Source organism: Lactuca sativa, chromosome 8 (genome assembly GCF_002870075.4).
Source record: "Lactuca sativa cultivar Salinas chromosome 8, Lsat_Salinas_v11, whole genome shotgun sequence".
NCBI classification, from domain to species: Eukaryota; Viridiplantae; Streptophyta; class Magnoliopsida; order Asterales; family Asteraceae; genus Lactuca; species Lactuca sativa.
The window spans coordinates 10,861,131-10,933,219 of NC_056630.2; the positions used below are offsets into that span (position 1 = coordinate 10,861,131).

Consider the following 72,089-nt stretch of genomic DNA (forward strand, 5'->3'; position numbering starts at 1 on the left):
AATGTTGGGATTTGAAAAGGGTGAAATCGAGAAGGCTTGTCATTATGTGAATGTAGGTGAGAGAGAGAGAGACAGATGGATAGACAGCAATTGGCAAAGCAAAGAGATTGACAGCTTTTCATGACTTGACTACGTCATTGAAAGAAAAAACGAACAAAATCTATGAACAACGTTACAACCATTATTAATGTTTTACTCCTCCATAGTCAAAACCCGAACAAAAAATCAAATTACATTATTGACAAAGTTGCAATTTTCGTCCCTGTGGTTAGGCCGTTTTTATGGAAACGGTCTAGTTTTTTCATTTTTAATGATTATCGTCCATGAAATGTTTATTTGTCATGCTTTTAGTCCTTATGCCAGGCTAACTTAACAGTCCAACGGTTAAATCTAAAAGAAAATGATCATTTTATCCCTTCATCATCAACGCCTATCTTTTTCATCTTCTCTAGTATCATGATATTGGAAAGGAAAAAAAAAAAAAAACTTGGAAGACTATGCTTTAATTCATCTTTTCATTGAAACGAAGCAACATTGATGGATGATTTACCAAAGCTCTAGCATCAACCAAAGTGAATTCTAGAATAGAAAATTTCTAATTTCTTAACTTGATTAACAAAGAATTCATCTGCAGAAGTGGAATTACCTGATAGACGATCTTGGTGGTGAAAAACAATTACCTATCTCTTCCTTGGATCAAGATGAATCAAATATCAAAATTTGAGCATCGTTTTTGTGGGAATTGAATTTTGTTCACCTATCTATGAAATCACCAACATTAATGGGTGGTAGGTTAATTGATGAATACAAATGTAGATCACAAAAGAAATCAAGAAAGTGGAGTTAAAAGGGACGAATAAAATATGATGGAGTAAATTTACTTGTAGATTGGTGGAAGGAGGGGTGATTTGAAGTCTGATTCTTTTTTTTACTCGAGGAAGAAATTGGCAGGAAGGTGATTTGAAGTTTGATTCTATTTCAATTTAGGGGGTTGTTTGGATAGGAAAAAAATGTGTTGATTGTTTATTGTTTATTCTCACCGCACTAAGCTAAGTTTAAGGTTTTGTATAAAATCCTTAAAATCACCTTATTGTGTTAGAAATAAGCTAAATAAACTAATTTGAATAACATTTCCCTTCTTACTTATTACTTATTCCCACCACAAATAAGACAAATAAGACTCAAAATGATGAAGACATAATAAAGTGACTAAAAGAAGGTAAGGGCATAATTGTATTTTCGCATAGGTTTAACCGCCTCCATTGATGTCATTCATCATAATGACCAAATGCATTGCAAGTAAAATTCAATAAAAGTTAAAATTCAAAAAACTGGACCAGATATAAGGACGATAAAAGTTAAAATTGAAAAAAAACGGGATCCAATTCAAAGACGATAAAAGTTAAAATTAAAAAAACTGGACCAAATTCATAAAAAAACTGGACTAGAAACTGTAATTTACTACAAATTATTATTTGATACATTTGTATAAGTATTCAACTATTTAAAGCATGTAGTTCTCCTTTTTAAACAAACTGAGTTGAATTTTAACGACTGTATTGATAAAAATTAGTTATACGTAAATAAAAATAAACATAAAAATGTATACAAAATTTATGTCGAAATGTAAAGAAACTTGAACTTATACTGAAATATACATAAAAATAAGGAAGCTTTTATTTTTAATCCGATTTTTAGAATCATTTATAGATTCACATAATACTTATTATTTTATGTTATTTTTTTAAAACGGCAAATACATACACCCCCTAATCCTCCTTTTAATTCTATATCTTTTGTCCACCATAAGACTTGAGCCTCGACCATTTAGATTAGGAGCATCTTTTGAATACACTTTATACAGCTAGATGATATGCCCTTTGTACTTCCAAACTCTGATTGATACTGATATTAAGCAATACAACAAGGATCCTTGCTGCACATCTCCTTATCTGTACCTCATTTTTGTGCTAAATAATTTCTAACTAAAAATGAATACACGTGCAATTATGTAAAACTCCATTTGACAAATCAGTGCTACACTCACTTGATAGCTAGCAACTCACTGAAATTCTTTCCAAAAAAAATATATTTTAATCTGGCTATTTTTTTAGAACACCAATTTGTACACATTCTAATCTACATGATCTATCTATGTTTTAAATGAGACTTAAACCTTTAACTTATTGAAGTGATGAAATCTTACCATAATTCTAGACCAAAGGTCTATTGGTATTTTGATTTGGTTATTATTAGAGCTTTTTGGGGTTTCTGAAACTTGCTGAACAATATGTTTTTTTAGAACTATCAAAACGAGGAAAACAAAGTTAGACTGAAGGGTGTGGGGTGCAGTTTCAACTGATGTGACACTGAAACACCGCTCCCTCCCTGCGGTTTCAGAGTGCAATTTGGAGAGTGTGGTAAGAATTGGGAGCGCTCTCTTTCTCTCTCTCTTCCTTTATCTCTCTATCTCTCTTCCACTGCTATCCACCCCTTGGGTGTTGTAAAAAACTACGGTAAAAGGAGGGAGTATGACACCACTCTCTCCAGCCTTATTTGACAAGACCGTCTCTCAATTTTATTTTTGGATGTTTAATAGGAGTAATAAGTGTAAAACAAATTGAGTTGGTTGGCTTTACAATATGAGTCTTATCTTCTCTTCTCTTTGTAATATATTATTGTTCTTTCTAAAATTTTATTAATATGTTAATAAAGTTGTTGTCTCAACAAAAAAAAGAGAAAAAGAGAAATTTATTTAAGCACCAAGTGAAACTTGAAAAGTATGAGCATTCTATATCTTAAAGCATACAAAAAACATAAATCATTCAAAATACATATGTAAAAGAACTTTGTTGATTGATGATGTATGTTATTAATTTACATGAATCATACATATCTACAAAACTTATGGCATTGTAACTTGTAAGCAACATCTTTTGGAATTATTGTAACAATATAATAGTTTTAGATCTTCCAATGAGAAATTAACTTCTATTATGTTATAAATAACTGTGAACGAGATTATAGAAAAAAAAAGGTCTAAGAACGATAGACTTATAAAAAAATGCATACCCGGAGAGAATTTCAAAGCACGTTGGATTTGAAAAAGTTATAGTTTGATAGCAAGATTGAAGGAATATATATACAATAGTTCCCGAAAGCTAGGTGTATTAAAAGAAATGAAAAAGAAAAGATAAAATAAATGACTTCCTACTCATATTCTCATTATCTAATAAATTGTTTTTAACTATCAACTAACAAACACAAGTAACGAAATTAACATTAATTAGGGTGGAAGTGGATGGTTTGACGTTTAAAAATCTTACAAAATCCACATAACTACATTATTATTTGGATTTTTGCTTGCTTAACCATTCAGGTGCTTACAGCATGAACTTTTGCTTATTATTATTCTTACGATAAAAGTTTTCGAATTTTTTCCTAACATCAATAAAATATACAAAATTTATATTCACAAAAACTTTGTATACAAACATTTTAGCATTCACGTTATCAACCAATATTAACATAATAGTTTATTTACGTTTTCTACTTTATTTCTAAATATATTGAGAAGTATGAATATGAATTCGTAATGCATAATTGGTTTCCACGTGTTATATTTGTTAATAAGTACTCATGTATACGTGTCTATGTGTATTCTGCCTTTGGCCCCATTGTTTGTATTACGCCCTTTTTGTATTATGTACCCTATATATTGTTTTATGAATGAGAAAATACACAGGATTACTTTTACCAAATAAGATGGTATCAGAGCGAAATAACTCTCTCTCCTAAATATCATCATCTCTTCATCTATCTTTATCAACGAAGCTTGTAGGAAAAGAATGGCTGTCTTGTTTTTAGGACTATGTTGAGCTAAAACACGATATCTAAAGCCTCTTTTTTGAGTTGAAATTAAACACATTGTTAAAAACAGAAATAGAATTAGTGACTTACACATTAAAAGCAAAGAGATTAACCCATCAGAGTAAATGGCTTTTTAAGTGCCTAACTGACACAACTTTTTATATATAACCAACTAGGTTTGAGACCCGTATATTATATGGGTTAATGTTTTTAAAAAAAAATAAACATTAAAATGTAAGCAATAAATATTTTTTAATGTAAAATTTTAAAATAAAAATAAAGCAACGTATTCATTGCAATTTAATTTAATATTTATTATATTTAATACTTTACATATATAAGTATATGATTTTAATTTTGAAATTGGAAACTAACTAGAAATCGACAAGTGGTGAAATTATTTTTATTTACTAGAGAGGATTTTGGTTATGGGCTGTCACGAGAATTAGACTTTTACGGGCCCTTGTCTTATCCAGTTCTTTCAGGGTTGGGCCTATAGGAAAATAGGGTTGGGCCTGTAGGAAAATGATGATTCATCATTCATATATGATCCAAAATTTAGTAGTTTTGTTTATTTATTTATTTATTTATTTATTTATTATTTGTCAATTATTTATAACGATTTCTATTTCAATGCGTAGAAGAAACAAAAACTGGAACTAGAATTTGCAACTTGTTAGTTGAGATCGATTTTACAGCTTGACATTCCTATTGAGACAATATTTAAATCCCTCGGGTGTTGGTTTGCTTTCCCACCATACGAGCAACCAAATAAGACATGCGAGTAAATAAAAATTAAGACGCACGATGGAAAAAAAAAAGATATGATCGGTACTGTTAAGTCTTTTAATTTAGGATAATATATTAGGCCACCAAATTATTTATTGTATGTTAAACTAATGATTATGATTATATGTAAATTAATGATTATTTTATTTTGAACACTTAGTTAATGGTTAGAAATTACTAGAATTCGACAAAGTTCGGATTAAAACTCGAAACCTTCAATCTAAGAGACAAAGTCTCTACTGAGTGGGCTAGTTCCACATTAATTTATTTGTTAATGTAATACATATTTATTTCAATTAATATTATGTATTTTGTTAATATGTTTTAGAGTAAATTACTAAAACTAGACCCACATGATAGAAACATGTAATTACGACTTAAAAAAAAGTTTAAAATGGTCTTGAGTTTACTGATGCTTGGAGTTAGAGTTTGCATTGATGTTTTTGATCTTTCGGTCTATATATTTAGTTTGATGAGCTTTAATGATTTAGGAACATGTTTTTTTTTCTTTTGTTCTGAATATTGATTTGGAATTTTGTGAGTTTTTTGCAGTAAGGATCTGTATATGTTTTACTTTTATGTGTGTTAATTAAGTTTTCATGTAACCCATCGCCTAAAAGACGGTTGCGGTGGAAAAAAAGGTTAGAACATAAAGATAATAGAAAATATGAATTCATCTACTTATATTACTCACGTAAATATGCAGATCCATAACATAGTTGTGTCCTTCACTTCAGAAAGGTTATCGAACATGACAATTAATCACGATATTATCAGTTATCCAATCCACAAATCTCTAATTAAGGTTAGCTACACCTAATCAACACCATTCGTCTTATTAATACTCATAAATCATATATTTTAAGACCATAGGAAGTAGCCATTTGTGTAACTTTTAAAAAAATTGGTAGCACAATCCATTACTTCTTAGGCAACGATTTTTAATGATCACCAATAAATATAAAATGTTATACATAAGGTTTAAAGAAATACTACTCCTTTAATGATCTCAATTTCAAATCTAATTCATGATTAAAGCTTCAATTAAGCTTAACTCACACAAGTGATCGATCACTTTGGACTTTCCTCAATTAAATGAAGACGTTTATTAGGAATGAGTTCTAACACCATTTACGTACCAGTTAATCAAATAATTTGTTTTAAAGTGATTTCAATGGTGATCGTCACCAAAACACCCCCAAAGTTGGAAATAACAACTTGGAGATGAAGAAGATGTACTTATTTGATTGCTAGAGTGAAATTGATGGAAGATCTTGATCTAAGTTTCCCAAGTGGGGTTCAAGCCCTAGATCTAAGCTTCTCTAAATGTTTCCCATTCTAATCCATTTAACCCCTCAACTCATGTTTCATAAAAACTCTATCCTAGTTAGGAATAAGTCTACATTTAAGGCATCCTACTAACCTTATTATCCCATGACGTTGATATGTAATCAATTAGAAAATTTTAAACCACATGCTCTTTATCCTAGTTAGGAATAAGTCTACATTTAAGGTATCCTAGTAACCTTATTATCCCATGATGTTGATATGTAATCCATTAGAAAATTTTAAACTACATGCTCTTTATTTTCCTTTTGAAAACCACCAACTCCTTTTATTACAAGTGGAGCATAAGTTTAGCTTTATATAATTTAATAGAAAAGAATAAAGAAACGAACAGCCAAAAAAAACCATTGCCACTATATAATGGTAAAAAGTAACAAAAAAAAAGTGTTGCACCAAAAACCAATCATCTTTAATCTCATTGAAGTCTTCTAGAAACATCACGTTTTATTAAGGGTGGAATTGATTCGGTATCGATTCTTTTTTTTTTCTGAATCATGTACCGTATCAGTTATAGTTGGTATAAAAAATTTGTTATCAGTATCGTGTCAAGTAAATTTGGTACCAATATGTTTGGTAACCGACAAATTTGGTTGGTACAAATTGGTAATAATATATTTCAACTTTTTTTAATTTTCGATTGTCAAATTTAAAAATAAGAAAATAAATTGGGTAATTTTGACGTTTACTAAAGAAAATTAGTTATGCAGTTCTTTTAACTTAGAAAAGAATAAAGTTTTAATTTTGTATTTTATCGTTGTAATAACTATTGAAAAATACGACCAAATGACTAATATAATATTCTTAAAATTGTAAACATTAAACACAATTAGCAATAAAATATATGACTTCGTTTATATATATATATATATATATATATATATATATATATATATATATATATATATATATATATAGAGAGAGAGAGAGAGAGAGAGAGAGAGAGAGAACTAGGATCAGGTATTTAAAGTAATTATCTTGTTATTGTATGAATAAAGTTTTAATTTTGTATTTATCATCGTAATATCTATTGAAAAATACGATCAAATGACTAACATGATATTTTAAAATTGTAAACATTAAGCACAATTAACAATAAAATATACGATTTCATTTATATATATATATATATATATATATATATATATATATATATATATATATATATATATATATATATATATATATATATAGGGCTATGTTATTTTGTTTCTTACATTTATTGTGTGCTAAAATGCACCAATAGAATTTAGTAAATTAAATAGTTATTTAATTAAATAAATATAGATATTAAGTGATTTCCATAATTATATGTATATTAAATGATATCTATAATTATAAATCTCTTTTTATGGAAACTAATTAAATTCATCATTAATGTCAGCAATAACATTCTTTCAGAATGAATTCACATCTAAGTTTTTTATATATGAATTCATATTTTGTTTCAGAATTCACTCACTTAAAATACAATAAAGTTGCATGATGAAGAACGAGAGTGTATTCTACTAGAATACACTCTCATTCTGCTGGAATGCACTCTCATTCTTCTAGATATGAATTCATTCTGACAGAATATTATTGTTGACAGTAATGACGAATTTAATTAGTTTCATAAAAATGAATTATAAATATGGATAACATTTAATATACATATAATTAATACTAAATTCTTACTGGTGCATTATAGCACACGATAGATGTGAGAAACATTTGAACTTATATATCCTCCCTAATAAATAAAGAACTTTTTTGCCACATGACATGCTCTCCTTCAATTTGACAAATGTCAATTTGTGGTAATTTTGAATTAATTTTCTTTCCACATGTGATTTTATGGGTTTTTCTATTTTATTAAATTTCATATAATATTTTAATGTAATAATTGCAATAAATATAGTAATAAATGGATATCAATTTCATTAATGAACTTACTTTCTAATTTCAAAATTTTTAATTAAAGTTTATTAGTTTCTTTTGTTTATTTATTTAAATTATTTGTTTAAATTTAAAATATAAAAAGCATTTCAAATTTAATAATTTATTATTTTTCTTATTTTCTTATAAATTCATAGTTTTTAATTGTTTAGACCTCATATATTAACTTTTTTTTTTAAATTAACCCATATAATACATGAGTCTCACAACTAGTATATATATATATATATATATATATATATATATATATATATATATATATATATATATATATATATAGAGAGAGAGAGAGAGAGAGAGAGAGCTAGGTTCAAGTATTTAAACTAATTATTATGTTATTGTATGAATAAATATAGGTCAATCTTTTCAAAGGGTAAATATGTAATCTTACATTTAATTAATTATGGTAAATATATAAATCAATTAATATCCTTTTTAATTTAGAAATATCAGTTTTAAAACCCAATATGTAGTATATATATCCTCACGTCCGCCTCTTCCCTCTTCTCTTCTCTTCTATTCATCGTCGCCCCCAAATTAACGATTTCAATCCTTAGTTAGATCGTAACGATTCTCGTTATTTTTTAATAACACAAAAATTGAATGTGATCTACACAGGCGGAGTGATGTAGATGCCGGATTTTTTGAAGAAGTTTTTTTCGGTGGTGTATAGGAAGACGAGCAAAGGTGACCTTGATTGTAATTACTGCAAGTATGACAATCAAGGCTTACAACTATTCACTTCTTCCTTGTATCTCGTTAGATTGACAACAACTTTCTTCGCGTCTTACACGACGATGAAACTTGAAAGAAGGCTGACTATGTTAATTGGCGGAGTTTTCTTCATCTTCAGAGTTATTTTCAATGCAGCTGCTCAAAACCTTGCCATGCTCGTTGTTGGCAGGATTCTGCTTGGTTGTGGTGTTGGTTTTGCTAATCAGGTTTGTTCGATTCCTCAATCTTTATTTTGTCCTTTTTAATAACTAAAAATTAACGATTAATAAACTAATAACAAAATACATATCTCGCATTTGGATTTTAAGTGGCTGGTTTTATAAATCTTCCATTTGGATTTCAATCCTTAAGCCTTTTTAACCTAGACGCATTTGCAATTTCATGCGTATTTAGACCAAATAGTGTGAAAAATAGGATGTTGAATATCACCTCATGTTCTAATACTTAGTCTTCCACTTGCGTGAAGGATAAAAAGGCACTGCCTTCCAATTTTTATGCTCAGGTTTTATGTTCATCTCATTTTCATATATTCAAATCCATAATTTCTTTTTTAATCTTATTCAAAATTTTATTTTAACTGCAATATTACAACTCATTAGGAACTTATTCTGATTGTCTAATTTTTACGGGAAATTGAAAGTTGTTTTGATGCACACTAAACGCTCGCTAAAATGCTTCAACTGAATGATATTTCTTCGTTTATAGTATTCTATCAGAAAAGAATGTTTTTTATGATAATCATGAACATATTTTGTTAGAATGCCCCGAATTGATACAACTATTGGTAAATGAATTCCAATTCCATCAGAATGTAATCACGAATTCCAATTATGTTGGAATGGAATACGGATATTTTCTCACTAATTTATTCATTGGATTTGTTTCCACAAAAAGTTGATGCTTGAAGAACGGACCACGAAATTTGAATGATGCTTCTTAGCAACATTATTCTTTTAGAATGTATTAGTGTCTTTGTTAGATTTTGATGTTTTTTATCAGATTTGAAAGTTTTTTTGTAGTTTTATTCTTTAACAATAAATTTAATTCTTAGCAATTGTTACATGTATTCTATAAAAATTAATGTAATGTTTGTTTTAATTCTTCAATTGATGGTTCGAGAAATTGTTATTCTACAAGAAATTTTCAAAGTCATGATCAACAAATATGTTCAAGAATATTTTTATTATTTTATGGTTCAAGAATATTTTTATTTTTGAACATACTCAAACATATTCTATCAGAATGTCCGAATTAAAAACCTTATAATTCGAAAAATCGGATTTTTAAAATTAATAGAATCTATGATTCCTTAAAATATGCAAATTTCCTTTATTAAATCTATATTAATTGACTAAAATACCCTTTTAGTTAAATTAGATGGTATTTTTCAATTATATTTAATTCAATAATATGTATTAATCACTTTCTTAAAATAAGTAAAGTGATTGACCCATATTTATGCATACAATAACACAATAATTACTTTGAATATAATAACCTAAGCCTATATATATATATATATATATATATATATATATATATATATAATGAATTGGTTGGTTCGATATTACCATGATATTCAAACTTTTGTACTATTAACATACTAATATTGCTTAATTGGTATGGTACTACCAACCAAACATATTGGCTACCGAATATATTGGCTATCAATTTTATTGGTTCAGTTAATAACATGTTGGTTGGTTTTCTGTGGTATAATTTTGACAGCCCTATGTTTCACCATCTCCATAAATTCCTACAAGTCCCAAATGCAAATGATCGAATCAAATATGCATCGTCGAAAAGTATTAAAAAAACTAATAATAATAATAATCTATCCTTTCTAATAAAACAATAGTTCCTAAAGACACATGTCATCTCCATAGTCCGCCAAGTCAGTAAATGCCACTTGTCATCATAAGAGACTTTTCAAACAATTTCAGGTTTCATTTAAATTCAATAACAACAAATCCGATAATCATTAAATGTAATTAATAACAATTATTATGAGAATTTCCACCAAAATCGGTATTCATTCAAAAAATTACCATATCGTTTCCAATAAAAAAAATTCAAATATTGATTGCATTATTGAGTTTACAACTTTCAACTTTTATCATCATTTTATTTTTGGCTTATCAAAATCTTTTTAAAAATTACATGACTAGAAAATACAAAATTCAAATGGAAAGTATTCAATTATCTTATCAAATCAGGAAAAAGAAATCATGTTGTTATATTGGCCAATAAATCTGCTAATATAGTAATCTCAATAAATTGAAATTGATACCTATTTGCTTCACTTTTTTCTTCAACGTACCAGACTCCAAAACTGAATTCGCTTTCTGCATATGTGTGCTTCCATTCGGTTTCCGCATAGGCTTGATGGTTCATTCTCCATCAGGTACTTATTTCGTCTTTTAGTTAATCTTTTATGACAAAAAAATATAAACTCTAATTAAACCTGCAAAACTTAAACTCGAAAAAAACCTTGAGTTTATACACTTTCAATCCTGAATATCAACCTTCTCTTCACCTACTTCAGATTCAATCTGCTATAAATTGGATAGATTTTCAGGAATGCTAAGTGAATGCCAACATGTTGTAACAAAATTATTGTAAGTGTATGAGATGATATTTCAAATATTGTTTGATGGTTCTTTCATGTGGAATGTGAATTCGACTGGAATGGAATCACCATCAAAACCTTTGGTGTATGAGGAATCGAGATGGCATGTAGTGCCCACATGTTTTTTATTTTTTATTTTTCACGAATTCATCTGTAAAATCAAGAATGAATGTCTTTGAATCGGGTCAACCATTAGATCCGGATTTATAGACAATTTCTAAGATTTGTCATGAAAAGAATATGCATACACATTGAAAACAACAAATATAAGCATATTTTGAGAATATTCTTTAAAAACAATATTCATTATTTATGGTTAGAGTTTGGCACTATGAACATTCATGCTTTAAAATATTTGATTTCGAGGTTGTTACTTTATATGAATTTGGTTTGCTTTTAAATTATTTGATGCCTTTTTTACTATTTTTAAATGAATAATAGCAACTTTCTATTTGGTTTTTAACAGATTTGGTTTATAACAATGTTAGATTTAATTATTAGCATCGTAGTTTCTAATTAATTGGCTGATTATAGCAATATACTTTATATTATTATTAAATACCTAAATACAGACAATATAGTTAATTGAAAGTAGTATACTGTTTTAGGAAAAAATTGAATGTATAATTTCTTTTTTAAATTTGTGCATTTCTGTTTTATTTTTTTACAATGACCATTTTTGTCATTGTGTATTCAGCTGATTATACCATATGTATTTACTATTTCGTTTTTAATAGATTTGGTTTATAATAATGTACTTTGACTTTAATCTATAATGTTTTAATTACAATTTTTAAGTTTCATTTGAGTTTTTCTAACTGAGATTCACATCATTTCTAAGTTTTAATTGCAATATACTTTATGTAATTAATATGATTAAAGGGACCTTTAAATAAAATTGTAGTTTACATGGACCATTTCTGCTATATTGTATTATTACAATGCTATTAAGATCAAGAGGAACAAAATACAAAAATATGATTACTTATTAGCATTGTAGTTTCTAATTAGTTGTTTTATTAGCAACGTACTTTAAATTATTAGCTACCCAAATACAAACAATCGATTTGGTTTATAGAAATGTAAGATTACTTATTAACAAACTGCTATATTCAGTTGAATATAGCAACATACTTTTTATTTGGTTTTTAAAAACAGAAAATTAGTTTAAAAAATTTTTACTTATCTTTTTGGAGAAGATAAACGAATAGAAGACCTTTTTTTCTTGTGTCACGTTGTGTCTAAAAATAGAAGAAAGAAACTAAAAAAAATCTATGAGATGGTGGTTTGTTTTTTACCATTGTGTGTGTGTGTGTTTTTTTTGGTGTCATTTAAGGCCTTTTCATGGCAGCTTGTCATTGAGGGCATCCTTAATTAGAAAAAAAATCATCAAAAATTAAGTATTATTTCCTTTACTCTTTTCAAAAGGTTGGGGAACCATTTCACTCAGTCGGGTCTTATGTCACCAATTGTAACAAAAAGTGTGTTACTCGTACATGAGGTTTAATAGAGTTAAATCACTAGATGAATCTCATACTCCATGCTACATCTTCCACAAGAGCCGGTCAATAATAAACCATATTTGAATTTACTCCTTGATAAACCAAATCCATAACTTTCGTGACCCCTCAATACCAAAACAGGATAACATGGTTATTTTGAGGAAAATAATTAGTTAGATGACACCCGTAATAGAAAACATTAACTTCTGAATGAATTTTCTTTGAAAAAAAACATAATCAAACTTTTATTCAAAAAAATTATCAAAATTTTAAACCCATTCAGGTTCACGATATAATTTTCTCACCAGACTATTTCATTCTCTGGTATAAAACCCTGACTTCGTCCCTGAGATTCTCCCCTATTGCTTTGTCGTCCAGTTGCAACGAACATCTTTTCATTTAGTTGATAAAGTTTTGGCCTTCAAATAGTTAATTATCAATCCTACTTTTTAATTTCAATGATTATAACGAAGAAAAATTAAACATTGTTCAGATTTATGATCACTCTCACCTACGAAATTAAATGTATGAGTGGCTAATGTAAGAAAGATTTATACATTTTAAATGTGGAATCCCAAATTTTGAATGTTTTCACCATCGATTACAGTTCGAACTTGAGCCGTCGGCGCTTTCTCTGTTTATACTCCCTTTACTATAATTGACAGAGAAATGTGAGTGTTATGTGCATAACAATCAGATTTAGTTTTGAAGGTATTCACCATCGATTTTATGCATGAACATGTGACGCGAAGAAATTCTCTATATTTTCTCCCTTTTACATCCCGTTTTACTTCTGTAACATCCCAAAATTCAAGACCAAAAATTTCAATTTTAATTAGGTTATTATAAAAACAACAATATAAAACATCTATAAAAACATCCCATGTCAAAACATAAGTGTCAATAATCAAGCATGTCATCATAAAACATATCAGAGTGTAACCCCAAAGATCTCCTGTGCGGAAAACATAGTGTGATGTGTTGCGATCGCCAATTCATTTCCTTTGAAAATGAAGTACCTGAAACCAAAACTAAAAACCGTAAGCACGAAGCTTAGTGAGTTCCCCCATCATACCAGATACCATACAATACACATATTGCCTAGCATATCTAGGTGTTGGCCTACCACTTCGGTCTCTTTCAACCGGTAATTGCCTAGCATATTTGGGTGCTGGCCTCCCTTTCGGTATCTTTCAACCGGTAGCCGAGAGCTAACCTCCCCTTCGATATCTTTCCACCGGTAACCGGGGACTATTTCATCCCCTACCACTACCACATAATAACATAACATAAACATACTACTAGGCATGCATGGGTTATGACGACCCCTTCGGTATCTTTCAACCGGTATCCGAGGACTATTTCACCCCTACTACTACTAACATGTATCATAAAGCATCCTAGCACACAAACATAATAGATAAGGGCATACCAGATAATTATCACAAAGACAATCATCTAACAAACAACTCCTACTAGTGGGACGACATTGCGGCCTTAGACCCACTTCTTCTAGAAGGTAACTCACCTCACATTGTTGAAGTCCCGTAAACAAAACTCTAGCTGCTGGATGACATGTTCTCGAACTGTTAATCATCAAAATAACACCCATCTAATAATTGGGTTCCAACATATATCCATAAGTCCATGTTTGGGGTAAAAGACTATTTTACCCCCACCTTAGCTTGATTCCAACTCAAGGCCCAATCCAAAGGCCTAAAAGTCAAACTATGAATCAAAGCCCAACATATGGCCCAATTTTCTAAATTGGGCCCAAACCTTTACATGGTCTTATACTAAGGCCCAACTATTTAGTCCAGTCCAAACATTTGGCATTTCTAATGGCCCAATATCTCATAATCATAAAGGCCCAATTATGGCCCATCTATGGCCCAAATTTCTAAATTGGGCCCAAACCCCTCACATGGGCCTTACCCTAAAGCCTATTAAATTATTCTAGTCCATATGATTGTTCTTGAATGGCCCATAAATATCCCAATCATCAAAGCCCAATAGAAAGGTCCAACTCAAAGCCCAAGTGAAATTAGGGTTTTCACATAAAATGACGATTAGGGTTAAGTGTTTCTTACTTAACCCATTAAGGACTTAATCCATTAAGTCCATCACTCTACTAGATAAGTCATATGGTGTGATTGGGTGTAATTCACAATTCCATTCCAGTGGCCCAAAATGCGGGTCCCGATACGTCCAAACTAATATATCCAAGATTAGGGTTTTCTAAACCCTAATTAGGGTTTCCAACCCAATCATAGCCCAATAGGCCCAAAACTAAATCTTTAGATTAATTAGGGTTTTATTAGGCCCACTAGGGTTTCATTAGGCCCATTAGGGTTTCGCTAGTCGAGCACCACTCACTACCACCTCGGGTAGTGGTGGTCAACAGCGGCTCACGGCGGCGGCCACCACCTCATGGTGGTGGTTAGGGTTCTAGTCCAATTGAGTCCAAGCATCCCAAAAGTAATCCAAACACATGCAAGCACACCGCCACCCAACACGCCTCCTGCCGCCACCACCTCACGGTGGTGGTTAAGAGTTTTCTTTTCATTATTCTAGCCACTAGTTACAATTTACAATGCTTTAACCCAAATAAACACACACACACAACTAGATAAACACACACAACCACCTTAGTGGTGGCCAGCGGTGGCACGTGGTGGTAGCCCCCACCTCACGATGGTGATGTTGTCCTTCTTGGTTTTCCAACCACACAAAACCAACCCTACTTTACTGAAATAACACACACACCAACATTCTATGCCTGGAACAGTAACATAACCACCCACCTAGTGGTGTACGCGGTGGCAATAACAACACAAGCGGCGAAGAAAGCTACAACAACGGTGGTCTTGGCATTTGGCAAAGTAACAATGAAAGAAAATGAAGAGGGTGAGGTGCTTCAACTGGGGGAGAAGAATGGTGGCCATGATGGTCCACCACTCAACGACAGTCGGCGAGCTCCAACGTCATTGGCAGTGGAGTGGTAGTAGCACAAAATAGCGGCGGCAGTGGTGTTATCGACAGTGCTACAGCGGCGCTGGAGGCTTCTCGGTGGTCTTAAGGCTCCAACAACGGCGTCAGCTCCGCTCGCCTATTCCCGACCTCATAACAGACACAACTCCCACATGAAGCACACACCGATGGCTGAGGAAGATGCAACAGTGGTGCCGCTCCGATTTGCGAAGTAGCGGGTGTTGGATGAAGCCTCACATGACGACGACTGGAGAAGGAGAATGAGTAGAAGGACGGACGTCCGGTGACCCATGGTGGCGACGCAATCGGCAGCGGCGACTGGACGACAATGTTGAAGGTGGCGGCAGAAGACATCCTCCCTAGGGTTAGGGTTCCTGAGGGTTTATATAGCCAGTCTCCATTCCAACTTATTGCCATAATGACAACTATGGTCCCTCCCTCCAAAAATCATTTCGAATCAGATCCCATATTTACCCTTTAAACCCCACCTTCTAAAACCCTTTACAAATTAAGTCCGAATTTTACCAAACAGCTCCTCCCTCTACAAATCCTTTTCAAATTAGGTCCAAAATTTACTCTTTAGCCCCCGCTTCCATAAATTCTTTCATATTAAGTTCCATACTTACCAAACACCCCCTGTCTTCTACAAATCTTTACAAAATAAATCCCGAGACTTACACTTTTAACCCCCAACTTCTAAAACTGTGACAAATAACTCCTCGAGACAACCCTTGATATATAATTATTAATTTTAGGGCTACTATTCGTTCATTAATTTATTTATTTATTTATTTAATACCCGGGGTGTTACAGCTTCTTCTAAGGTTAAGAGATATGTAATACACTTCCTTTTTCCTTTTTCCATTATTTTATTGAATGGTCCTTTTGGGTTACCTTCACCAAAGCAACTTGACAGGATAATTTATGGAGAGAGAGGATATTATGGTTTACCAATATATTATGTGAATAATATATTAAAAGAGAAATTATATTAGTTAGTTAATATTAATCAAGAACTAGTTAGGAAATTAATTATGTGATTAAAAGAGATTAATTAAACTAAGGGGACTGGTATTGCCAATTATAAGATAATTGGATTTGGGCTGTGGATCCTTATGGAAATGAAGGGGACAAAATTAGAGTAGAAGTCCACTATGATTTCGTCCAAGGGCCCTATTTCATAATGTTCCTTGGACTACTTAAGGCCTAAGCTATCCAATTAGGGTTTTGACTGAAACCCTAGCAGCTCAGCTATTTAAGGACCCCTAGGGCTACAAATTTCGGCTACCAGAAGAAACCCTAGAGTTCCTATAGCCGAAATTGTGCCTCATCTCCATCTCTTCTAGATTATCTTCTTACCTTGGTGTTTGTGAGCCATTAGAGGTATTACAATTGTGATACTAATCTCTTGAAGATTTAAGATTCTTGCTACTATCAAAAGGTAATCATCTAAACTTTTATTAGTTGTAGATTTTGATTTTATAGTATGCTAGATTAGGGTTTGCAGGCTTTGGATAACTTGCATGTACAATAGAGAAACCTAGATCCAAAGGTTTAGGGTTTTGCATGTGCACATAAGAATGTTCTTTTTCTCAAAACCCATCACTAATAACTCTTACTGTAAGTCTTCTTCACTCTTTTCTGTTCAGGATCTTCGTCTTGGTTTCCTATGTTCAGGTCTGCTGATTGCATTATCTGTTTGCTCTCTGTTTTTTCTTTTTTGTTTGCTATTTTTCATTTACATTGTCTAGTATTTTCTTTGAGGTCTGATTATTGAGCTTGGTTCACCATCTTATTGGCTTAATATCCTGATCATTAAGTAAATCAGTTCCTCTGTGTTTTATGTTCTGATTGTTATTCTATATGACTACTGGTGAGATTCTTGGTGGATCAGGGACTAAGTCCACTGAAACACCAGATGTTGATGATCCTTTGTATATTCATCCTACCGACACTATAATTGGAACTATTATTTCTTTTAAGCTTCTTGGAACCGAAAATTTCAAAGTTTGGAAAAGCTCTATGACTAGAGCTCTAAAAGCTAAAAACAAACTTGGATTTATGGATGGAACTGTAACTAAAATTGTTAATGGTCTTGTTAAATCTCTTAAATGGGAAGGAGCAAATGTTTTTGTGTGTTTTTGGCTTCTTAGATCTATCTCTGAAACCATTTACGCAGGACATGCTTGCTCTGAAAAAGTTGTTGACATTTGGAATGAACTGAATGAAACCTATTTAAAATTAGATGGATTTGTTGTATTTAACATTCATCATAAAATTAAATCATTGACATGTAAAAGGATAAGTTAAGAGATAAGATTATTCAAATGTATTGTTGTACCTATTAGATCCATATGTTTAGGATCTTGTATTTATCTCTTACTGTGTAACATGTTTATATATAATGTATAACCCTACAGGGGACTTTACACGGCAAATTACTTCTTTGATTTGGTATCAGAGCCATTCCTAGGGCTTGGTAATTTTCTCTCCATCTTCCGGCTCTATGATACTCTTTATCAGATTCTCCTTCACCATGCCTCCAATAAACTCCTCCAAGATTGCCACTGCCATCTCATGCAAACTTACTCGAACCAATTTTCTCCTGTGGAAAGCCCAAGTCGTCCCTATATTGCGAGGTGTCCAACTGTTCGGGTACCTTTATGGTACCACACCGAAACCCACTGCCAAAATAACCTCAGGAACAGGTGCAGATGCCAGGCAAATATACAACCCCCAATACGCTGAATGGGTTGTCCAAGACCAAGCGATTATCGGTGCTCTTCTGTCCTCCATGACAGAAGAAGTGCTTGCCCAAATCAAAAGATGTTCAAATACATCCTACGAACTCTGGACGTCCCTCCACACTATGTTTTCAGCTCAACATCGTGGCAACTCTATTCAAATACGCGCCCAACTCTCCACAACTAAGAAAGGAGATATGACGGCCTCTGAATATTATCACAAAATGACTAGCCTTGCAAATACTATGGCTAATATTGGTCACCCAATGACTGATGAAGAGGTCATTGGATACATTCTTGCCGGACTAGGGCCAGGTCATTGTGACCTCTTCATTGCAATTACAGTGCTAAGCAATCAACATACAGTAACCCTACCTGACTTTTATTCATATCTAATTGCTCATGAAGCACAAGCTAGCACCATGAATAATGCAACAGAATTCTTAACCTCTGTCAACAATGTAACTCGTCAAGACCAAAGCACCCCACGCCGGAACTCCAACAACAACTCCTACAATAACCAACGAGGGAACTATCGCGGAGGAAGAAATCGTGGGCGTGGAAGAGGACGAGGCAGGGGAAATAATGGCCCGCGGTGTCAGGTATGTGGAATTCCAGGTCACACCCCTTTAAGCTGTAGGAACAGATTCAATCATGCATACCAGGCTGAGGAATACCGTGGAGGAAATAGTGTCACCACCGGAACCTACATCAACGATCCTCACTGGTATCTCGATAATGGAGCTACAGATCATCTAACAAATGATCTTGATCGCCTCACGGTGCAGGAACATTATCAAGGAAAAGATCAAGTCCAAGTGGCAAATCTCTCATATTCGTCATTCTAAAATTTCTGGTTCAGGCAAACCATTCACTCTCACAAACGTTCTTCGTGTTCCTAAAATCAATAAACATCTCTTGTCTGCTTATAAACTTGTATCTGATAATAATGTGTTTGTTGAAATTCACCCTGATGTTTTCTTTGTTAAGGACAAGGTCACAAAGAAAATCCTACTCATAGGTAGAAGCAAGGGCGGTCTCTATCAGGTGCCAATTTGTCGCTCATATGTTCGATCTTCCCACCAGGCGTTCACAAGCTCTCGAGTATCTAAGTCTCAATGGCATCAACAATTGGGTCATCCAAATTCAGCAGTAGTCAATTCTATTTTAAAATCAAATAAGTTAGGTGTGTCTTTAGATAATGAACACTTGGTGTGTGATGCATGTCAACGGTCTAAAAGTCATCAATTATCTTATAAAAACTTTGTTCATGTGTCATCTTTTCCACTTGAGTTGGTTCACACGGATGTTTGGGGACCGGCTCAAGTGTCTAGCGGTGGTTACAAATATTATGTTAGTTTTATTGATGATTTTAGTCGTTACACTTGGATTTATCTTGTTAAACATAAGTATGATGTTGAACAAATTTTTTATAATTTCCAACATCATGTTGAACGCCTCTTGAATGCCAAAATTCGCACCATACAATCTGATTGGGGAGGTGAGTACTAAAAGCTCCATAAATACTTTCAACAAACAGGAATTTCTCATCGTGTCACTTGTCCACATACCTCTCAATAAAATGGTATTGCGGAACGTAAACATCGACATATAGTCAAAACAGGTTTGGCCTTATTAGCTCATTCTTCACTCCCACTTCGTTTCTGGGATGAAGCATTCCTTACTGCTTGTTATCTTATAAATCGCATGCCTAGTCCCACTATACATAACTCAACCCCCATTACAAAACTGCTTAATATAACACCTGATTATTCTTTCCTTCGCAATTTTGGGTGTGCATGTTGGCCAAGCCTGCACAAATACAACTCACATAAGCTTGATTTTCGATCTAAATTATGTGTTTTCATTAGATACAGTTCCATGCATAAAGGGTATAAATGCCTTGACAATAGTACCGGTCGAGTTTATATATCCCGTGATGTTATTTTTGATGAATCTAGATTTCCATTCGCTGCTTCCACAAACAGTCACACATCACCTTCTTCTTCTGAAGTTGTGTCATTTCCTCAAGTTGAACCAGAAATTACTAATGATCATATGAAGAGTTATGACCTATCGTTGCTATCTAATAATTCTAATGCAGCTGTAGCTTCACCTCCAGGTCAGGGGCTACCAAATCTTAGTGGTCCTCCACAACCACTGTCACCGCCAAATCCATCCTCTCCAGTTCTCTCGACCACGTCTTCACCAACAACCACCACCGAGGCTCCGGTTTCCTCCACCCCGACGTCACCAACAGTCTCATCTTCTGACTTGAGTGATCAACCTAGCCCCTCACCCCTTCCTCAAGGGGTTGTTACTAGAGGACGTGTTGGTATTACTTAGCCTCGACAATTTACTAATGGGATTGTTCTTTATGATGCTACTAAGCGTGCCTTCATGGTTGTTCCCTCCATGCATCGCATCGCCTCTACTCACCCGGCTTGGCGCAAAGCCATGGAAGCGGAATTCTTGGCACTTCAACACAATAACACATGGTCACTTGTGCCTCGTCCACCAGGTGTCAATATAGTGGGATGCAAATGGATTTTCAAGCTCAAACAACATGCTGATGGTTCTCTTGATAAGCATAAGGCTCGGCTTGTGGCGCATGGTTTTACTCAACAACATGGAGTGGACTATCACGACACTTTTAACCCTGTTGTCAAACCAGCCACGATTCGGTTAATTCTCTCCTTGGCGGTCTCTCGCAAATGGCCCCTACGACAGATTGATGTTAATAACGCTTTTCTCCATGGTTTTCTCAATGAAGAGGTCTATATGCAACAACCACCGGGGTTTGAGGATCCTACTCATCCTCACTATGTTTGTAAGTTACATAAAGCAATATATGGGCTCAAGCAATCTCCTAGAGCTTGGTTTTCTCGTTTGAGTGATAAGCTTCATCAACTGGGCTTTCATTCGTCTAAAGCTGACACATCCCTGTTCATTTTTCATTAGGGTACCACCATTCTTTACATGTTAATCTACGTTGATGATAATGTTATTACCGGATCTTCTCAACAACTCATTGATAACCTAGTACGTGCTCTCTCTGGTTCGTTCCCTATTAAAGATCTTGGCAAACTAAATTATTTTCTTGGGCTTGAAGTACTTCACAATTCAGGGGGAATCACTCTTATGCAACAAAAGTATGCCATAGATCTATTACATCGTGTTAACATGGAGAATTGCAAAAGTGTTTCAACCCCAATGTCGGTAATGGATAAATTGTCTCGTAATCATGGGAAGCCTCTTAATGGTGAAGATGCATTTAAGTATCGTAGCATGGTTGGAGGATTGCAGTATCTCATGCTAACTAGACCTGACATTTCATTTGTTGTAAATAGAGTGTGTCAATTTTTATCTCAACCTATGGATACTCATTGGGAGGCTGTTAAAAGGATCTTAAGATATGTGAAGGGAACGGTGAACACAGGACTTTGTTTTAGACCCTCAAAATCAACACTTCTAAGTGTTTTACTGATGCAAATTGGGCAGGATGTGTGGATTATAGAAGATCTATAGGAGGATTTTCAATATTTCATGGTCCAAACTTAATATCATGGAGCTCTCGCAAGCAACCCACTGTCGCTCGCTCAAGTACTGAGGCTGAGTATAAGGCTCTTGCTAACGGGACAGCAGAAGCAACGTGGATACAATCTTTGCTCAAGGATCTAGGTGTTCATCAGCCAAGACCACCTGTGTTGTGGTGTAATAATTTAGGAGCAACTTATTTGACAGCCAATCCCATTTTTCATGCTCGCACTAAGCATATAGAAGTGGATTTTCATTTCGTTAGAGAAAAAGTTGCTATGGGTGCTCTTGATGTTCGATTCATATCGTCTAGAGATCAACTAGCAGACGGATTTACTAAGTCGATGACCAAGCACATTTTGCACAATTTAAGACACAATCTAAACCTTGTCACGGTTTAGATTGAGGGGGAATGTAAAAGGATAAGTTAAGAGATAAGATTATTCAAATGTATTGTTGTACCTATCAGATCCATATGTTTAGGATCTTGTATTTATCTCTTACTGTGTAACAAGTTTATATATAATGTATAACCCTACAGGGGACTTTATACGGCAAATTACTTCTTTGATTTGACATAGAATGGGTTATCTGTTTCTGACTATTACAATAAACTTGATTCATTATGGAATGAATTTGATGGTTTAACAAATTTAACTGAATGTTTTTGTCTAGCATCTACCTAATTTAATAACTATTCAAAACTTATGAAACTAATACAATTCTTAAGTGGGCTTGATGACTGTTATAATCAAGTAAAAAGTCACATTCTCTTAACTGATCCCTTACCCAATGTTAGAACTGTTTTCTCTGTTATAACTAGAGAAGAATCATTTCAAAAAAAATGTTTTTGTGTCCAATTCTTCTAATAAGTCTCAAACCACCTCTGTGTTCAACAGTGAGTTTAGTGATAATAGGAGAAATAGAGGTCCTAATCAAAATCTTCAATACTAGAACTGTGGTCTAAAGGGTCATACCATTGAAAAATGCTTTAAATTGGTTGGATATCCTAAGGATTTCAAATCAAGAAATGGTTTCAATAAAGGTTTTAACAACTCTTCTGGTAACAACTTTTCTAATAATAACTCCAAAAGGTCTTTCTCTGGGAACAATGTTACATCTAATAATAGTAATAGTGACTCTTCTACTTCTAGTTCTATCTCTTATGATCTTAGGTCTCTCTCTGAGGATCAATTTTCTAAGCTTCTTCAACTTATCAGTGATAAAAAAAATTTGTGGATAAAGTAACTGCTAGTGCCAATATGACATGTACTTCATGTAGTTATGTCCTTAATAAAGCTTTTCAAACTAATAAATGGGTTGATGACTCTGGGGCTAATCAACACATGACTTCATCTAAATACAATCTTAGTGATGTGGCTAATGTGTCCAATCTTAACCTGAGAGTTGATCACCCAAATGGATCGACTGCTAAAGTTCAAAAAATTAGAAATATGAGTCTTTTAAACAAACTTACTTTATTTGATGTGTTTGTTATACATGAATTTGATGTAAATCTTTTTTCTATCTTTAAACTTTGCAAAGACAGTAAATACAAAGTTTTATTTGATAAATATAATTGTATGGTGCAGGATTCACAGTCCATGGAGACTGGTAATGAGGGAGGGTGACTCTACTATCTTTCCAGTACTCCCTTAGGCAGGCACTCTTGCAATTCCAGTACTATTAAATGCTATGTCTCAAAATTAACTTGACATAGTAGGCTTGGTCGTCCAGCTGAGCAAGCCTTAATTTTGTTACAAGATAAACTTAATTTTAACAAGAAGTCCCTTCCACCTTGTGAAATATGTCACAAGGATAAACAAACTAGAGAATCTTTCACTACTAGTCTTCATAATTCTAAAAACATTGGTGACTTAATTCATCGTGGTGTCTGGGGTCCATACAAAATAGCTTCAGTTAGGGGTTTTAGATTTTTTCTGACTATTGTGGATGATTTTTCTAAGGGGCATGGGTTTATCTTCTTAAGTCAAAAGATGAAGTGTTTTCATGTATTTTGTCTTTTCTAAATCTGGTTGAAAATCAGTTTTCTATTAAAGTTAAAATAGTAAGGTCTGACAATGGTACTAAGTTTGTTAATCACAACGTTAAAGAATTTTTTGAAACCAAGGGCATTATTCATCAAACATCTTGTGTGTACACTCCACAACAAAATGGTGTTGTGGAGAGAAAACATAAATGTAACATCCCGATTTCCATGTATGTGATTTATTCCTTAAAAGGCAACTTTCCCTTGGAACTCAGCGAGTTGATGGCCTCAACTTGACGTGTTGAAGGCTTTTGGACCACACATATTTTTGGACCAACTCGAATAGTTGGTGAGGAAAACTCGACGAGTTGGCGGCTGATTGAGAAACCCTAACTTTTAGGGTTTGCACCCTATATAACCTCCTTAAGTCCTTGAGGTTGATCTTTTATCAGCCTCCAAACCCTATTATCGGATTTGTGAACCCTAATCTTCATTTCATCTCATATTGTGAGTTAGTGTGGCATTTTGGAGCAAAATAAGGAGAAGATTGAGAGAATGATGGAATGGATCTAGCAAGTTAAGCTCTCATCTTCAGTTTGGCACTCTTTTGGACCGTTGTAAGTATTCAAAATAAGATTTTTATCTATCTATGTAGCTAGATCTTGAGTTTTGGCCCTTTTTCTCCTTATTCTTGGATGTTGCAATGGATGGACGCCATAAAGTTTGCAACTTTATGAATCTCCAGGTCAATGTGACCTTAAAGTGGGTTAGATCTGGTCTTTAGCCAAGCTTTGATGCCATGCATGGAGTTTAGGTCATCTTTCCCCTTTTTGGCCCATTTTGGGTTTAAGACATGCATGTCTATAAAGCACCAACCTTTGGGACGTTTTTGAGGCTAGAATCTCTTATGGAAAAGTTGGGTTCCAAATATCAAGGATTTTGGTGCTTAATGGTTAAGCCTTTGAGTTTTCAAGCCTTGTGGAAGGGTTTTTGAGCATTTGGAGCATCCCCAAAGGATAACGTTGGAAACTTTATCCTTTTAGACACATTTGGAGTTCATATCTGAGCCTTAGAGTCCCTGGAATCGAAGAATTATCTGAATGAGTTAAGCTGGGGAAAACTCGACGAGTTGTCCAGCCAAATCGGCGAGTTGGCTAGGGTCTGACCCGACTTTCTAAGTACTGTAAAACTCGACGAGATCATAAGGTGCACTCGACAAGCTGGGTCAATATGGACTGTTGACATTGACCGTTGACATTGACTTTGACCATGGTTGACCAAGTTGGACTTTTGAGGGCGTTTTGGGTATTTTGAGATTTTGATGGGTTGGTCATGATGGTTGTAAGCTTTGAGTCGGGAGATGAGATTCGGAGTTAGATCTTATCAGTTCAGCTACTTGTGAGGTGAGTTTTTCTCACTGTAGTTTTAGATCGAAGGCACCATGGTTTTGAAAACCGGACCAGACCGGCCGGTCCAACCGGGAACCGGCCATGGTTCCGGTTTTTTAAAGCTTAAAAACCGCTTGTGAATCAAACCGGAAAAAACCGGCGGTTCAACCAAAAACCGGTGAAAACCGGCTTGGTCAAACCGGAAAAACCGGTGTTTTTAATAAAAAAAAATTGTACTAAAAAAAATCCAAAGGACCCACGATTTTATACTAAAGTCCACGCTTGGCTTTTTTTCAATTTCTTGGTGACCCACTCCTTTTATAGAACTTCCAATCCCTCTTACTTTTGTGTTTTGGCCGATGTGGGATATGTGAGATGGCTGTCTTCAACATAAAACAATCACTAATACTCCATGAATATTCCTCTTCCACATTAACATATAACTTATTATTATTTTTTTAGAAGGATGTATAAAATTACTAGAACATAAATCGCGATGTTTTATTAGTTAATATATTAGAACATATATTAAAACTTAAATGTGTTGTTTTATTTTAAATCGTGTGTGTATATTATATATATATATATATATATATATATATATATATATATATATATGTAACATTATCCGGTTCATCCGGTTTTTGGGACCGGTTCGACCAGTCGAACCAATTGAACCATCGAACTGGTAAGATGGCCGGTTCGATGACCGGTCCGGTTTTCAAAATATTGGAAGGAACCAAGGCCGGCCTATTGGTTTGATAACCAGACATTGTTGATATGCTTAGTATGGTATGGATATATATGTTAGTCTTGATATGCTAGTTTGGTAGATATGTAGGACGGACCTGTGATACTGTCTGTTTATCTGTATATGATATTATATGTTATATGTCAATATATTGTGTGGGTTGGGTTGAGGTTGTACTGTTCCGTGTTGTAGCAAAAAATCCCTGGAGTATGCCAGATATAAGCTGAGGGCCAGGGAGGGCATTCCAGATACGAGCTGAGGGTTGAGAAGGGCATGCCAGACTCGTACTGAGGGCTTAGCGGTATTTAGTCCAAGGACTGATCGGGCCGGGGAGCAAGCCAGACATAAGCTGTGGGCCGAGGGCAAGCCAGACTTATGTTGTGGGCTTAGGGGTAATCCAGGCTGTTAAGTTGTGGACCCATTACATGTTGTTATTATATTTGTGCTATTTGGTATGTATCGGTATTTTAGGGGAACTCACTAAGCTTTGGGCTTAATGTTTTGGATTATGTTCCAAGTACTTCAGAGGATCATGGGAAGGCAAATGTCTGATCGTGTACCTCCTTATATTTTGTGTTATGATTTTGGGATTTCTCTGATGTGAAACTTATTTTGAAAACAATGATTGTTTGGAGTTATTTTAAAAGTTTAAAATTTTCAAGAATTTTATGAATGTTACAACAGAAACATTCTGAATGTTTCTAGATCTCTATAATTTAAATCTCGTTTGCATTTAAAGTTCTAGGGTGATGGAGTTTTAAATGTTGTTTTTCTAATCAATCGAACTCCATCTTCTGTTTGGGTGGAATGTCACCTTTTGAAAGAAATATATATATATATATATATATATATATATATATATATATATATATATATATATATATATATATAAACATAGTCCAAATTTTGATAATTTGAGAGTCTTGTTGTTTGTGTTTTGCTACAAAATTGAATGTTTTAGATAAGTTTTCCTCAAGATATGAAAAATGCGTGTTGATTGGTTATTCTCAAGAGAAAAAGGGTTATAAACTTTTGAGTCTTGATTCTGGCTTTACTTTCTTTTACAGGGATGTGAAGTTTTATGAAAGTGTTTTTCCTTTTAAAATGAAGAAGCAAAGTTTTACTGAAAATTTGATTTCTCGTTAAATTAAGTCCATGTCCCTTGATCCCTTTTCCTATAATGAGTCTAGTATGTCTGAATCTTTAGTTGATGCTTCTACTCCTGATGATTTGGGTGTAACCCATCAAATTAATGGCTCTCGTACTGGTCATTTTGTCCCTATCATAGATACTACTCCCACAGATATTACTTAGGATGATCCTTTATCTGTGCCTTGGTTTGATGATGATGACCTCAATTCCTCTAATCAGACTGAATAAAGTAGTCTGTCTTATTTAATGGCCTCTTCTTCTAGTTACTCTGATCCGACCTCCAGTCCTCATAGGACTCCAAAAATTCCTGTAAAAATTTAATGACTAGGTCACTAAAGGAAAATACAAATATGGTATTGAGAAAACTGTTAATTACTCTTTTTTAAACAAAGAAAACAAATGTTTTATTTCTAATCTTAACAAAACTGTAGAACCTCAATCTTATCTTGAAGCTTGTTTTGATCCTAATTGGATCAAAGCAATTAATGATGAGATGGAGGCCCTTTACAGAAATAATACTTGAGATATAACTGATTTGCCTAAAGATAGAAAACCAATAGGTTATAGGTGGATTTATAAGATAAAGTATAAATTTGATGGAGAAATTGATAGGTATAAAGCAAGACTTGTTGCTAAGGGGTATAACCAGAGAAAGGGTTTAGATTATGCTGAAACTTTTTCTCCTGTAGCTAAGTTAGTTACTGTTAGACTTATTATTTCTATTGGTATTAATAGCAATTGGGGTTTGTTTCAATTAGATATTAACAATGCTTTTTTGTATGGTAGTCTTGATGAGGATGTCTATGTGACATTAACTCAAGGCTATTATATAAAGGGGGACAGTCGTGTTTACAAGTTAAAAAAATCTTTATATGGCTTGAAACAAGCTCCACGAAAGTGGAATGAAAAGTTATGCAATTCTTTGTCTGATTTTGGTTTTAAACAGAGTATAAATTATTTTTTTCCTTATTTGTTAGAGTTAAAAATGGTTCTACTGTTATTTTGTTAGTCTATGTGGATGATATAATACTTACTGGTGATTGGTTAGCTGAAATTGAAAGTGTCAAACCTTTTTTAAAATCTCTATTTTTATCAAAGATTTGGGGAAATTGAAATATTTTTTAGGAATATAAGTGATTGATATAGAAAGTGGCGTTTGTTTGTCTCAAAAGAAAATATACTTCAAAGTTATTACATAATTATCACATGCTTGGCTGTAAACCCGTAAAAATTCATCTTGATCCTAGTCAAAAGGTTAATAAAGAAGGGTTGGTTAAAAATGATGTTTTATTGAATAATATTACTGAATATCGGAAGTTAATTGGAAATTTGATATATTTAACTGTTACCAGGCCAAATATGTCTTATACTGTGCTGGCTTTGAGTCAGTTTATGCACAGTCCAAGAAAGTCTCATCTAGAAATTGCTTTAAGATTATTAAGATACATAAAGTTTAGTCCAGGAACAAGTATTTCTATTCTTAAAAATAGTTCTTATGATATTTTTAGTTTTGTTGATGTTGACTGGGCCAAATGTCTGTCAACTAGGAGATCTGTAACTGGTTATTGTGTTTATTTTAGGAAATTCCTTGTTTTTATTTTGGGAAATCTCTTGTTTCTTGGAAAACTAAAAACCAAAACATAGTTTCTAGAAGTTCTACAAAATCTGAGTATAGGGCATTAGGTTCAGTCACGTGTGAGATAATTTAGATAATTAAAGTGCTTTTTGATCTTGGTATTAATGTTTCAAATTCTTGTAATATGTATTGTGATAATGATTCGGCTATCAAGTTAGCTTTAAATCATGTTTTCCATGAAAGAACCAAGCACTTTGAAGTTGATGTGCACTTCGTAAAGGAGAAAATTTCAAACAATATAATTACATTGGTTAATATCGATTCAGGTAAAAATATAGTTGGCATATTAACTAAGGGTCTTAATGTATCTCATCATGAGTTTCTTGTTAACCTTCTTGGTTTGTTTGATCCTTTTAAAGTTAGTTAAGTTTGTCAACTATCAGTTTGAGTGGAGGTGTTAAAATGTATGTTTTAATATTGACTTATAGTTGACTTCGTTTTTATAAGTCTTTTATTATTTTGGGTTGTTTGTGTATGTTCAATTATTTCTAAGGAATGTAGGTATATATTAGTTTTGTGCTCTTAGTTCAAATTACGGGTTTGGATGCTCCGTGGGTATTCAAAGTTGGGTCAGGTATTTAAAATGTTAAATTTTGTGGATAGGTCATTCAGACGTTGTGAAAATATCTTTCCATTCTCTCTCGATTCTTCATACCTCACCCTGTAAAGTTAGGGTTGTATAGTCTTGAGTGATTGTTCACATTTTTAATTTGTTCTTGATATGTTGAGTATAATCTTTTGAGAGTAGAGTAGGCATTTGTAGTGAGGTTTCTATTGCAAGTAAATGAAAACGTTCTGATCTATTAATAAGATAGATTGTTCATGTTGGGAAATCATTTTTTTTATGATTTTGTACATATCATCTTCAATTAAAGAAACTTTTGAAAATTAAACATGTATGTTGTTGTAAATTAAATGAAGTGGTGGCATAAATTAGATAAAAGAGAATGAAGTTGCTAACGTGAGCCAACTCCTCTTTTGAGCATAACTCATCATACAAATTGTTGTTGCAAAAACCCAAAGCAGAAGCATAATCAATTTCGACTAGTGATGAGAAGATTTCTAAAAGTGGTTATGTTCCACAATTTTCTGAGCTACATGTTCTAGATTCATCTATAAATATTACACACAAAATGAAATGTCAATAAAATAAAGTAACATACGTACGCATATTTCATTACTCATAATAACATACTTATATAGCAACATGTAAGTACATTGTTGTCTTATGTAAAAACAAAGTACATTGATATTATTCATACAGAAATGTAAGTATGTTGCTATTATGGATCAAAGATAAAGTATATTCTCGTACTGGTAGCAAAATCAAACTACATTGCTATTATGGATAATAAATAAAGTTGGTCAGAACAAACCTTAAAATCACTTCATTTTTCATTATCTTTGGAATTTCTCACACTGTTGTAACGTCTATGAAGAGCAGCTTTCTTGGAGGGTGTTGATTGGATAAAATTTGAAGTTGAAGTCCCAATCCCACTCCCACTCCCACAATTAAGATCTTGAGAGACACATTTGTTCATTTGTTGAACAATACTTCATATATCAAGATTGCCACCACTGGACCCACTAAACATGCCAGTTAGATCTTGATTACCATCCATCTGTTGAGCAAGTTGATTAATCATGTTCATCATTACACTGTTTTGAGATACTTGAATCATTAGATTTTTTAAGAAATCTTGAGATTATCATTCCCATTTTGATTTGAAAGTCTTGATAGTAGACTAGATAAAGCATGATCTTACATAACTTGATTCATTATTGTAGCTGGATCCAATTCCGATTGGCCACCGATAATTGTGCAAGTGCCACTAGTACCACGTTGTTGCCTCGAAGATCAGACTTGTAGATAATTTTAGTATATAACACTTGTGTAAACAATTAAAGAATTATAATAGGATTAGAAGATGTTACATGACCTCTATAATACTCAAGTGTCAAAGATATATATATATATATATATATATATATATATATATATATATATATATATATATATTTAGAGCAAAGGCATACCTTAGGTTGTAAATTTCTTGAGCCAAGTCCAACAGGAATGGAAGAAGCATTTCCAGGGGTACCAGTCGTCCCACTAGATGACGAAGCACCTTCTGTTTCACCTAAAGATTTCATTCTCGTGCTACTGGAAACATCATTTCCATCACCTTGTGTATCCTGTTCAATATTATCTTAGTGAGATTCCATCACTATCCGATACATAAAGTGTATTTGATTGTGCTTTTGCAAGCAATCAAGCAGGCATTGAGCCCACTCCACGTTTGTACACCCTACCAATGTGGGACAAAATTTCTTATTTCATATTATCCAACAAACCTCAATGATAGTAGCATACTGTTTGAACCTCTGGAAGACCAACATTTGCTTGATTTGATTCAACATTAGTTGCTCTTGGACCTACTCGTATTAATAAATATATATGTGAGTGAAGACTGTGAGGATATAGGCTAAGCAAGGAGTCAAAATGGGATTGAGTTGTAGTAACTTATCAGCATGAATATGTATGTTAAGGTGCCTTGGGATACCTCCAAATCCAATAGGACTAAAATCCCCAGGATTCACCATAGGATTTGCATGATCATCAAATACAGGATTAGTTTGTAGAGGAAAGAGCTGCAAGGAGATCGTGAATTCATTATTCATTATAGAAGTAGACAGATTGTTATTTGTGTTAAAAGATTTTTAGAGAATCCATAATTGTTAATCTATATAACGACTTATTATTATTGTTCACACATCAGCATTCCACTAACTTTATTTAACAAAAACCAATCATCATAAACCTTCTCCAATCATTAATCCCTTTCAAAATCTGTATATAGTGAGAATTGACCACAAACCTGAACCATTATAGGATTAGGACCCGGTGGAGATATATAAACAGCTTACCCAGCATTTACACAAGATTCAGCCTGAAATGTTAACCCTAGTCAATTCAATTGTAAATCACAATAATTATATGATATTATTATGATCATTGTATGTAGTGAAAAGTGAAAAAAAAAAAAAAAAAAAACTACAGGAGACTGTCCAATACGTAATGTCAGCATTGTACGACCAAGCTATAGCAAAAGAACACCTAAATAAAGAGGATGAAAGAACAAGTAGACAAATCATTATGGAAGATTCTAACTGAAATTGAAAAAAAAAAAAATTAGAAATACATGAGGAGTGTAACAAAATCAAACAAAAAGGATGAAAAAACAAGAGTCACATGGATATTTGGTTGTGATACGCCAATACCACCTATGGAGGTTTGGCCCGCTATTCCAAAGGAATTTAGAACTGCACCAATCACCTAGAAAAAAAAAAAAAAAAAAGATTTTTAACTATTATGGCCTTTAAAAATCCCACTAAGGGGTTGTTTCTTTTTTCTTTTTTCATTATGTCTTGTATGGATAACGATGTTTGTCTGGATAAAGTTTTGTGTAGGCAAGTTTGTTTCTTTTTTGGGCCGAATAAACTATCTGAATGTGAGTAATGACCATTTTACCCTTACACTCAAACGACCAAATATTACAAGATTCGTCAGCTTTAACAAGTGAAGAAAAAAACAAAAAAAAATCAATTCTGACTTCTTGGACAAAAGAGAAACACACCTGAGTTATATCTGGATTGCCACCTTCATTCTGATCCCCACCACCACCATGTTCCAAGGACTACATTGTGTGAAACAAAAAAGGCACCATTTAGTTTAGTTTTTGACTTGATTTTATACGTTTACACTATATAATCATAAGATTTTCCTGAAATCATGGATTGGAAAAATGAAGTGCAAACAAACTTGTATTGTTGTTAGTTGCAGATGTGTCATCTGCATCATGGGAGCCAGATGAGACTTGAATATCAGATGGTTGTCTAGACATTAATTAGATGCAGTGTATGTCCACTTTCAACGTCTATAAATAGTCAAAGGTTGTACTTAATTAAGAACATATGATTTTACACACACATACATGAAGCCACTAAAAAGCTCAAAAAAATCTATACAGTAGGAGAGCTTTTTCATCAACTTATCTATGGGACCCACCAGTTTTATCTATATCAGTTTATTGTTGTCTGTATAAGCCATCTAATTACAATATCTATAAGCCTACCACAATCATTGAAAAAGCTCATGGCAAAAGCTTTGTTGTTATTTGTTATTTACAAACTATTTGAAAAAGACTTGAGATGAATAAGCTCTCACAATAGCTTTTTCGAATTTTAAGAGATTATTTGACCTAATAAGATCTTGAAAAAAATTCATATTGTTACAAGGTTCAATATTGGGTAAAAGGGATGATTTAAAAAAATAATTAAAAAAAAAAAAAAAAAGAATAGGATACGACATTCAGAAAGAAGATCCTCATCTTTCAACACCTTTGCCTCTAAATTTTGTTGGAAAAAAGATACATTTAAATCCAGGCAAACAAATGAAACAATCAATTGCGTAATTAATAAAATTGACAAAAACACAGAGAGGTAGATAAGGGAAAGAGATACATTTCTGCAGACATGAAAGTTGTGTAACTGTGAATCTAGCGTCTTGATATTAATCTCCACCGTTGATCCAGAATTTTCAACATTAACATTACTTGTAGTTGCACCTTCATCATCTCAATGTTTATCACTCACACCTTCATCAGAATGTTGATCTGCCAAACCTTTCGATTTCAGACTTTTAACTGGATCACTAGTTGTACTCAAACCTTTATCGGAATGTTGATTTAACAGCAACATTAGTTTTGCATTCACATGTTCTTCAGATCGATGATCTGCTAGGCCTAATTTGTCGGAACTTTCACCAACGACATTACCTTTATCAGATGGTTGATCTGCCATTAACAACAATCTCGAACTAGGATAACTGGATTATTAATAATCCAATATTCAAACTGGCCTGTTTACCCCAAGATGATAATAAAGAACAAAGAGATAAATATAGCAATACTAATGAACACGCATTATTCAGACAATGCAATCACAGGGTCTACACTTAGGGAAGAAAGGACGACAATCGTGGATTTTAAATTCATTCCCTAAAATTCTAATTTAAGACTATAAACCGAACATTGAAGCTTTTTATTCAATAAACATATTAGAACATGAAGAAACACGAAGGAAGCCTGAGTGTCTTGAACCTTTAAATAATCAAGTGGCGCAGGTAGGTAAATATACTAATAAGCTTTCTGGTCAACATTTGCATTTTGGGATCACCATTAAAGGCTTTTTCCTTTGTGAGATTATCCCAAAGTTTTCACTCATGTCTAGTTTGGAAAGATCTTCAATGTTGTTTGGAAGAAACCAATCAAAGTTTTGGACCAAAGAAGCCAACATAAGGTGGATTTGCTTAATCGCATAGGGATACCCTGGACACATCCTCTTTCCTACACCAAAAGGCAAGAACTTGAAATCTTGACCTTTGAAATCCACATTAGAGTCGCAAAATCTTTCGGGTTTAAACGTCAACGGGTCTTCCCAAAGATTCGGGTCTCGACCCATTGCCCAAACATTAATTATTAGCTGAGAGTTCTTGGGAACTGTGTACTTCATAATTTCACACCCTTCAAGGATGGCTTGTGGATGTAACAGTGGTGCAGGTGGGTGTAATCTCAGTGTCTCTTTAACACAAGCATGTAGATAAGGAAGATGGGAGACCTGTGATTCCTTGATGTAATTTGTGAAACCGATTTCTCTTTTGAGCTCTTCTCGGAGTGCGAACATGGCTTCTTTGTTCTTGATCAACTCGGCTAATGCCCACTCGATCGTTGATGCTGTACTGTGTGTTCCCCCTGAGAATAATTCCTATAACAAAAATCTGAATACACAAATCCGGATTTGAAAACTAGCTAGATGATCATTAAAAACCACTTACCACAGTTAGTTGGTTAATCTGGAGATCTGAAAACCCAGATCCGAGCATGGTGTCCAAGAAATCTTGTTCATCAGAAGAATCTGTATCTTTTTGGGCTTCTCTGGTAGCTCTTCTTTCCTTGATTATATGTTCCCATGCGCCGAAGGCTTCATTCATAGCCTCTGATGTCTTCCTCTTTAGACCTTGAGGGTCTTCAAATCTAGGATAAAAATCGGCTATATTTGGAGTAGTTCCCAGCTTCATCAACCTATAAAGAGCTCGTTTCAATCCTCTTCTTTCCTTATGATCATCGTCCAAATCAATAAAGTCTTTGGAGAAACAAATGTTACCAAGTATGTTAACAGTCGAAGCGAACACAAGTTCACGAACATTCACAAGGCTTCCTTGTTTGCTTTTCAAGAATCCAACCATTTTATCCACGTTTTTCTCCCTCAACGAAGACTGTAAATCCAAACCTTTCGCCGAGAACAATTCAGTCCGGCATAAAGACCTCAAAAGCTTCCAATGATCGGTGCATTGAGTGGCCCAAATAAGAGAGTAGTCTTGTAGACCATCTTGACCAGCTTTAGGCACCCATCTGTAGGTAGGCAGTTTATCATGAGCTCTCATGATCTCCGTTGCAGCCATGGGAGAAGATCCGATGACAAACAAATGGGTGCCAAGCTTCACCGAGCATAAAGGACCATAAGAACGGGCTAACTGGGTGAGGTAGATATGAGGGCCTTTAAGCATGTGAGGAAGGTTTCCTATGATCGGCCATGAATATGGACCTGGTGGAAGCTTTTGATTCCCCTGTTGAACATCCACCGCCTTGGTTGTTATACGCACGGCGATGATCAGAGCCAAGAGCGGCGGCAATAGGAGGAGGAGGAGGATTATAACCATCGGAAACGTCATGCATGAGGATATTAACCGCTTGTACCACTGAGGAAAGATAGAGGTTAAATGGAGTGTTCGATAAAACTACGTGTGAACGCCACTTGTGATTGGTGGTCTGAATCGATTTAATATAATCTGACATTGACATTTAATATAGCAAATGAAATATTTATATCAAAATTTTATTTCATACACCAGCTATAGGTGATGGGGTCTTGATTTTAAAGATGTAATAAATGATCAATATCTTTATTGTGATTATGGAAGTTATATAGTATAATAATAATTTAAGTATTAAATATAACAAGTAGAAGTTTAATTATTATAGTAAAGATATGAGTATAGTATAATTTTAGTTTTTAGATTTTTGTCCTAATAATAATAGTTACATACGTTGGTAAGTTTGTTCTTCATATAAAAAAACAAATTATAAAAATTATCCAATATAATAAAAAACAATTAGCCTATGAAATAAATAATATATTTTTAGGTTTTAGATTTTGGCTACAATAGTTTCACATGTTGATAAGTTTTGTCTTTTACGATAGAAAATAAATTATAAAAGTTATCCAATATAAAAAAAAGGGAAGTGATTCCTACATAATAAATTTTTGCAACACACAACAATTCATGTATTATATAGTTGTACAATACAATATTTTAAAACACCATTTGTTGTCTATAAAGAAAATTATTGTGTACAGATCAGCTCAAAAAAAAAAAAACAACAATTAGCCTATGAATAGTATATTTTTTGGGTTTTAAACTTTGGGTATAACAGTTTCATATATTAATAGGTTTGAAAAGTAAATTATAAATAAGTGTCACTTTAATTTACAGAAAAGATATATATATATATATATATATATATATATATATATATATATATATATATATATATATATATATATATATATATATATATATATTATGTCTAAGTTTTAGACTTTAGCCATAATACTTTCGTATGTTGGCAGATTTGGTACATGTATAGAAAATAAATTACAAAAACTCTTCCTGTAATTTACGGAAAAGGTCCCTATATATATATTTTTTTTTATCGAAATGACTCATGTGTTTACATAGTATACTCTTTACTTCATGTATTTAAAAAGTTTAAAGAAACTATCTATACATAATAGAAAGTTTACAGATTACGTCAACCGCAAAACGAATATAAGTAGACTCCCAGTTGCTTCCTCCACGAAGCAGGAACGGGGAAATTTCTGTTTATATTTTAAAAAAGCATTTGACTTTTATCGCTTGAATCTTAAATATAAAATAATTAAAAGACTCATTAATAAATAAATTATAAATGTGTTGAAATTTATACATAGTCTTTTTTTAAGCAAAATGCAAATTTCATTAAAATTAAACTAGTAAGAAGCTAGGACTAAGAGCTACAAAAAATATGAAAAATATACGATGAAAATACTTAAAGTGTTTTTTATATTCAATAGTCAGGTCATAACATCAAAAGTTTCATCTTAAATTGATGTCGGTTTCTTGCCACACTTATCCAAAAATGTATTAATACTTACATCTTTTTTCAGGAGTTTAACTTATTTTGAATGCTCAAATTTAACTTGGTTTACTACCTAAAGATCTAATCACGTTAAATTAGACCTAAAGTTTGAGTTTTGGTTCATTTTTCACCTTAAAACCTCTGGAAGTTGGTTCACCTAACTACTTGACATTCTTATTAGACTTGAACTTCTGATCATACTAAATTAAACCTCGACTTTGAAACTTTTTAATTTTTTTAGTAAATTAAACTTGGTTTTTAAGTATTTATATATACAAGTTGAGAACGTATATTTGGGTTATTATCATCTATAACCCTAATGTCATAATAACCAATAAACTATCAGGTTTTATTTTAAAGGGTCCATTGTATATTAATTTTAGTAGTTTGAGTCCTTAAACTCTAACTTGACATGCTAAAAAAGGCATTGATGCTTTGTTTTCTAGGTTTTACTAGTGAACTTTAAAAGTCTTTCTTTGAAATTATATTTTTTCCTTAATTATTTCATGCTACAAGCTTTTGTCGAAGATGACCATCATATACCTCACCCCATCACATGTGATTATATATATATATATATATATATATATATATATATATATATATATATATATATATATATATATATATATATATATATATCTAATCACATATGATTTATGTGGACAGTATTTTTTTTTGTTATTGATTCAATAGTTGTTCTTTAGCAACTTTAATCATATATGACTAAATACATTTAATTACATGTGGTTATGGTGCATATGTTCCATGCATGTGAATGTATCATTTCCCACCTACAATGTTTAAGACAAAACCAAATTCAAATTTAGCTTTCCTTCATGGACCGAACTTCGCTATTTCTAAATTTTATGCCTTTTGTTAACACAAGGGACTACCGGTGCTTACATCACCTTTTAGCTCTCGGTTTTCTTCATACAAACTCAGAATCTTCTAGTAATTTGGCTTACGATTTTTGTGCCTAGATTCGTAAGTGTCTCCTTGGGATTATCCTAGACTAAGTTTCTTGTAACTCGGGCATAGGATAGAAATATTAGTTCGGAAAGTGTTTACGTGATCAAAGGAGTATACAGATCTCCACCATAAACCTTACCCAATTTCTAACACTATGGCCTCTATGTCCTCACCTTAAATATAATCTATTGAACATCACTTGCACTTGGTTTGTTTTTGGAAGCCACTCAAGGTCTTTGATAGCTTATTTTATTTCCTTATTTTATTAGTTTATTTTTAGATTTTTAAATCTTTTTATCATTAATGCATTGTAATTTACTTATTTTTTCTTTAGTATGGATCATACCAGGTGCTTGTTATGTTGTATGAGATATTTTGTAGGTTTTTCGGTGCTTGTTGCAGTTGCGGGTTGATTGGAGACGGGCTTAGTGGGCTCCCAAGGCATTATTGGGCTTAGCGGAATCAAAGAAGAAGAATTGGGCTTTGAAAGTTATTGGCTTGGATTATTTGGGCTTGTGAAGATGGATCATAAAATTCTAATTTTGGGCTTGAAGCATCCATTTAGTGGCTAAATGATGATTGGTGGATTCAAATTACCTGGCCAAAGGGGGGACCAAAGGAATCTTTGGTAGTGGAAGGGTGGAGTAGTGGCTTGGTGGACCAATGGCAACACAACAACATTTGCGCGGGTGTAATTTTCGTCACGCGGGTACCCGCGCAACTGCCCAGTTTGGGCATTTTGGTCATTTGGCTCACCATAACTCTTGGGGATCAGATCTAGAGGCTCATTCACGTTTTTCCACCATTGGAGACCTGCAAGAGGCGATTTTGGGAACTAGAAATCATTTCCTTTCATCTTTCCAAATCTTAGGTAGTTTCTTTATGCAATTAGATTATTGTTCTTGTTACTTTGTTGTCATGAGTGGCTAATACTCTTATTTGGTTGACTTTGGCTGAAAACCAATGAATGTTTGTGGGTTTTGAAGGATTTATGTTGATTATCAATTTATTCCATGTTTATGATTCTAGTTTGCAATTCTTATGCTTATTTGATACTTTGATCATGAGCTTAGTATTTGATTGAGCAATGGTTGATTTATTTCATTGATTTTGCATTGGATCATTGAATTTATCTAGAACAAAGGCTTTATGATGGTAGAAATCATCTCTAGCTTATGAATCATATCTCCTTTATGGATGTGTAAGCATTTGACATCCTCTAGGAATTGGGGATTCCTTCATTCTTAAGGCTAATTGATTTCTTGGGATCAATTGCTTCAATTGACCCTTGATCTTAATTAAGAAGGTGTGTTGTGGGCTTCCCCAACCTCCATACTACCTATGAGGAATCTTGACATATCATGCTTCATAATTTCTATAACCAATTTGAGAGGAAGGATAAGCTTTGTATTAGATCCTAATGATAAACACACAAATGTTCATTGTGTTGAATCGCCTTAGTTAACCAATTATTTCCAACCTTTTAGCATCTCATCAACTTGCTTAATTGCAAGGTTTTTAGTTATTCAATTATTTTAGTTTTCAAGTAATCAAACAACCCCCCTTTTAGTTTAATTGTAGTTAATTAATTTAATTTCACTAGTTCTATTGAATTGCATTGGTGATTGAATTCAACAATTTCTCCAAGGATCGATACCCCTTTTTACCATTATATTACGTTTATTTAGCAAACAAATGGTGTAATTTTCTTGGTGGGCTTGACATCCCGCTAGTCTTGGTCCACATACACATGAAAATCTCTCATATATACTTCTACATTAGCAACTAAATTGTTTAAGTCTACAATGTCGTCACTATCCTCACTCTTACTAATATGCTCACTGTTATCATACATATTACCATATGCTCAAAATCTTCTTCTTTTATATATTTATTCATAACATACTCTCCATCAAATCCCCCTATATTTGGTAATCATTGTCATATGTACCAAAAAATGGATCAAAGTCATCATGGTTTGATGACGATGAGTTGATTAGGATTTCTTAGGAAGATGACGAAAGAAAGGACATCATTGTCATATGTACCAAAATGCCCTCATGTTCAAGGCATAAGAGGCTAGTTAACAAGCCTCTTAAACAGCCGATACCCATAAGGACATGTAAAGTTACAAAATTCATAGTTAGAGACCATTAATGCAAGAAAAAAACTCATAATGATGGTTTGAGGATGAGAGAATTTTTAAAACCACAATGACTGATCATGAAATTTAGTCTAATTGTTAACTTCATTTAAGTTAATATGATCCATCAAATTGAACTTAAGGGGTGTTTGGCTTAGCTTTTCATATGTCAAAAGTCCTTTTAGGAAAAGATCAAAGCTAAAAGATGTTTGGCAAATAACTTTTAAAAGCAACTTTTGGATTTTGGATAGAAGGAAAATCAACTTTTTGGAAAAGTCAGAAAAACCTGTTTTTTTGTAACTTTTCCAAAAAGGACTTTTGCCCTCTAAAAAGCTAAGCCAACACCCCCTCAATTGTATTTGCAGTTTAATTAAAATTTTGCATTTTGTCCGTATCCTTTTTTCTTCACCCGGACAATCCATATGTATAATATACATATGATTAGATATTAAAAATAAAAGTCCACAAAGAATAAAATCGTCATTTTATATTTAGAAAGAAAGGTAGTCGCAACAAAATAAATATTACAACAGTTTGAATATAAAATAGAAAAGATAAAAGACGAAAAACATAATTTTAACTAAACCAATTCCTGTAGTTAGCCAGGGGAATCGGAAGGGGACTCTAAATTGGCTGGAATGGTGCTTTGATCAAATTCTAGAATGTTATTGCAAGATTAAGTAGTCAAGTTTCCTTATTATCTACTTCTAGTCCTGTCTGTATCTCCATAGAATTCTCCCTTATGTATTTTGTACTTCTAGCCCCTGGCTAGTTTTAATCTATGATATTGCCAGCTTGCCGTTCAAAAAAAAAAAAACCAATTCCTGTGGTTTCCTTTTTTCTTTCTTTCTTTTTTTTTTTTTTTTTTTTTTTTTTTGAAAGTAGGGAGGATGGTATTTAAATTTGGCCCCTTTTGAAATGACAATGAATATGATGTGGGTGGGTTGTGTCGTGTGCATGAAACATTGAAATGAAATAAAACGAAAGTGTATGTGCGTTGTCTCGGCATTAAGGTGAGTTGTTTAGGTGCCGCCCATCCTCCAAATACATTGGGCGGTGAAAAACAAAGCATATGAATCCATGTCTTTTTATCTTTTCCATTCCTTGGATTCTTTGAAAATGAAACTTGCTTTTGCGGTTCTAATTAATTCCTGCTACCTCCCATCACATCCCTCCATCACATTTCAACTATTTCTATTTATTTTTACATATATTTTCTTTTAACATATTGCACTTTTTTGTAAGATTAATTATGCCGAAAATGTGATGGTAGCCTACCATGTGGTGATACACTTCTCTAATATAACATTGATAAGATGTAAATGTTCAAAGACGTTGCATAATTATAAAATTGAGTTCTCTGATATCATATCCACGTCAATATATATATATATATATATATATATATATATATATATATATATATATATATATATATATATATATATATATATATATATATATATATATATATATATAACTTGATAATTGAAGACCTAAAAGAATATGATTACATATTTTCAGCGAGATAAGTATTTGGAATAGGCTGAGGATCGTTAGACCAGAATCTGTACACGTCAAATATTTTTCTTGTAGGTATACCACCTGTTATTACATTGGTGCCCAAGGTATGAATTGAACAAAGAAGAAGAAAAGAACAAAATGACAAATTACTTGGTAAACTTTATTGCTGGAAAAAGTTACCTTAACATCCTAAGCATTAACCTTATTTATACTAATAAAACTAGAATCCTACTCTATTACCAAAACAAGGAAAAACAACCTTCTAGAATCAAAGTTAGCCTAATATAATAAAACTTTTCTTATTAACTAACCGGTTAATCCAACAATCATCCCCTTAATCGGTTTAGTCATACCATTCACAGCAACACCGAATCACTGTCTTCCTGAACCATCCCGACTTTTCTCGGACACCCGACCTCCATCTCGGTCACATCCAAAGTCCTCTAACAACCCATTTTGATTGTTGACGACACATGTGACATATACCATGGCATCCCGTTGGACATGTTCATTAACATCTAGACTTTTCCCGGATTCACGACCTCTCCACGACCAGATCCAAAGCCATCTGATTTAAACTTCCACTGCGATAATGTTCACACCATGTTGTTTCTCCATTCTCTTCCTTTGTTTCGATTATCGTTCTTCAAAGAGGCATCTCCACCGACTAAGAAAACAAAGCCACTTGCTTCACTGTTTTCTTTCAATCATGCCAAACGAACTGTGTAACACTCGATCCAGGTATTATTCATTTTGGTCCCTCATATATTAAGTTATTGCTTTTTGGCCTTGTTTTGAAAGTTTGTTGGTGAGGAGGGACCATTCTTGCCAAGATTGGATTTTTGGAGGCGGAGCTCGAACGCAGGGTGTTTACACGTGGAGCTCAAACCCTAATTTTTAGGGTTTAAGACCTATTTTGACACATTAAGTCCTAGGTGTTGGCCTCATTTCTAGCCTTCATATCCCTAAACCTTAATCTCGAAACCCTAGAGCCTCCTTGAGTGTCGTGAGCTCATTCTGTGTGTTTTTTGGTGTGTTTGAAGCTCATTGAAGGAAGAGAAGCTTGGTGTAAGGTGGTGGTTCAAGTAGGAGCTTTTAGATCTTGGTTCTCTGCTCCATTTCCAACACATTTAAGGTATAAAGCTCTAACCTTGCTCATTAGAAGCTTAGATCTAAGTTTTATGGATTTTAGTCCCTTTTTGGTCCCATGGTTGAGATCTTGTAGTTTTGATCACTCCAGAATCCTTGAGTTGCTTCTCATGGTGTTTATGATGTTTTAGTGTAACAACATAAATTCTCAACCAAATTTTTTTCATTTTTAAACACAGTAAAACTTGTATCGTAATTCTCAAAACACATATTTCTCAAATGTCAACAAGTAAACACAATCCCAGAATCATAGAAACCATCTCGTGTCGGTGTGTACAATCATGTCGGTGCCTTACCGCGATCCTCGGAACTACCTGAAACACATAACACATAACACAGTAAGCATAAAAGCTTAGTAAGTTCCCCAAAATACCACACACAACACATTAGCCACTCGTGGCTATAACTCAATTAGACCCTCTGGTCGATGTGTCTCGGTGGGACCCTCTGGTCTCACAACTCATATGGACCCTCCGGTCCCTCAACTCAGCATTACAATATAATACTCATAAAGCAAAACACAAGTAAATAGCAGGATATGTCATTACATAGTTCGTGCACATAAGACCCTCTCTGGTCACACATAAGTTTTACCACTCAAGGTAAATATAGTGAGAAGACTCACCTCATAAGCTAATGAATGAAAATCTCGCAATCGGGATCTTGATCTCTACCCCCGGGTCTAGCTCCCGCCTAACACATAATAATTATCCTTAATTAGTATTGGCCCTCAAGAAGCTAGACTAACCCTTCTACAACTCACAGAAGGGTAAAAGACCATTTTACCCCTCCAAAGCTTAATAGTCCTCAATCTTGACCAAACCCTAAAGGTCAACAAAAGTCAACAGCAAGGAGTACGCGGTGTGTACCAGCTTTATAAGCGGGGCGTACCCCTTGGCTATCCAGAAACGGGGAGCTCGACCCCTACGCTGCGCGTACTGGGATTGCGCCCAGCGTAAGTCCCAGTTTCACACTCCTCGTGGTTTTTGGTTTGAATCGGCTAAGACATAAGCTCAAATCCCAGATCTGGTTACTCTAATGCCTCTTAATCCATAAAGTCAGTGACTTTAAGCCTTTGCATGGCTGTAAAGGTCACCAACACCCAAATCATTCCACTTCCTTCCTTAAAAGACTCTTAACTCATGCATGGTCAACTCTTAATGACCAAGATTAGATTTTTATGGCTCTATAACACAAAATAAGCTAACAAGGGACATATCTCGGGTTCTAGGGGCTTATCAACTCATAAAGCCATCAACTTTGGGGACAAAAACCCTAAAACACTCCACACATAAACACAAACAAAAGAGTAGGAAAGCTTGGAGCTTTTTACCTCCAAATGAAGCTTCTCTCACTGCTAAGCTTATATCCAAGAGCTTGGGCTCTAACTCCTTCTTCTCCAAAGCTTCATTTCCACTTCTAATGCTCAAGAACACACCCATAAGCTCTCAAAGGAACTCTCTTGCTACAAGAACGAGGTTTAGGGTTTTGGGGAGGATAAGTCTCTGGAAATGGTGGCCATAAGGAGGTTATAACGTTCTTTAAATAGGGGACTCGCTTAAGATAGGGTTTCAATCTGGGCCTGGTAGGCCCCACGTACACCTTGGTATGCCCCGCGTACTAGGCGGCCCTCCATGATCAAACACGCACACGAGTACGCTGAGCGTACACTCTAGTACGCCCCGCATACCCGTCCACCGCCCTTCTCTTTATCAAGGACCAATATGGACAATTTCTCAAAGATTAGGGTTCACAAGGTATACTTGGGTTTTTGGATGTTACATTTAGATTCATAAAGTTTGCATCTTTAGAGTTGTAGAAGCCCCATGCATGAGATTACCCCTTTTTATGGAAGTTAAATGTCATATCTTGAAGTTGGGACCTTTTGGGGCATGTAAAGCCACCAAGTCAGTGACTTTATGGTTATAGATGTTTTATAGGACTTGGATATATGTTTTGGTTGTGTGGATTTAAGCATTAAGTGCTTAATGATCACTTTTAGGAATCAGAGTGCGAACGCACAGCGGTTAGTCGAGGAACCCCCAACGTTCTGGTTAAGGCTCGCGATCTGTTGACTTGTGATGAACGCCTAGCGCTCCACAAGGGAACGCCCAACGTTCGATTCATTTGTGGGCTTTCTTGGGCCATTTCTTTGTGTAACAGCCCAAAATCTCAAGTATTGCTAAGTTGCCTTTTGGGGGGTGTTTTAAAGGGGAGACTCGACGAGTTGGAGCCAGACTCGCCGAGTAGGGTCGCAGGTTTGGTCGCGGGTTCACGACTGGACTCGACGAGTCCAGATATGGACTCGGCGAGTCGACGCTGTTCAGCGGAAACCCTAGCCGTTTAGTATTGGGTTGTATATAAGGGTTATTATGCCGTCATTTCACGACTTTTGATCGATTGGGAAGAACCCTAGGCGACTGGGGCGGCTAGAGCAAGCTTGAAGGCCATTGGTGACCTTGAAGGAATTGTGGTGCAAGGAGGAGAAGGGTTTTAGCTAAAGGAACTGCAGGGAGTTTGAGTTCTGAAGTTTGGGGACATGGAAGGTACATCATTCAGGTAATAATTCGGATTACATTCTCCTGTGATTGATGTGTATATAGATTTAGGGTTTATGGAACCCATTTGGAGTCTAGATGGATTGTTGTGTTGTTATTCAACATTTATAACCTTGTATTAGGACCCTTAGAGGTCCAGAAGGTCCCATGTTTGTATATTCAAGAATATATGTATCTCAGGAAGCAGTTCGATCGACTGCATGGCGTAGACTCGCCGAGTCGGATGATCAGACTCGGCGAGTAGCTTGAAGATTCACTGGGACTCGCCGAGTTTGTTCTTCAGGCTCGTCGAGTAGAGTCGGGGTGGCCCCGCGATTCTTCCACGAGGACCTCGTCGAGTCAAGAGGGATACTCGACGAGTAGAAAGGGATCATGCAGGAATTGGTGAGGACGACTAGACTCGCCGAGTCGCCAGGGTACTCGCCGAGTCCAGTCGAGATGGCCATTGACCCGAGTTGACCTGTGTGTAACGTTTTAGGGTCAGTTAACGTGGAAGATAGAAGTATTAAAAAGAGATATATGATGAGACAGGGAGCTTGTAGCTCGGAGGATCAAGTGCAAGAGATTTCAGGAGTTGCTATCTTCCAGTGTCCGCAAGGTGAGTCTTCTCACTATACTGTACCCGGAAGGGTTGACTGTGTGACCGGAAGGTCGGATATGTTATGTGATATGTATGCTATATGTGGTGAGTTAATTGTTATATGTGCTATGTATGATATGTGGGCCGGAAGGCAATATGTTATGGGCCGGAAGGCGATTATGTTATGGGCCGGAAGGCGTTGTAATGAGGACCGAAAGGTCAGGGCCTGGAAAGGCGTATGTGCGTAAGTGTATATTGGGGAACTCACTAAGCTTCGTGCTTACAGTATTTATGTTATGTTGTTTCAGGTTCTTTCAGTAACGCGGAATGGCATCGGCTTGATTGTACACACCGAGGAAAGAGTTGTATTTTGGAGGATCCTGGTTGTCTATTCAAATGAAAATGGAACTATGTTTTGTAATTCGAATATGAACAAGATTTTAAACAAGTGTTTTAATATTAAATTGATTATTTAAATGAAAAATTTTGATTTGAAAACCACGGTGTTACAATTGGTATCAGAGCCTTGGTTTGAGGGATTCGGACGCGCCTACGGGTGAGTCTGGACTCAAACTGAGGAATTAAGAAAAGGTTTTCAAATAAATAGTTTTCTAAAAGTGAATAAGAGTTCAAAGAGAAAGCAAGAAAGAGCAGTGTGTACAATCAGCCAGAGCCAAACGGTGATTTCCCAAAATACCCTTACTTTTGTATTATGAAATATCTATTATGCACTTTATGAGACAATATTGCATGCTAGAGACAGGCTAGGTATTTCACATCTTAGGACTAGAGTGGCCTGATTTGTGATGCCTTAGTCTAGGGTTTGCTGTTATATGTGCGTTATGCTTTTGTGTGTATGTGATGAGTGAGAGTATCTAGTTAGAACGCACAAGGGGTAAAGCTACGGGGTACAGAGGTACTTCCTAGGATGAGCCGATAAGGTGGAGCTACCACAGGTGGGGAGTCCTATGTATGCTTCAATGCTCGAATGCTGCTTGCTTTGTGCTTTGTGGAGTTATCGATGATGGGAGTCAGCTACTAAGTGAGTATGACGATACTCAGGAGGTAGAGGGCTGACATCATTAGGAACTCTTCAGCAGCTGATAGCAAAGGAGTGGGAGGACAGCGGAAGGGACTAGGGAGTAAACCTAGCCAGATGAGTGCGCTGGTAGAGTAGAGGATTTCGCTGGAAAGCGAGCACGCGCGATGAGATGGGTGAAAGAGCAGGTTTATCAGCTACTTAGGAACTCTGGGATGGTCCGTGTGGAAAGTATGGGTAGATGTGGCAGGTAGTATGGGCCCGTACTACTGAAAGCAGAGGACCCATACTTGATACAGGGGGCATCCTAAAGGTCCTAAGGAACAGATTGAGGGGTGATGTTATGGTTCGGATACCATACATCGGAGCGGATACAGAGTGATGTTATGGTCCGGGCACCATACATCGGAACAGATTGAGATAGATGTTGTGGTCCGAGTGCTATACATTGGAGCAGATTGAGGAGTGGTGCTATGGTTCAGGTACCATACACTGAAGCATGTTGAGGAGGGATGTCATGGGATGAGTACCATGGTTCGTAGTGGATGATGCTTGTGGCTATCTTGTTATCCGGTTATGACCGATGAGGTAGAGATTGGACGCTATGGGTTTCAGGCCTGTAGACCATGATTGAGTACGGAGAGGCGTTCCTCGAGGGGAAAGACAAGTGCCTATCAGAGTATTTTGGTAAGAGTCAAAGACAGGGGAGAATTTCAGTTGAGTCGAGCAATCAGACGACAGAGGAGAGGTCACCTTTTGGGTGGGTAGTGTCATTTATGCTCGTGTGCAAGACGCGAGAGGTCTGGTGTTTCAGTTCTGGATTTGGGAGTACACCCTGCAGGTAGTTATCGATAATGACTTCCCTCAGAGCATCAGGTAGCGGGTGTACCGCGAGACAGAGATTTACCGTGAACAGACAGTCAGTTGGGGCTGAGGTAGTCGAGAACCACACCACACCTAATTGAGAATAACAGGTTGGGTTATAGTGGTAGTAGTGAAGAGTTCAGACGAGTTTTGCAGTGCGGAGAGTTGTCGTCTATGTTGAGAGTAAGTCCCTGTTCTTGGGACAAATCCGGCGTTGGATACGGATTGATGAGTTGAGATGAGAGGAACGATGATGCTGCGGTGCACTCTACGAGCCAGATATGTTATCGAGCAGTGCAGGTGCTTAGTATTAGATCAGTATGGGATTTGGAACGATTAGAGGCAGCCGTGATGAGAAGTTCTTGAAGAGTTAGCTAGAGGTTCAGAGTATAGGGGTTGATTGACTTCATAAGGGGAGGGACTATCGGGTGTTGCACAGCACTTTACTGGGGCAGGTACGATTTCGCTGGTGAAAGATAGTCGTGGGTTGATTGTATACTAATTGGTGTTGGTTCGAACCCTAGTGGGGGAGAACCGGGTGCAGTATGTAAGAAAGCAAGAATTGTCAGGAGTAGTAATAAGTGGAGTATAGAGATGCAGTAGGAAAGCATGAGACCATAGGTGTCGATGATCGAGTAAAAAGGGGTTACATCGGAGCTTGCGGGTCCGGTGGTGCATGCCGCAAGTGCGGAAAGGAGGGGCACTATGCACGGGATTGTTGGCAGTCAGTGCCAATTCGGGATTTGAGGAGGACAGGATGGAGCGGAGCCCCAGAGGGCTCAGGGTCGTGTTTATCTGCGTGCGACAGAGGGAGACGGAGCAGTGCCGGAGGCAACTGCGGGTATGATGCTTTCATGATGTCTTAATTGTCTTGCATTGATTTGGCGTATTGTTTGTGTTGGTATCTTGTATGGATTTCGATGCGGTATTCGTTGTTTCGCGGGTCTGGCATGGTTATGGATTGGTGCTTCAGGTTTTCGCTTTGGCATTCGTTATTCCCTGATGGTTGGGTATGGTTATAATTGGTGTTTTAGTGTCAGTAGTCTTGTGCGGTTTTCGATGTGGTGTTCATCCTTTGGGCAGATTGTGAGTTTGGTTATGGGTTATTGTCGAGGATTCCTTTGGTTATCGTTCGTGGGGGTTGTTAGGGGAGATGCGGCACTGGGTTGATTGTCGGGTAGCATCTACAGTCGTGGAGTGGATGATTGAAGGACTAGATTCTTGTGAGTGGGTTGATCAGGGAGGAGGTGTGTTTTGCTGAGGGTTGCTTGTGCTTGTGGGAAGCAGTCAGTGTGTAATTGTTCTCTTTGTACAGGATTGTTCTGTAAGGTCGTTAATGACGATCGGTGGCGGTTAGTCAGTGCTTTAGTGGGGGGAGAATTAGAAAATTCTCCGGGAGATCGATGAGTATATGAGGGTGCTTAGCTGCCGGGATTCAGCAGTGTTTGTCAGCGCAGAGTATAGGCCGACGAGAGCGAGTGTCGGGTATGCGGGGCGGGATACAGACCTAGGGCATTCGATTGTGGAGGCCTGAGAGAAGGCCGGGATCAAGCTTGAGTAAGTAACCGGGGTTATGTGATCAGAGTATTGGTATGTTTGAGGTACGTGATGGGTTGTACTGCGTTAATCCCACGGGATTTATGTTGTGCATGTTTCTAGAGTTGGAACCGGAAGGTTCCCAGAGTTCGAACCTGAGGGTTCGCAGAGTTGGGTGTACGGACCCACAGAGATATAGCCTCGAGTGGCTAGTATGTGTTATGAGAGTCGGTCCAGTCATGCTGGAGACTCTGTTGGTATTGCTGGATCAGTTTGAGATTACGGATGGTGTATGTGCAGTGTGATTACATTGGAAGGTCGGGCCCGGGATTGGCGATCTTGTTTAGCTGAGGCAGTGATCTTGATGAGTGGAGAGAGTGCATGAGATTGAGAGCCCCTGCAATGAGAACCAGAGTATGTGGATAGCGGTTACGCAAAAAGGGTGGTGTCGCTTGGGGCGAGCACCGTGGCACCGGTTGGAGTGGCATTATGGCCAAGAGGGTTCCTTGGAAAAAGGAAAAGAGGAAGGTGTGTAACTCCGAAGGGGTGCAAGTTCACGAAAGTGAAAGCTGCAGAGCAGAATTATGGTTAGAGTATTTCAAGTATGGTTTCGAGCATCGTGTTTGCGGCAGTGAAGTAGGAACCCATCCGGGTTGGGATGACTGACGAGACTCAAAAAGGATGCAAGGGAATAGAGAATCTTGAATTCTCAGTGTGATTCTGATCAGGGTATAGGACGGATATTAGTGGTTCGTCTTGGGAGATGTTCGAGGATATCATCAGTGAATCGGGTTTTTCAACCTGCGAGTGTTGGGACTAGTTCAGTATGTGTATGTGATGGCAAGAGGGAACTTGTGAGAGTTGATCTGAGAGGGAGAACGGATCTCTCAGTCGGTCCGGAATGGGCAAAGTGGGCTTTGGATCGGGGATCCGGTGGTTCAGGGTTTCCTAACCCTTATGGGTTGAGTGATCGTTGAGATTTGGAGCAGAGTGCATCTTGGGTAATTTCCGATTACAGAGAGTGATGAGCAGTTCAGAGTTCGTACTTTAGTTGACAAAGCAGACTCAGCAGGTTAAAGAGAGTTAGTGATCGTCTAGAGTTAACAGGAAAGTTATGCAGGCAGGCGCCGCTGCGAGCATGTGATTCAGGTCGGCGACTTCGTATTTCTGACGGGGTGTTTCGATTTAGGAAGAGGGGTAAATGGGGGGGCCCGGTATGTTGGGTCTTTTCGTGAAGGTGCGAAGGTAGGAAGGGTGGCCTATCGTTTGGAGCTGACAACGGAATTGGGACAGATCCATGACACTTGTATGTGTCGCAATTGAAGAGGCGTATAGCAGATGAGTCAGCAGTGGTTCTTCTAGAGAACGATTAGGTGGATGCGAGCCTGTGCTACGCCGAGAGGCCAGTGGCCGTCGGAGATCGGAAGATCAAGGTTCTGAGGAACAAGGAGGTACCTCTGGTATTGGTTCAGTAGCGGCCTCGAGAGAGATCGGTAGTGTCTAGGGAAGCCGAAACGTGAGATGCGGGAGCAGCAGCCAGAGCTATTTTCAGAATGAGACTTCGAGGGCGAAGTCTAATTCTAGTGGGGGAGAATTGTAACAGCCCAAAATCTCAAGTATTGCTAAGTTGCCTTTTGGGGGGTGTTTTAAAGGGGAGACTCGACGAGTTGGAGCCAGACTCGCCGAGTAGGGTCGCAGGTTTGGTCGCGGGTTCACGACTGGACTCGACGAGTCCAGATATGGACTCGGCGAGTCGACGCTGTTCAGCGGAAACCCTAGCCGTTTAGTATTGGGTTGTATATAAGGGTTATTATGCCGTCATTTCACGACTTTTGATCGATTGGGAAGAACCCTAGGCGACTGGGGCGGCTAGAGCAAGCTTGAAGGCCATTGGTGACCTTGAAGGAATTGTGGTGCAAGGAGGAGAAGGGTTTTAGCTAAAGGAACTGCAGGGAGTTTGAGTTCTGAAGTTTGGGGACATGGAAGGTACATCATTCAGGTAATAATTCGGATTACATTCTCCTGTGATTGATGTGTATATAGATTTAGGGTTTATGGAACCCATTTGGAGTCTAGATGGATTGTTGTGTTGTTATTCAACATTTATAACCTTGTATTAGGACCCTTAGAGGTCCAGAAGGTCCCATGTTTGTATATTCAAGAATATATGTATCTCAGGAAGCAGTTCGATCGACTGCATGGCGTAGACTCGCCGAGTCGGATGATCAGACTCGGCGAGTAGCTTGAAGATTCACTGGGACTCGCCGAGTTTGTTCTTCAGGCTCGTCGAGTAGAGTCGGGGTGGCCCCGCGATTCTTCCACGAGGACCTCGTCGAGTCAAGAGGGATACTCGACGAGTAGAAAGGGATCATGCAGGAATTGGTGAGGACGACTAGACTCGCCGAGTCGCCAGGGTACTCGCCGAGTCCAGTCGAGATGGCCATTGACCCGAGTTGACCTGTGTGTAACGTTTTAGGGTCAGTTAACGTGGAAGATAGAAGTATTAAAAAGAGATATATGATGAGACAGGGAGCTTGTAGCTCGGAGGATCAAGTGCAAGAGATTTCAGGAGTTGCTATCTTCCAGTGTCCGCAAGGTGAGTCTTCTCACTATACTGTACCCGGAAGGGTTGACTGTGTGACCGGAAGGTCGGATATGTTATGTGATATGTATGCTATATGTGGTGAGTTAATTGTTATATGTGCTATGTATGATATGTGGGCCGGAAGGCAATATGTTATGGGCCGGAAGGCGATTATGTTATGGGCCGGAAGGCGTTGTAATGAGGACCGAAAGGTCAGGGCCTGGAAAGGCGTATGTGCGTAAGTGTATATTGGGGAACTCACTAAGCTTCGTGCTTACAGTATTTATGTTATGTTGTTTCAGGTTCTTTCAGTAACGCGGAATGGCATCGGCTTGATTGTACACACCGAGGAAAGAGTTGTATTTTGGAGGATCCTGGTTGTCTATTCAAATGAAAATGGAACTATGTTTTGTAATTCGAATATGAACAAGATTTTAAACAAGTGTTTTAATATTAAATTGATTATTTAAATGAAAAATTTTGATTTGAAAACCACGGTGTTACACTTTGGACCTTGTTGTTTTGGGATTTAGTGAACCTTCGGAAATCTGGTTTTTGGACTATGTATATGTTTGGGCTTTAGGGTAAAGCCCATTAGAGGAGTTTGGGCCCAATTTGGAAAATTAGGCCATAAGTGGGCTAGTGGTGGGCTTTGGAAGACTATCTAGTGATAGACCTTTTATGTTAAGGTTTTTGACCTTAGTCATGAACCAACTTAGGTCAGGGGTAAAATGGTCATTTTACCCTACGATGGATTATTGGGCCATAAGTGGGCTAGTGGTGGGCTTTGGAATACTATCTAGTGATGGACCTTTTATGTTATGGTTTTGGACCTTAGTCATCAACCAAATTAGGCTTGGGGTAAAACGGCCATTTTACCCTAAGATGGATTATTGGATTTTGATTGGATGTTATTTTGCACTAATAGCTCGAGGGTCGTCCGGGCAGCAGCTAGAGATTTCCTTCTGTGAGATTCAACTTTTCGAGGTGAGTTTCCTCACTGGGTTTAGCAGGTCGAAGGCACCAATATCAGACCATGTTTATGTTATGTTATGCTAGCTATCTTTGTGACTCTTGCATGTGTATGTGTTTATATGCTTTCCGGGCTAAAGCCCAATGTCGAGTGGGTCCCGATGACTATTTGTATGCTATGTATCTATGTGATTATTGCATGTGCATGTGTTTATTTGATATATGTTATATGTATGTTGGGCGGGGCCCGGTCTATTACCGAGTAGGGTTCGATGCCAAACGGGGCTCGATGACAGGGCGGGGCCCACTATATGTTTATTTTATGTATGGTATGTGGTAGTTTGGAGGAACTCACTAAGCTTTGTGCTTATGGTTTTCAGTTTATGTTTCAAGTACTTCCAGTTCCAAGGGGAAGAGCTCGAGTTGACTGTATCGCACACACCAGTGGAGTTCCTCATTTAACATTCACTCTAATTTTGATAACACTTCATACATTGGTTTTGTTATGTTGAATGATTGATATTTGAAAATACTATTTTATCTATTATAAGAAAATGAAAATTTAGGACCAAATTTTTAGGATGTTACAAGTTGGTATCAGAGCCTTGCTTTGAGGGATACGGGCACACTCCCAAGTGTGTCTGGACTCAAACTAAGGACTTGGTAGAAAATTTCCAAAAGAAAAACATTTTTATCAAAAGAATTTTCAAAAGAGAAAAAGAGTGTGGTGCATGCAATCAGTCGAGCTCAAGTAAGTTATCCCAAATTACCGATACATGTTTATGTTATATTTTGAATTATGAATATGTAAATTGCATGTTAGATTAGGGCTAAGGATCTAGGAGAGATGCATTTGTATGCCTGCTTTATGAGATTATAGATTTGCATGATAGTACTGATCAGTCGGCAAGAGGATGGCATGATTTGATTATGCTTTGTTCTGATTACTTGATGCTCGAATGATGCTTGCTTTGTGCTTTTAGGAGTTTTAGCTAGCTTCAGCTAATTGGTAAGCGAATATGCTAAGTTACATATTATGGAAACTAAATAATTTTAGAGGTTTAGGTTTAGCCCTATTGTGCAGCTCTTATTTGAGTCCAACCATTGTAGTGTTAGACCTCTCATTCGAAGAATTATCTAGTTTTTGTAATATGTAATTGTATTCGTGAGCTAGTTAGAGGAAGTTAGTGTGAGTTCCTTCTACAGCTGATGGCGGAGAGTGCTATGGAGTTTACCCAAGGAAAACCTAGATGAGATCTAGTGTTGAGAGCCTTAGATGCGAGGGAGGATAGATGTCTTTTTTTGAGTAACCTGGTTGAGTCAAAGAAATTCTTGAGGAAAGTACAGATAGATGTGGAAGGTAGTATGAGCCCGTACTATTGGAAGCAGAGGATCCATACTCGATTCAAGGAGGGTTGTGAAAAGATCAGGAAGCTTGCAGGGTTGTGATTTCCCGATATATTTCAATGCATTTTTGATGGTTTTATGGTCTATTTTTAGTATGGTGGTATTGCGAGACAGATCTGTTGACAGTTCTGGTGCCGGCGAGGGTTCAGGCTCATTGTGACAACCCAAAGTTTATTCCGTTACATTGCCCCGTTACCGTTAACGGAATATTCCACTGTATAAAAGTTCCGTTAATAAGAGGTCGTCAAATAAATAAATGTTTTATTTATTTATGTTTTACGTCGTTATAGTCGTAATAAAGTAAATAAAAACACATAATATACATTTCCATTTAATTGGAAAAGGTTAGTTTTTATTATTACGACCACTAAATCGGGTGCGACCAAAAGCCCCGTATAACGGCAGTATTGGGTAGATTTGATGGGTTTTTGCCATATGAATATTCCTATGTGCACATGCAAACCCTAATGCTTGGATCTAGGTTTCTCTAATTAAACATGCATTGAATCCAAGACTTCTAATAGCTAATAGAGCATAAGAACAATACAAAATCAGAGTTAGAAGCTTACCTTGAAACACTTGTTTGATCTTTTTGTTCTTGGAGCTTTAGAGTCACAAATGTCACTCCTCTAATGGCTTACAAACACCAACTAGCAAGAGGATGATTTGAGAGAGAGGAGAGGGAAGAAATCGGCCAGGGTTTCTTTGCTTTAGCAGAGGAGCCGATTTCACTTGCCCTAAGGGTCTATTTATACTTGTAAGGCTCCTAGGGTTTCACCCTTAAACCCTAGTTGGATAATCTTTACTCAAAGCAATCCAAATCCTTTCCAAGATAAGTCCTTGGACGATTTATGGCTTATCCCAAGCCCTGGAAATCGTCCAACCCTATCCAAGAAGGATTTACAGCCTAAAGTGTAACTATCAAACAATTGACAGTTTATACCCTCTTATTTAATTAATCTCTTTAGGTCACCAAATTAATTCTAATTAATTTATGACTTATATTAATCAAATAACAATATTATTATTCCTTATATTATTCTCATAATATATTAATAATATTTATTCTCTCATAATAAATCATCCTGCCAAGTTGCTATGGTGAAGGCAACCCAAAAGGACCATGCACAATCGGGTCAAATACTTGCCTAATATAGTTGCAACCTTAGACATTATTCCAAAAAGATTTCCACTGAGATTCAAATCCAACCCCTATATAAGGGAGATTAAACTCCATTTCCATCTTTTTACTCTCTCTCTAAACTCTCTCTCTACAAATTTTTCCCGAGCCAAAAATCGTCCGTTTCAAGCCCCAAACGAGTTGGTAAACTATCCTAACTCGTTGTATAACTTATCTAGCGTACAAATTCGATTTTAAAACATAAAATAGGGACAAAATCATGAGTTTATGGCCCAAGAACACTCTTGGGCCGTGAACACCATTTAATGGGGTTTTTAAGCCCCAAAACCCCTCCAAATTGTCCCTAAGGCTTAGATATGACTTGTAGACTTATGGAATCGGACATAGAACACCTTGAACTAGAATTTTGGGGAGTAAACATGATTTTACTGCCCAAGAACATGCTTGGGCCGTAAACTCCTCTTCATGGGGAGTAAACTCATTTTTGTGTGTTAAAAATGCCCTTAAACACACCAATGACCTTGGATTAAATTCTAGAAACGACCAAAAACAAGCTACGGACCTTAAATTCAATTAAAACAACTCCATAAGGAGTTCACAGCCGTAAACCCCTCATAGAAGGGTACCTGGGCCGTAAACTCCTACAAAGGGGTTAATTGGTGCCCTAAACTCCCCATTTGACTTGGAAAATGCTTAGGAATTTACCCTCTACCACTTAAGCCCTTAAAACACCAAAAGAAAGAGTGTATAGGAGCTTACGGCCGTAAGCTCCCTTGCTTAGGGCCGTAAAATCCTCAAAGGGGCCATTTGATGCTTTAAACCCATTCACACATTTGATATTTGAGTCTAGCGAAATTCCACAATTGATATGAGGCTTTTAAACACCCTCACCATGAGTTTACGGCCGTAAAATCATGGGGAATAGTACCAGGGCCGTAAACACCCTATGGTGAGTTTACTCTTGGAGAGTAAACTCCATTCCTAAGTCATTCATGCCCTTAAGTGTTACCCGGGACACCCCAAACACTTAACCAAAGTGTTTTTCCGCTCCTTAGAGTGCGTATACTTGTTTAAGTAGTATTAAATGTACTAATTGTATGTGAACATATGTTATCATATGTTAAATAGGTCAATAATTGTTTCCAAGTCGTTACCTGACACCGAGCACCAACCGGCACGTTCGTCGGATCCACTTACACCAGGTGAGTTCATACCCCTTAATGAACCTTTTAAATGTTTTTACATGTTTTATAGGGGGGAATACAAGTTAAACATGCCAGTTATCATATTAATCACATGTGATTGATAACCCGCATCCACAAGGATTTACCACACTGTAAACTATTTTACCAAGTAGGACACTATAAATGGTTTTCACTTGTTTCAAAACTCTTACTTATGTTGTTTTATCAAAGTTCATTGTAAACTGGTTTATGAAAAGTTTCTAAAGGATTTCTAAAGGTTTTTCAAACTTATTTTACAACAAAATACCCTGTCGTGATTTTCTCAAGAGTAAAGGTTTTCTTCCATGTTTTAATACTCCTTCTTAGTTAAAGTTCCTACTTGATAACGCTTTCACTTTGTGATGCGTTTATACTTGTTATTACCTATACTTCGCTTATACTTGTGATAACTTATACCAGTTAACGCTTATACTTCACGATTCGGTTATTCCACACTGTACGTTTATACTTCACGATCCGGTTATTCCACGTTGTATGCTTATACTTCACAATTCGGTTATTCCACACTGTATGTTTATACTTCACGATCCGGTTATTCCACGTTGTACGCTTATACTTCACGATTCGGTTATTCCACATGATTCGGTTATACATCACGATTCGGATTATACTTCATGATATGATTCCACTTGTTACACACTCAAGCGTAGTTAGATGTATGTCTGTGCTTGTATAGATGCATATAAATAATGATTGAAGGACTTAGGAAGGCTTGTCTGCCCTATTTCCTTTTCTTCGTTGAGATGTGGTCTGGTGGAATCGGATGTCCATCCGAAGGTTGTTTGATTCATTAGTTATATATTATGTACACAAGTATAGACATATGGGTTTACTTTAGTCAGTTCAGTTATGAGTCTCTACCTCTAATTCAACACTGTATTGGAAACACACTACCCACTATTTGGGATGCATCTTTGGGACACGGCCTTCTCCGTCGTCTAGTTGGTAACCAGAGTCTCCTGTAGGGAGAGCGGACATTGTGTGTATAGATCTATACGGGATTGACACCCCCGCACCCTGACTGCTAGCTACAGTCCACGGCCTACCAAGCCAAGGGGTGACAAATGTCATATTCTCTAGACGCTTGTAGGGCGTCAGGTACTCTAGGTTCGGTTAGTATGGTTACGAGTATCCCAGGTTACCTTCTAATTCATGGCCTTAACGTAATGGTTTTTCACCAACAATTTACACTGTATGCTGGAACCCACTCTCGGAGTCACACCGTTTTAGACCTTGCTAGACGCATCATTCATTTGATACTGTCTGGGGTCTGTATTCACTGTATTCAATGTATTCACTGTATTCACTGTTTTAGACCTTGCTAGACGTATCATTCAGTTGATACTGTTTGGGGTCTGTGTTCACTGTTTTAGACCTTACTAGTTGTACCTTTCATTTGGTACCGTCTGGGGTCTGTGTCTCTTTCTGTTAGACTGAGCCAGGCGTGTCGTTTATTCGATACTCTCCTGGGGTCTATGATTCCTTTTGCCTTAGTCAGCAGTCCTCACTACTGAGGCATATGTTATTTTCCCTGATATTCTCCGACTTTCTTAAAAAGCAAATCCCGTATTTTGAAAATGAAAGTGTTTAAGGGAAAACTACTTTTTACCACATCACACCGCCCAGTCTTGGTAGAAGACTGCTTTTATTAAAGAAAATATAGGATTTTCTGGAAAGGACTCAATTTCATTGTACGTTTGAAAACTACTACTTATATAAAGTTATTTGTATAAAATGTCACTAAATGCTTATGAACTCACCAGCATTTGTAAAAATGCTGATACTCGCTTTTCAAATAACTTGTATTCTCAGGTCAGCATTAGACAGGTACATCTCCGGAGCTGTTGATGAAGATAGCTTAGTACCATGCTGTACTTATTATATTTAACTGTATTACCTTTATGTATTGTAAAGTAAACCATGTAAAACTATTACTATTAATGCAATGTCTTATTGTACTTTGATTACTATAATGCATGTGTTGTGATACTTGACATGACGTCATCCACCCCAGAACGTTTCTGCCGTTCCGGTTTTGGGATGTGACAGATTGGTATCAGAGCATTGTTTATAGTGAGCTAAGTATATCAATTCATAAAAGATATACAGCCTATAAATACAAAGGGACAAAACACTCTGACCAAGAATTATACTTTAAAATATAATCATATTTTACCAAAGTATAAGAGCATCCAGAATCTAAACGCCCGAACAAAAGTATCACAAGAAGAACAATAATAAAATTCTTCGGATGTTGAACATTACCGTCAAACCTGGGCAGTTATGTAATCGTAAGTTGGAATAAATGTAACCTGATCAACTACATTTATTCGAGATGCGATGAACGTGTGCTTGGGAGTGATAGTGGTGTTGCAACAGGTCTGAAACTTACCAACTAGGAATGCTAGAGCCAAACATAAAGTCAAAATACTATAGGAGTATTTTGGAACACTAAAAGATTCACACTAATCCCAGAATCATATTCAGAAGATAAGAATCAAACAAGAAATTAAAATACCATAGGGGTATTTTAGGATCGATAACTAACCTTGTGTGAAGAACTAAAAAGATCCTTATTGATATACCTACAACTACAGAGGGTATACTCCCAAGGTTATATATAATAAGGATCCCATAGGCTAAGAATGTGTGGTTTCGCTCTACTTCCTTTTCCTCGTTGGGATGTGGATATAGAGTAGTATCACATATTCGAAGGCCTATCGGATCTAAGCTATATATGATTTGTATACCCTGTGTAATCGTAGCAGGACTCGATATGGATCATCCAGTGAAATGTTAATAATCTCTTAGGATTCTTTAGACATTTCCATTCTCGCACGAACCCTGTAGACAACCCTACCCACTTCAGTGCTTTACAGAAGAGTTGATGCAGACCCAGAAGAGGTTCATTGAGAAGATTTCCAGTTCGGAAATAAATGAACTGGGTTGAGACTATTGAATTCACCAAGTGCCTATATCTTTTAGGGACAGTGGTGAGAGATTCGCCTAAGCTTCCGAGATTCCAGTCATCCGTCATGAAGCGATGACACCCAGAGTCGGATTCGGAGGCAAGGCGGAGTAGAGATTCAATATGTCCATACGAGGAGAGAACCCTAGGTAACTACCTGAAGGAAACCAATGTCGATTCCAGTCAAAGATACGAGGCAGACAGAGGGAGCCAGTACATGGAACCCAAGAAGAGTCTTACCCTTGTGTTCGTCACGCTAATACACCCTTAAAAGAATACAAATTTAGTGAGTTAGTGGTTACACTACTCACGCTATGTGTTAGGTAAATTGTCGTTTCCCGTTGCCAATTACACGATTAGAGCGGATCCCCGCACCTCTATTGAGAGTATTTATCCATAAGCCTTCATGAGCCTCTCCTTCCGCGGTGTTCGTTCCGAACTGTTCTCAAATCTTTCCATGCTGGAGAGTGAAACCTTTCCCAGTATAAAGGTAACTTAGTAGGAACGACTCCCATCTTATGGCCTTTTCCGATACTCATACTCCTACCTTGATTACTAGGACTACATCATAGGGATGTAGGTCGACACTCAGATAACCAACATCCGAGGCACGGGAAAGTTTGTGCCTAATACAGTCAGGACAGATATGTCCAGGGCTAGCCATCGTCTCTCATCATCTTGTATTCCTTTCCGTGTAGGAAAAACCATGCCTCCGAAGAAGCGCAACCAGCCTGTAAGCAAGAAACCTACTCTCTTATTCGACGAAGCTACGTTCCAAGCTGCAGTCTCGGCAGCCGTAACAGCTGTCATGGCTCACCTGAATGCTAACAATGCCAATGTTAGCAAGGGCCCTATCGGGAATTCCGATCCTAGTAGCGGACAGTAGCAACCAACCTCTGCATACCCAGCCGCCCAAGAACCTCACTCAAATCCACTGAAGAGAAAGATCAAGATCGAGGAGGTAAGTACCTCGGCTCAAGGACCTTCCGTAGGGCAACAAGCTGAGGCAGTCAACACCCCTGCCAACCCTCCCATCCCTACACCTAGGAAACCTTCCCCATTGCAGCAAGTGTAGCTACCATCATCATGGTGTCTGCCGGGAGCTCTATTGTGCTAGGTGCCACATGTTGGGGCATACTGCTCGCGTCTGCAGAACCCCGGTTGAGTTCATTACATCAACCACCAATGTGGCGACCCGTACAGTTTGCCACCTATGTGGTGAAGTAGGACACTTCAAGAAGGACTGCCCAACCGAAGGGAAAGACAAAGACACAGGAGGAGTCTAACTCTAATGCTTAGGGAGAAGCATCAAGGAACCTGGTAGATTTTGGTACGTCTCTCGATCCCAAATAACTAACCGAGAACATAAAAAGACTAATCCAAATGTAATTATTTCCCCGTTAAGGCGAAAGTCGCAGCACTGTTATAAAATTTAAAATTCATCAGGTAAAACTATAATGGCGAAACATATACGTTACGGCCATGTATAGTTAAGATGGATAGACCTAGAGTGAGTGAATGCCGCCTCATTTCCTGTTCCTCGTTTGGTTGTGGATTTAGGGCGGAGTCGCTCAGTCAACAGTCCTCCCCACCTTAATTATACATGACTAGTATATGTTAGGCGATTATAGAAATGCCTCGTGAGAATCCATTCATAAAAAGGTACTCTACTCAGAAACACTTAGGACTCTCTATAGTTCCGCGTCGACTCTATCGGTCCAAGTATCCGCGGTAGTGATACACAGGACAAAACCCGAGACGCCTAGAACTTGTGTGCCTGTTCGGCGCATGACTCTATCGATCTTCACTTTATGTCATGTTGAAGTATGCCAATTTCGACGACTCTATCGATCATGGTTTGACTTCGTTCAACCATGTGTTCATCCCTAGTACTGTGTAAAAAGAACTTTCTCCATAGCCATGTCGGCAAATAAAAGGTTCTTCCGAACCTAAACATAATGCAAATAACCAAACCTAATGCGATGCGTCAGTCGTCACTTTTATTTCAAACCTTCCGAAATACCCAGGAGAGGGGTACCGCGCGCTGTTAACCAACCATCCTTAGACAGATGGAAACCGAAGCGAAAGACACTGCAAGATACTCCAGAAGACAATGATCATCCGAAGCATACTTTGTAGATCCCCAGAAAGACCCTTCGCACCTCGCACATCAGGCTCGTGAACCCAGAGGATAGAACTCATGGGACTGACCACTATAACCAAGTATATGCATAAAGGTGGTATATAGTTGAGATCAAAAAGATTTAAGATGTGTGCTTCCTCCCTACTCCCTGTTCCTCGTTGGGTTGTGGGTCTGGGGTGGAGTCGCACAACTGAACATCCTGCCGACCTCAATTATATACGGCCTGCATACACCAAGTATTAGTGGTTAAGCCAAGTATGAGCTCTACCACGAAACTCTTAGTAAAGCCCTTCATCATATTCCATAAAATAGGAGCTGGAGTCAAGAGAACCACTGCGCGTTGAGCTACTATAATGACCACAAATCCGAAATTTGTTGTCATGCCGGTTAAGCCAGCACAGTAGCTAACACCCTCAGTTAGTAAAGAGATTAAAGTTCCAAGTGATGGGAACCTATACTCACTAGATTTGACCTAGGCTGAGAAAACTCAGAACCTTCGGAAGAGTAGTTGCTGTAGATGCCCGCACTACTCAGGCACTTCGTCCACCCTGTTACAGACAAGTAGTGCCTATAACCCTCCACCCTCTCCTATGGAGGAAATCGTCGTCGCCCCGTAGATGATAGACTTCATTCCCCGAAGTAAACACTAGAATACCGAGAACCACAGGATAACCTCCGCAGCCATGAATACTTGATCAAAGTGCGAAAGTAGTTGCGTTAAGCCTCATGACCCAGATCCCGAAGAGATTATAGACTTGACACCAGCCTTGGTGTTAGTTGAGGGGTTATACAGGAGCATGCGCTTTCCGCACTAGAATAAACCAAAGACTTAGAGATTCATTGGACTATTAGGTGTTCCACGAATACTATCTCACGCAGAAATAGTAGAACCACCTCCCGAGATAGTCCAACACTCGTCTGGTGAAACCCTATCTCCCCGACCCTGAGGGTTTCCGTATCTCAAGATTCGTTAGTGCAGGTTCATTTTGCACGAGCTTGAGATAGACACTCTACAACAAGCAGGTAACCGTAGATACGCAACCCATCCGATGTTCTAGAAAACCTCTAAAAGCCAATTGACAGGAAACGCGAACCCAAGGACAACCCGAGCTTCCTAAGAACCAACCTGAAGGACTACACTCCCAGTACGAGAGAACGTTGGGAACTTCAGAATGGCGATCACGCCAGTGATGATCTTGCCATAGAAGTACACTATGTTCTAAGTACTGAAAAGCTCTACCCTTCCGAGAGCTTAGGACCATATGAGAATCCTCACGGAGATTTGGTCCAACCCTCGTCAGACCACTACTACTTTCGGATATTCCACAAGTTTCACACCCGATCAATCCACTTCTTAGACTCGATATGTGTTTACCCGACGTCACTCTTCGTATCCCACTCATCTTGATAGAAACCGTTAAGAACCATAACCTCGTAGATACACCAGTCGGAACCCACTAACTACACGAGACGAAATCCGCATCCCGTAGGTGAAGGTTTGTTGGAACGAGAAACACATGCCAGAGTTCACTTGGGAGTCCGAGGACAAACCGAATAGGAAGTACCCTCTTACCTCTACTCGGTCATTCATACCTATTACCTTGCCTAGACCTGAATTTTGGGACGAAATTCCCTCTAACGGGGGGATGATGTGACAACCCAAAGTTTATTCTGTTACATTGCCCCGTTACCGTTAACGGAATATTCCACTGTATAAAAGTTCCATTAATAAGAGGTCATCAAATAAATAAATATACATTTTCATTTAATTGGAAAAAGTTAGTTTTTATTATTACGACCACTAAATCGGATACGACCAAAAGCCCCGTATAACGGCAGTATTGGGTACATTTCCACTGAGCTTCAACTCCAACCCCTATATAAGGGAGAGTAAACTCCATTTCCATCTTTTTACTCTCTCTCTAAACTCTCTCTCTACAATTTTTTCCCGAGCCAAAAATCGTCCGTTTCGAGCCCCAAACGAGTAGGTAAACAATCCTAACTCGTTGTATAACTTATCTAGTGTACAAATTCGAGTTTAAAATATAAAATAGGGACAAAATCATGAGTTTACGGCCCAAAAACACTCTTGGGGTGTGAAAACCATTTAATGGGGTTTTTAAGCCCCAAAACCCCTCCAAATTGTCCCTAAGGCTTAGATATGACTTGTAGACTTATGGAATCGGACATAAAACACCTTGAACTAGCATTTTCGGGAGTAAACATGAGTTTACTGCCCAAGAACATGCTTGGGCCGTAAACTCCTCTTCATGGGGAGTAAACTCATTTTTGTGTGTTAAAAATGCCCTTAAACACACCAATGGCCTTGGATTAAATTCTAGAAACGATCAACAACAAGCTAGGGACCTTAAATTCAATTAAAACAACTCCATAAGGAGTTCACGGACGTAAACCCCTCATGGAAGGGTACCTGGGCCGTAAACTCCTACAAAGGGGTTAATTGGTGCCCTAAACTCCCCATTTGACTTGGAAAATGCTTAGGAATTTACCCTCTACCACTTAAGTCCTTAAAACACCAAAAGAAAGAGTGTATAGGAGCTTACGGCCATAAGCTCCCTTGCTTAGGGCCGTAAACTCCTCAAAGGGGCCATTTGATGCTTTAAACCCATTCACACATTTGATATTTGAGTCTAGCGAAATTCCACAATTGATATGAGGCTTTTAAACACCCTAGAACACCCTCACCATGAGTTTACGGCCATAAACACCCTATGGTGAGTTTACTCTTGGAGAGTAAACTCCATTCCTAAGTCATTCATGCCCTTAAATGTTACACGGGACACCCCAAACACTTAACCAAAGTGTTTTTCCGCTCCTTAGAGTGCGTATACTTGTTTAATTAGTATTAAATGTACTAATTGTATGTGAACATATGTTATCATATGTTAAATAGATCACTAAGTGTGTCCAAGTCTTTACTTGACACCGAGCACCAACCGGCACGTTCGTCGGATCCACTTACACCAGGTGAGTTCATACCCCTTAATGAACCTTTTAAATGTTTTTACATGTTTTATAGGGGGGAATACAAGTTAAACATGCCAGTTATCATATTAATCACATGTGATTGATAACCCGCATCCACAAGGATTTACCACACTATAAACTATTTTACCAAGTAGGACACTATAAATGGTTTTCTAAAAGGTTTTCACTTGTTTCAAAACTCTTACTTATGTTGTTTTATCAAAGTTCATTGTAAACTGGTTTACGAAAAGTTTCCAAAGGATTTCTAAAGGTTTTTCAAACTTATTTTACAACAAAATACCCTGTCGTGATTTTCTCAAGAGTAAAGGTTTTCTTCCATGCTTTAATACTCCTTCTTAGTTAAAGTTCCTATGTAACGACCCAATTTTCATGACCAAAAATTTTGTTTTAAAACATTACTTTAGAAAATATTAATAACTAAAAACATTGTTTGATCAACCATATCACAACGTGAATCGTGTCTAAAAGCCAAACCATACAACCAATCAAAATATCAGAGTACAAATCCCAGTGAAGCTCGTAAATGCGGAAACCAGAGAGTGTGTGTGTGACATGCTGCTACCGCGCCGGCTCCTTTCCCCTAGCTGAGGAGGTACCTGAAACCAAAACTGAAAACCGTAAGCACAAAGCTTAGTGAGTTCCCCCTCCGCACCACATACCATAATCTCATAACATACATATATTGTCAGGCATATCTGGGTGCCCGACCTACCCCTTCGGTCCTCTCAACCGGACATTGCCTAGCATATCTGGGTGCTGGCTTCCCCTTCGGTCCTTTCGACCGGATACTGCCTAGCATATCTGGGTGCTGGCTTCCCCTTCGGTCCTCTCGACCGGATACTGCCTAGCATATCTGGGTGCTGGCTTCCCCTTCGGTCCTCTCGACCGGATACTGGGAAACTATTCCTTCCCTCTACTACTACCACATAACAAGTATCGTAAGATCAGAATCTATCTATCATGACTGGGTATAACTACCCCTTCGGCCCTACCGACCGGGTACCTCGGGGACTATCTCCCCCTACTGTCACTAGCACATAGCATCATATCATACTAGCACATAACATAACACAGGTAGTAGTAATCCCTAGATGAATATCACAGAGACAAACATCTACATATAACTCCTACTGGTGGGCCGGCATTGTGGCCGTAGACCCACCGCTACTGGAAGGTAACTCACCTCGAAGTAGCTGTTGATCTGATCAGGAACTGACTGCCTACTGCTGCTGCTGCTGCTCCGAAAATCCTCCGGCTGCAATTCCCACAACATACTCAATCAAACACTGCTCACTGACCTTTGGGTAAGATGACCCTTTTACCCCTGACCATGCCCTAAGTCAAAGTCAGAGTCAACTTTCAGTTGACCCGACTCGCCGAGTCACCATCCAAACGATTGTCCTGGATCCCGTTTCTACTCGTCGAGTTAGGCGACGACTCGACGAGTTCTCCTTCTAAAATGATATTCAAGTCCTTCATCCTACTCGCTGAGTTGTAAGAACAACTCGTCGAGTTCATCTTCATCCGAAGAACACTTATGCTGCGACTCGCCGAGTTGTATGAACAACTCGCCGAGTCTGTTCTTGATCTAAGGAGATTGCCTTGAACCCGCCGAGTTAGGGCATTGACTCGCCGAGTTCCTCTGAAGATGAGTTCAGCTTCCGATTCACTGAGTCACACCCCGTGACTCACTGCTCACACGACACTACAAAAAGGGGACAAACTCGGAGACTCGCGAACAGACTCGCCGAGTCACATGAACGACTCGCCGAGTCGTTGCCATGCACCCACTAAATACACAGTTTTGATCGACTCCAGTCCATGCCATTCACATATATGGACTTCTAGGACACGAATCACACGTAAAGTTTCCAACTTTACGTGTGGATATTCACCAATATGGATTTTAGGGCTCAAAATGCCTCAAAAGGGTAGATCTAGGGTGAACAAGCAACATGGGGCCATAAAGCTAACAGATCTGAGCTCCTGGAGCTCAATCTTGCCTAGATCTAGAGGCCAATCAACTTATTACAAACCCTCAAGCATACACAATCTTGGAAATGGCTCAAAAAGGACTTTTATGGAGCTATAAGCTTAAAAACAGAGGGGAAACGAGTTATACCTTAGGGGAAACATGGGAATGACACAGAGATGCTTGGCCTCCTTCTCCTCTTCTTGATTCCCTCTTCTTTTCCTTCAAAGAAACTTCAATAACACCACAAAACACTTCAAACTCACAAGAAAGCAAGTCTAGAGAGAGATACAGGGCTCTGAGGGTGAGTGGGGGTTGGCTTGGGGCAGTTAAGTCGTTTAAATAGGGTGCAAACCCATGAAACTTAGGGTTTCATCCAACAGCTGTGAATCGCCGAGTCCAGGATATGGACTCGCCGAGTCGCCAAATTAAACTTGTCCCGGGTCCCGCATCCACTCGGCGAGTCGGACCTATGACTCGCTGAGTCCAAGGCTAAAAGAAGGGAAATACTCAAATAAGATTTACGTACCAGGAACCGGGTGCTACATCCTACTTGATAACGCTTTCACTTTGTGATGCGTTTATACTTGTTATTACCTATACTTCACTTATACTTGTGATAACTTATACCAGTTAACGCTTATACTTCACGATTCGGTTATTCCACACTGTACGTTTATACTTCACGATCCGGTTATTCCACGTTGTACGCTTATACTTCACGATTCGGTTATTCCACACTGTATGTTTATACTTCACGATCCGGTTATTCCACGTTGTACGCTTATACTTCACAATTCGGTTATTCCACACGATTCGGTTATACATCACGATTCGGATTATACTTCATGATATGATTCCACTTGTTACACACTCAAGCGTAGTTAGATGTATGTTTGTGCTTGTATAGATGCATATAAGTAATGATTGAAGGACTTAGGAAGGCTTGTACGCCCTATTTCCTTTTCTTCGTTGAGATGTGGTCTGGTGGGATCAGATGTCCATCCGAAGGTCGTTTGATTCATTAGTTATATATTATGTACACAAGCATAGACATATGGGTTTACTTTAGTCAGTTCAGTTATGAGTCTCTACCTCTAATTCAACACTGTATTGGAAACACACTACCCACTATTTGGGATGCATCTTCGGGACACGGCCTTCTCCGTCGTCTAGTTGGTAACCAGAGTCTCCTGTAGGGAGAGCGGACATTGTGTGTATAGATCTATACGGGATTGACACCCCTGCACCCTGACTGCTAGCTACAGTCCACGGCCTACCAAGCCAAGGGGTAACAAATGTCATATTCTCTAGACGCTTGTAGGGCGTCAGGTACTCTAGTGTCGGTTAGTATGGTTACGAGTATCCCAGGTTACCTTCTAATTCATGGCCTTAACGTAATGGTTTTTCACCAACAATTTACATTGTATGCTGGAACCCACTCTCGGAGTCACACCGTTTTAGACCTTGCTAGATGCATCATTCATTTGATACTGTATGGGGTCTGTATTCACTGTATTCACTGTTTTAGACCTTGCTAGACGTATCATTCAGTTGATATTGTCTGGGGTCTGTGTTCACTGTTTTAGACCTTACTAGATGTACCTTTCATTTGGTACCGTCTGGGGTCTGTGTCTCTTTCTGTTAGACTGAGCCAGGCGTGTCGTTTATTCGATACTCTCCTGGGGTCTATGATTCCTTTTGCCTTAGTCAGCAGTCCTCACTACTGAGGCATATGTTATTTTCCCTGATATTCTCCGACTTTCTTAAAAAGCAAATCCCGTATTTTGAAAATGAAAGTGTTTAAGGGAAAACTACTTTTTACCACATCACACCGCCCAGTCTTGGTAGAAGACTGCTTTTATTAAAGAAAATATAGGATTTTCTGGAAAGGACTCAATTTCATTGTACGTTTGAAAACTACTACTTATATAAAGTTATTTGTATAAAATGTCACTAAATGCTTATGAACTCACCAGCATTTGTAAAAATGTTGATACTCGCTTTTCAAATAACTTGTATTCTTAGGTCAGCATTAGACAGGTACATCTCCGGAGCTGTTGATGAAGATAGCTTAGTACCATGTTGTACTTATTATATTTAACTGTATTGCCTTTATGTATTGTAAAGTAAACCATGTAAAACTATTAGTATTAATGCAATGTCTTGTTGTACTTTGATTACTATAATGCATGTGTTGTGATACTTGACATGACGTCATCCACCCCAGAACGTTTCCGCTGTTCCGGTTTTGGGGTGTGACACTCATGTTCGGGAGCCGGGCAACTTGATGATCAGACGAGGCAGTTCATCTCATCTGACATTACGCACAATATCCTTAAGCAGACTCCTGTGATCTTTCGGACAGTCAAGGAGGTATTATGGAGATTCTTGATGAGAGATTGATCTCCTTTCACGTTGATATTGTGGCTTTGGTCAGGATGCGTTCTCTGACTTTCAGGGAGTTTCGGGCATGTGGAGCACCAGATTATCGTGGGGAGAGGGACCCCATGGCAAGCAATAGGTGGTTTGCAGATGTTGTTAACGCCTTCCGTTCCAGCCGTTGTCCCGAGGGGGACAAGCTCAGACTAGCTTCTTGTCTTCTGAAGGATAGGCCGCGTGATTGGTGGGAGGAGGTAGGGCATGCTATCGGGGATGATGTTCTTATTGATTCGAATACTTGGAGTGATTTCTCGACCATGTTCAGTTCTGAGTTTGCACCAGTGGTTGAGGTGCAGCAGTTGGCGCGATAGTTCCAGGATCTCCGTCAGACTACTGAGACGGTGGCTAAGATCACCGCGATGTTCAAGGAGAGGGCACTTCTAGTTTCGTAGTATGTGAAAGACAAGGAGATGAAGAAGGCCTGGTACCACGAGATGCTGAGGAGTGATATTAGACAGTTTGTTAGCCGATCCAGGTGGAAGACATGATAGCGAGGGCTAAGGAGAGGGAGATTGACTTAGAGATGGAGAAGAAGAGAATGCTAGATTTTGTGTCAAGTGTTGAGGGTTTGGGCAAGAGGCCCAAGATATCTGATTCTAGACTGAGGCCAGCATGGGTGTAGCTGCTATGGCAAGTGCGGCAAGATGCACGAGGGGACATGCATAGTGGGTGGTTCTAGCTGATTTAAGTACGGTCAAAACTGGTCATATCAGTAGGGATTATACTACCGCCACCCCCACCACTCTGGTATCTGATCTGATTTGATTTCAGTGCAATCAGAGAGGCCACAAGAAGGCCCAATTTCTGAGTTTGGCTGCAGCAAGATCGGTGTCATCATCCGCCCTTGCAACTTTAAGGATTACTAATAGCCGTCAGGGCCGGGCAGATGCACCAGTAGCGAAGAGCAGGGCATTCCAGCTGACGGCGGAGGAGGTGCGTGCAGCTCCCTATGTTATGACGGGTATGTATCTTCTCTTTATATCTTTATTTATATTTAATTGTTGCTTGTGTTTATGTGTTTCATTTTAGGATCGTTCTTAGTGAACGGCATCTCTGCTTTGGTATTATTTGATTCGGGGGCTACCCGATCTTTGGTATTATTTGATTCGGGGAGCTGGATCGTCCTCTCGATGTGGAGACTACATATGATAGAATGGTCAGGGTTACAAGAGTTCATCAGGATTGTACCCTCCAGTTGTTCAGTGAGCGGCATCTAGTTGATCTAGTTCCCATTCCTCTGTGTGGGAATAAGGTCATTGTGGGTATGGATTGGTTGAGCCCTAATGGGGCAGTGATCGACTGTGAACAACAATTAGTTCAGATTTGAACCCCAAGTGGGGGTGAGCTGGTGATTCAGGGTGAGAGACAGTGTGGGCTGGTTATGTGTTTTGCAGCGAGGGCCAGATGATATCTTCATCAAGGATGCCCGGGTTTCGTTTCCTTTGTCATGGATACCTGGGGTAAGGGTAAGGTGACCGTGGACGATGTGCCGATTGTGCGGGAGTACCCGGATGTGTTCCCGGAGGATTTGCCTAGGGTACCTCCGGAGAGACAGGTAGAGTTCAGGATTGATTTGATTCCGGGTCCGCCTCCGATAGCCAAAGCACCGTATCAGTTGGATCATCCTGATATACAGGAGTTGTCTACACAGCTGTAGGAGTTTTTGGACAAGGGATTTATTAGATCGAGCAGTTCGCCTTGGGGTACCACGATTTTGTTTGTGAGGAAGAAGGACGGGTCTCATCGTATGTGTATTGATTACCGGGAGCTGAATAAGGTAACGGTGAAGAACCGTTAACCCTTTCCGAGGATTGATGATCTTTTCGACCAACTTCTGGATGCATCTTGGTTCTCCAAGATTTATCTGCGATCGTGTTATCATCATATGCGATTCAAGGACAAGGATGTGCAGAAAACAGCTTTTTGGACTCTATATGGTCATTATGAGTTTGTGGTGATGCCTTTCGGGCTCACCAATGCTCCAGTTGTAACGCCCGTAGATCAGGGCTAGTCAATTTAGAGACGATAAGCGTCAAAAATGACTTTTTGATAGAAGATTATTTATAATGAATAATCTTAACTAAGTTGTTGTATATGTTACAAGGATTCCGTACATATAAAGAACGCCGAAATCTGAGTTATAACGAAGAAGTTATGACATGTCGAAGTTTCGCGACAAAACAGGCACGACACAACGCGACGTAAAAAGTGAATTTACGTTAGAGCGATATTTAGCCTTAGAAATCTAAATGAAAGTCGTAGAATACGTTAAACCGTGAGCGTGCATAAAAAGAACGCCCAAATATTACTTCGTATGAGAAAGTTATGATTTTTCGAAGTTTCGACTTAGCGGTATGCAACCCGAATACTCGATTTGAGACCGAACGGTTTTTAGTCGAAACAATCTAAATGAGAATCGAAGATCTCATTAATTGTAGTAAAACGATAAAAAGATATGCGAAAACGGACGTCGGATGAAGAAGTTATGATTTTATAACGGAGTTTCCTGTCCCGGCCTTCTAAAAATAAATAATAAAAATAAAGTCAAA

General features: G+C 37.3%; 3 protein-coding genes, 1 non-coding gene and 1 pseudogene across 5 annotated transcripts in view; 1 reads left to right on the plus strand and 4 right to left on the minus strand.

The window, feature by feature from the left end:
• Positions 1-769, minus strand: part of LOC111904002 (silicon efflux transporter LSI2) — a 3,427-nt gene extending 2,658 nt beyond the window's left edge. Inside the window, exon 1 of one of the 2 annotated variants that reach the window (XM_042897077.2) lies at positions 647-769. The gene's annotated coding sequence lies outside the window, so the exon portion shown is untranslated. Of the gene's footprint in view, positions 133-646 lie in introns of those variants that run through there. The other variant, XM_023899777.3, reaches the window with a different exon arrangement.
• Positions 770-20,423: 19,654 nt separating this feature from the next.
• On the plus strand, positions 20,424-20,888 carry LOC128127645 (uncharacterized). Its single transcript, XM_052766303.1, has one exon. It carries the CDS (start codon positions 20,424-20,426, stop codon positions 20,886-20,888), a length of 465 nt encoding a protein of 154 aa, XP_052622263.1.
• Positions 20,889-30,143: 9,255 nt separating this feature from the next.
• LOC111904004 (uncharacterized) lies at positions 30,144-31,865 on the minus strand. The gene is made up of 4 exons (XR_008225978.1): positions 31,558-31,865; positions 31,349-31,429; positions 31,034-31,189; positions 30,144-30,859 (listed from the first exon to the last, which is right to left on the minus strand). It is a non-coding gene; the product is annotated as an uncharacterized LOC111904004 (transcript).
• Positions 31,866-32,021: 156 nt separating this feature from the next.
• LOC128128182 (uncharacterized) lies at positions 32,022-33,856 on the minus strand (annotated as a pseudogene).
• Positions 33,857-33,950: 94 nt separating this feature from the next.
• LOC111904003 (probable (S)-N-methylcoclaurine 3'-hydroxylase isozyme 2) lies at positions 33,951-35,906 on the minus strand. The gene is made up of 2 exons (XM_023899781.3): positions 34,890-35,906; positions 33,951-34,819 (listed from the first exon to the last, which is right to left on the minus strand). Exons 1-2 carry the CDS (start codon positions 35,784-35,786, stop codon positions 34,208-34,210), a joined length of 1,509 nt encoding a protein of 502 aa, XP_023755549.1. The 5' UTR covers positions 35,787-35,906; the 3' UTR covers positions 33,951-34,207.
• Between the last annotated feature and the right edge of the window lie 36,183 nt (positions 35,907-72,089).

Excerpts from the sequence above, each read along its gene's own strand:
- LOC111904003 (XM_023899781.3), bottom strand. The coding sequence starts at position 35,786 with ATGACGTTTCCGATGGTTATAATCCTCCTCCTCCTCCTATTGCCGCCG. Across the intron at positions 34,820-34,889 it reads AGATTAACCAACTAACTGTG|GAATTATTCTCAGGGGGAAC; the intron begins GTAAGTGGTTTT and ends TTTTTGTTATAG.
- LOC128127645 (XM_052766303.1), top strand. The coding sequence starts at position 20,424 with ATGCATAAAGGGTATAAATGCCTTGACAATAGTACCGGTCGAGTTTAT.